The sequence below is a fragment of the Stomoxys calcitrans genome, chromosome 3 (assembly GCF_963082655.1).
Source record: "Stomoxys calcitrans chromosome 3, idStoCalc2.1, whole genome shotgun sequence".
NCBI lineage: Eukaryota > Metazoa > Arthropoda > Insecta > Diptera > Muscidae > Stomoxys > Stomoxys calcitrans.
This window is the reverse complement of record NC_081554.1, coordinates 123,961,472-124,033,560: the sequence shown is the minus strand read 5'-3', so window position 1 is coordinate 124,033,560 and position 72,089 is coordinate 123,961,472.

Below are 72,089 nucleotides of genomic sequence, written 5' to 3'. Positions count from 1 at the left end.
GTTTGAAAAAGAATCGGTGAGGAATTATTATAGAATGAATTAAAACTGTTTTTCTAATATTTCAAGAAGTTTTTAAATGAAACTTTAGGAAAAAGAATGAAAGATTAAATGCGCCTTACTAACCCTAATGGCAATATTATTTCTAATGATCAAGGTGATGACAGAAACTTTTAAATCTTTTTTGTTGAAGTTTGTCCAGAATTTGAAGAATCAAATAGTTTCGTATAAGTCGGATGATTTCAATGGCTTATTAACGGTTCAACAAATGCCATACGATTTTGAAATATGGTTTGTAACAAACGATGAAATGGAACGAGAAGTGATGACTTTATTCCGGCTACAGTGGTTAAATTGTATCATCAAAACATTGTTCCGCATCTTTTTCACATTTTTAATAGCATTGTTAACATGAAAACGTTTCCAGATATTCTCGAAATTCTCAAAGTCATTCCAATCCCTAAGGATGCACACCAATATATGTACTCCCTGTTATTATCGATATTTGTGAAAGGATATTTCATCGTTAATTATTTAAATTTTTAGAGAACAACGGACTTCTAGCTGGTATTCAATATGGCGTTAGAAAGGGATGTAGTGCGGAAGAAGAATTGGTTAACGTGCAAAACAAATTTAATTTAAACACTAAACTTCGAATTTATGAAAGTTTAATACAAAGTAATTTAAATTATCTTGCAATCATTTGTGCTTCTAAGGAAAGTTCAGATTTTAAATCTTTTATATTTTTATTTTAGTATATAAAAAAATTCCCTAAAATGTTGTCTATTCATGAAATTTATAAGCATCAAATACACACATATATGTACAAATGTGTCAAAGGCATAGGATATCACACAACAGAATTTATGCGAGATAGTCACTCTTTTAACAAAAAAAAAAAAAATCATCAATAGACTTATGTTGTACGGAACCAACAAAACAAAAAATTTATTAATCTGGAATTCGGTAATTTTACGCTTTACGTCAACATATTAAATTATGTGCCTATATTTCAATATTTTAAAGAGCTATAAAAACGTATCTTGCAATTTTTACCGCAATTGACACATTACTCTTGTTTCGCTTCTGATATATAATCTCAGTTTAAAGCTCAATATAAATACATATATTTTTAACAACGTTCCACTGTTTTCACTTAAACGTAGAAATACAATTATAAAGGGTGATTTTTTTGAGGTTAGGATTTTCATGCATTAGTATTTGACAGATCACGTGGGATTTCAGACATGGTGTCAAAGAGAAAGATGCTCAGTATGCTTTGACATTTCATCATGAATAGACTTACTAACGAGCAACGCTTGCAAATCATTGAATTTTATTACCAAAATCAGTGTTCGGTTCGAAATGTGTTCATTCACCGTTCAGCGATGAGGCTCATTTCTGGTTGAATGGCTACGTAAATAAGCAAAATTGCCGCATTTGGAGTGAAGAGCAACCAGAAGCCGTTCAAGAACTGCCCATGCATCCCGAAAAATGCACTGTTTGGTGTGGTTTGTACGCTGGTGGAATCATTGGACCGTATTTTTTCAAAGATGCTGTTGGACGCAACGTTACGGTGAATGAACACATTTCGAACCGAACACTGATTTTGGTAATAAAATTCAATGATTTTCAAGCGTTTCGCGTTAGTAAGTCTATTCATGATGAAATGTCAAAGCATACTGAGCATCTTTCTCTTTGACACCATGTCTGAAATCCCACGTGATCTGTCAAATACTAATGCATGAAAATCCTAACCTCAAAAAAATCACCCTTTATATGTTAATTAATTGGATTTGCCAACATGCCTCTCTTATGCATTACGGCGCTGAGGTAATTTGTAAAATAATAACTAAATTAAAAACAAGTAAAAAGGCGTTAAGTATGGCCGGGCAGAACTTTGGATACCTACCACCTCGGGCATATATGTAAACCACCTTTCACCAATATCCGGTGAAAATTGCATACCTTATGTCCCATAGCAGTTATATCGAAATATGTTCCGATTTGGAAAAAACACTAATAAGTACAAGTCCATGTTCAATTGTGTATAACAAAATATTAATCGTTTTAGTAGCTAAGTCTAAAAATAAACCGATCTGAACCATATACGACACGGATGTCGAGAAGCCTAACATAAGACACTGTGTCAAATTTCAGTGCAATTGGATTATAAATGCGCCTACTATGGGGCCAAGACTTTAAATCGAGATAACGGTCAACATGGCAGCTTTATTCAAATCTGAACCGATCAGGGCCAAATTGAAGAAAGATATCGAGGGGCCTAAGACAACTTACTGTCCCAAATTTCAGAAAAGTAAATGGTTAGTAAATGCGGCTTTTATGGGTCTATGACCCTTAATCGGAGGATCGGTCTATATGGCAGCTATATCCAAATCTGTACCGATCTGTGCCATATTGCAGAAGTATGTCAAGGGACTTAACATAACTCAACGTCCCAAATTTCGGCGACATCGGACAAAAAATGCGCCTTTTATGGGTCCAAAACCTTAAGTCAAGAGATCGGTCTATATGGCAGCTATACCCAAATCTGAACCGATCAAGGAACCGATTGAAGAAATATATCGAAGTACCTAAGACAATTGACTGCACCAAATTTCAGGAAAATCGGCCTCAGACCGTTAATCAGAGGATCGGTCTAAATGGCAGCTATATCCAAATCTGGACCAATCTGGGCAATATTGACGAAAGATGTCGAGGGGTATAACACAACTCACTGTCCCAAATAAATGTGGCTTTTATGGACCTAAGACCCTAAATCGGCGGATCGGTCTATATGGGGGCTATATGAAGATATAGTTCGATTTAGCCCATCTTCGAACTTAACCTGCTTATGGACAAAACAAGAATCTGTGCAAAGTTTCAGCTCAATATCTCTATTTTTAAAGACTGTAGCGTGATTTCAACAGACAGACGGACGGACTTGACTAGATCGTCTTAGATTTTTACGCTGATCAAGAATATATGTACTTTATAGGGTCGGAAATGGATATTTCGATGTGTTGCAAACGGAATGACAAAATGAATATACCCCCATCCTTCGGTGGTGGGTATAAAAAAAATTAAATGTGTGTTAAGTTCGGCCGTTAGTTAAGTATACCCTCCACTATGGATCACATTTGCCAAGTTCTTTGCCCAGTATTTCTTTATAGGCAAACAAAGGATATTGGAGCTATATCAGGTTATGAATTGGAGCTACATCAGGTTATGAACTGATTCGGGGCATACTTGGCTTATACGTTGAAGACCATAGTAGATGCCATTGTGTAAAATTTCAACCAAATCGGATAAGAAATACGCCCCTCTAAAGGCTCAGGAAATAAAATCGGGAGATCGGTTGATATGGGAGCTAAATCAGGTTATACACCCATTTGAAGCATATTTGGATCCTATGTTTAGGGTCATAGAAAAAGTCACTGTGCAAAGTTTCAGGCCAAGAGTTACGTTTTCTAGAGGGTCAAGACGTATAATCGTATAATCGGGAGATCGGTATATATAGGAGCTATATCACGTTTTAGACCGACTGTGAACGTAGGTTAAAAATCATACAAAAAGTCACTGTTCAAAATTTCAGCCAAATCGGATAAGTATTACGCCCTCTAAGGCTCAAGAATTAAAATCGGAAAATCGGATTGTGTGGGAGCTATATCAGGTTATAAACCGACTGAGACCATATTTGGCACGTATGTTTAGGGTCATAAAAAAGGCACTGTTTTAAATTTCTATCAATTCGGGCGGCAAATGCTTGAGGCTATGGCAGCCATATCAGGACCGATTTAAACCATACTTGGTAAAGAAGTTGGCAGCCAAGCAGCCAAATCGGATAAGAATTCCGCCCTCTAGAAGTCAAGACCCAAGATCGGTTTATATGGCAGCTATATCAAAACATAGACCGATTTGGCCCATTTACAATCCTAACCGACCTATGTTAATAAGAAGTATTTGTGTAAAATTGCGAGCGTCTAGCTTTACTCCTTCGAAAGTAAGCGTTCTTTCCACAGGCGGACGGACATGACTAGATCGACTTAAAATGGCATGACGATCAAGAAAATACAAACTTTATGGGGATATTCCGAAATGTTTCGAGCGGAATGACGAATTTCGTACACCCCCATCCTATGGTGGAGGGTATAAAAATCGGACCAAATTAAATAAAAATAGTGTTTTTTGCAAAATCGAAAATGGATCAACTTTAAACGGTCATATCTCCTAACTAAAAATCTGACAATTCCATGCGTAGCATTTTTGAAATTGTTGGAAGATTTTACTTAAAATAGGTTCCTTCAAAATTTCGTAGGCTCATATGAAAATGTTGATTTTTGCCACCCGTTTTCTCTGTCCGCTTCACTATAATCGACTTTCTCGAGATTAGGAAGACTAGGATGGGTAAGATCCTAATGCTGAAACATCAGGTAGTGTAGTGAAAGAGAACTCAATGCAGCCTAACGCACAGGGAGGCAACAATGAGACCATAAACTACTCCCAAGAACACCATTTACACAAGATTTGGACGACTAGTAAAGGTAAAGATCCTAAAATTGGCACATCAGGCAGTGCAAGGACGTTAGATTCAATACAAACAGGGACCCGATGATGGAACCAGCTTAAGGAACAGGGAGCAGACGATGAGACTAACACCCACTCTCAAGAATCCCATCGAATGGAGGACTAATGATTGAGGTCTTCCAGATAAACCTCCACCGAAACGAGACAGCTACTCACGATCTGATGATAACACCGCTACCTTTGTTAATAGGATAGGGAGGAGGTTTAAGATGTGAAAATATGTTCGGAAAATCTGGTCTATGAGGTTCAGGATTGGAGGGTCTCCGTGGAACACTCTTTCTCTGACCATCGCTACATTAGGTTTAGAATAGCACGGCCAGCGCCGAATCCGATAAGCTTTCGAAATAAGTTGAAAAACAACTGGCCAAAATTCGGAAGACTGATCAGAAGAAGACTTGGGCAAGATAATTTAGGTTGCTCAAACATAGAAGAAATAGACGACAATGTCTACAGGATTACGATTGCACTAGTGGAGTCTTTTGAAGATAGTTGTCCTTTCCGAGAAAGGAAATCAGCCCAAGAAAAACCTTGGATGACCGGGGGAATTTGCAACATTGGGAAAGAGGTCCGCAGAGTTTATAACAGAGCACGTTGTAAAAAAGCGGAAGTATATTGGGATGTGTATTACCAATAAGATTACCAGATCGGCCAAACGTGCCTCCTGGAAGCCTTTCTGCGGCCAGGACGATAGCGTTAATGACGCCGCCAAGATGAAAACGTTTCTATCAATAACCTATGTGCAAACTGAATCGTTAGTAGACGACATGAGAGTAGACGACATGAGAGATGAAAACACATTTTCCACTGGATACAACGGGATTCACGGAGTCACAGAAATCTTGGATTAATGAGATTGATCGAAGGTTTATCGTTATAGAATTTATGGTGAAGGAAGCCCTGAGGAGCATCAAACCATTGTAGTCTCCCGGATCTGATAGAATATTTCCGGCGTTACTAAAAAAGAAGGCCCAGCGTGCCTAGGACTTGCATATACTCCGAAAGCCTGGCAGAAGTCATTTATACCCAACCCCGGCAAGACAAGTTAGACGACACCAAAGGTCTACAGGCCTATAAGCCTTACGTCCTTTCTACTCAAAACCATAGAACATATTGTAGATACCATAATAAAGAGTAGGACATCCTGCGAACTGTTCACCAACACATTGATCCAATCCTTAGAGCAGCAGCAGGTGGACCAGGTCCTTAGAGACTGGATAAACCATATCCCAAGGAACAGGTGGACAAATTGTGGGTCCCATGACGTAAATATATGGGAGAAAATGGCACAAGGAACGCCACAGGGGGTATATTATCGCCACTCCTAGGGGTGACCAGCATAAATAACCTATTACGGATGCTGACTGAGGAGTGATTGTAATCCATCTGCCAAACATACGATGTTATAATACTTCTAAGGCTTAAGGATCCGAACCAGCTAAGCAGAAGAGTCTAAAGGTCTTGCAGATGGCCTACGGCTGGACTAGACCTAGATGTATTTATGTTTACCCAGAGAAGACTGAAATCTGTGTGTTCACAAGGAAGAAGAGATCAGACAGTTGTCTGACCATAATACGGTGCTGCAGGCGGTAATCCGGGGGGCGATCACGGAATGCGTGAGGTGATGCTTACGCGAGGAGGTCGAGTGTGAACATCTTTACGAACAGTAAAATGTCCATAAGGGCAATAACAACCAGGACGGTAAGGTCACGAACAGTCTTGCAATGTAAGATTAACGCCTTCTCTGAGGATGGCACAATACGCATCGTTTGGGTGCCGGGCCATAACGGAGTGCGGGCGACTGAAACGGCAGACGATTTGGCGGTGAAGGCCAGAGGACTACAACTAAACTTGGTTAACCTGAACCCTTTCGGGTCGACGTAGTCCGAGTTAAGGGCGTGGGCGACGAACGGTAGGACGGCGAAAATCCTATTTGGAGATGTGGATTGTGAAAAGGCGAAGCTATTAATGAAAGGAAATAAGAAGGATAAGTATAGCTTTCGGTATCATTATGGGGCACATAGGACTACGAGCTCACTTATGCAAAATCGGTGCGGCAAGTGATAGCATGTGTAGTGTATGTGGGAAAGATGATGAGACGTTTGAGCATTTCCTATTTCGGCTTAAAGACAGCGGCAATTAATTAGGGACACAATGCCAGACATGAACCAACTTAGGGGCGTGGTATGGAAAACATTTAAGGAATTTTGTAAGTAGCACGGAACTCCTGACTTCGATTTTCTTTTTCGAGGTTACTTTTAATTATTTAGAGCGCACAACAAGTCGATTACTGGCTTAATATCCGCACCCTCTTTTCAACCTAACCTACTGCCACTGCAATTGCGGTGCAATATATGTAAATATTTTATTATACCCTCCACCGTAGGATGGGGGTTTACTAATTTCGTCATTCAGTTTGTAATTACTCGAAATATTCGTCTGAGACCCCATGAAGTATATATATTCTTGATCGTCGTGACATTTTATTTCGATCTAGCCATGTCCGTCCGTCCGTCTGTCTGTCAAAAGCACGCCAACTTTCGAAGGTGTAAAGCTAGCCGCTTGAAATTTTGCACAAATACTTTTTATTAGTGTAGGTCGGTTGGGATTGTAAATGGGCCATATCGGTCCGTGTTTTGATATAGCTGCCATATAAACCGATCTTGGGTCTTGACTTCTTGAGCCCCTAGAGTGCGCAATTCTAATCCGATTGGGATGAAATTTTGCACGACATATTTTGTTATAATATCCAACAACTGCGCCAAGTATGGTTCAAATCGGTCCATAAGCTGATAAAACTGCCACATAAACCGATCTTGGGTCTTGACTTTTTGAGCCTCTAGAGGGCGCAATTCTTATCCGATTGGAATGAAATTTTGCACGACGTGTTTCGTTAAGATATCCAAAAACTGCGCCAAGTATGGTTCATAAACTGATATAGCTGCCATATAAACCGATTTGGGATCTTGACTTCTTGAGTCTCTAGAGGTCGCGATTATTATCCGATTTGCCTGAAATTTTGCACGACGGATCCTCTCATGACCATCAAAATACGTGTTTATTATGGTCTGAATCGGTCTATAGCCTGATGCAGCTCCAATATAAATTGATCTATCTATTTTACTCCATGTTTCGCACCTCACCAAAATGTCAAGGAATACTGAGCGAATGGTGCGAATCATCTCTTATTTTCAGTGTGTCAGCTTCCATTTTGTTGCTTGAAAGCAACAGCATTACTTGCTATTGTTGAATGAAAGCAAGTCAAGTGCAACGAAAATATGAATACGTTGTAAAAGCGAATGGTAGCAATCTGTTCTCTGATACCGACATTTTATCCCGTTAAAAAGACTCCAATGCAATCGTTAAAAAAATTAAAGCTTTGCTTGTACATTGCGGAAATATATTTTTCAAAGTGAAATATCAAGATTTATTCTTTTCCTATCAACAAATTTCCAAAAAGAATTCCAATAATAAACTCGACAATACAGGGCTTTAATGTTCCTATCCAAAACTCTACCAAATACCTCGGAGTAATATTACACTGAAAAAAAGATTGTCTTAATTTTAAAGATTCAACCCAAAGATTAGCAAACCTAATTTAGAGATGATCAAATTTCTAACTTTTTAAGGAAACATAGACTTTGCTGAAAAATATTTTCCTTCATATTAAGGATTTTTAGTTTTAAATGGTAGGTTTATAACTACTTAACTTAGCGTCTTGTTATTACTGACAGGAATCTATAATGAAGGTCAAAATATCGGTGAAAGTTAGGAAATTGACGTTGGCGCAAGACAACAGCGAACCGTAGTTAAAGACGCAAAATAGCTTTATAAATAGGAGTGTCTTTAAACGTTTGATTTTTTTAGGTAAAGATGCAAAGTTTGAAAGAAGATTTTTCAATAAATAATAATTGGACAGTCATCTATGAAATAAAATAAGAATCAATGAGAGATCAAAATGTGCAACGGATGGTCATAAGAAATTTAATTTAAAGATAACATTTTTATTTTTAAGTTTAGATTTTTTTGGCTCGTTTTCATTGCTAAAATCCCAAAATTCAGTGTAGACAAAAATTTGACGCGTAAGGATCATTTTCCAGTAAAGCACTCAGATGCGGCAGATCCCTTTTCACTTTCCTTAACCGGAAATCCACTTCAAACGCGCAAAACACGCTTTTTTATATATAATTTGCATTCTACCAACAGCGACGCGCGGCCGCCAAGAATTGCGTCCTCTAGAAGCTCAAGAAGTCAAGACCCAAGGTCGGTTTATATGGCAGCTATATCAGATTTAGACCACACCTGGCACAGTTGTCGGAAGTGACACTAAAACACTACGTTCAAAATTGCAGCCAAATCAGATAAGAATTGCGCCTCTAGCAGCTCAAGAAGTCAAGACCCAAGATCGGTTTATATGGAAGCTATATCAAAACATGGACCGATTTTGGCCCATTTACAATCCCAACCGACCTACACTAATAAGAAGTAATTGTGCAAAATTTCAAGCGCTTAGCTTTACTCCTTCGAAAGTTTGTATGCTTTGGACAGGCGGACGGACATGGCTAGATCGACTTAAAATGTCATCACGATCTTACACGGATATTTTGAAGTGTTACAAATGGAATGACGAAATTACTATACCCCATCCTATGGTGGAGGGTATACAAATTAAAACTATAAAGTGTTTTTGATGGTATTTGAATAAAAAAAATACCAATAATTTGTTATATAGGGTTGCCAGTGGTGAGTTGTTATAACCCCAGTCGCAGTGGCGGCTATGAGACTTAAGGCGATGGGAGAAATGATTGAGGAAGGGAGCAGCTCATACCATCGCGATATAATCGAGGCGACGATAGGAAACCTGGAAGGAGGGGAAGAGGTTTCCGATCGGATACCTGAGATGAACCTTGAAGTCGAGTGCGAGGCACTGGTGCCATCGGCACAGTCTTGGATTGACGGAACCCTAGTATTACCATCTGGAAGATCATGTTACATGGATGGATCAAAGCTAGAAGGCAGAATGGGCCTGGAGGTTTACATTGAGAACCCAGGGACTGAGATCTGTTTTAGACTGCCTGACCATAATACGATCCTGTAGGCGAAGATCCGGGCGATCACAGAATGCGTGAAGTGGTGTGATGCTAACGCGAGGACGTCGAGTGTGAACATTTTTACCCACAGTAAAATTGCCATAAGGAAATAACAATCAGGACAGTAAGGTCACGAACAGTCTTGCAGTATAAGAAGGAGATTAACGACTTCTCTGAGGATGGCAAAATCCGCATCGTTTGGCTACCGGGCCATAACGGAGTAAGGGGAAATGAAAGGGCAGACGATTTGGCGGTGAAGGCCAGAGCATTTTCGTCAAGAAACTTGGTTAACCCGAAGCCTATCGGGTCGACGCAGTCCGAGTTAATGGTGTGGGCGACGAATGCGCGAAACGGTGAAAATCCAATGGGGGGATTCAGATCGTGAAAAGACGAGGCTATTACTGAAAGGAAGCAAGAAGACGGTCAGTATAGCTATTGGTATCATAACGGGACACATAGGACTACGAGCTCACTTATGTAAAATCGGTGCGGCAATTGATAGCATGTGGGGAAGATGATGAGACGTTGGAGCATTTCCTTTGTCATAGTCCGGCTTTCGCGACTAAAAGACTACCGTACTTAGGCGGAGACACAATATCGGACATAAACCAACTTAGGGGAGTGGTATTATTATATTATATAATTAAGGATTTTGTAGGTAGCATGGAATTCTTTATTTATTTATTTCATTTCATGCAATGCGAAGCCATCAGGCCTATAAATAATCACACTATGCATAAGACGTACTTTTTCTAACATAAGTTAAAAAACTACTCAATTCCTAACTTAAAACTTTCTTTGTTTTTGTTTGTTTCTCTTTCGAGACGAGCTGGATGATCGGAGATGCAAATGGAAAGAAAGCCAAAGCTAGCAACACACACAAACCACTATGGGACGCGTTTCGTCTTTGGTTAGAAGACTTTTCAACCATATTAGGTGTGATGGCTTCAAGGGCCGTGCGTTGGTATGTTGTATTTGAATCGTATTAATAGCGAAAACGCATCTATGATACAATTACCACATTAATCAAGCTCGACAACCCTGCTTATTAGCTGTACTTTTTCCAATGCATATCTTTTTGTGTAATGACAGACATTTTATTTGTATCAAATTACACTTCTTTCGTACTACACATGATCTTGTTCATCAGTCGGATGAGTAACCTCTTTCTGTTTAGAGATTACTATAGTTTTTAGAGCGCACAACAAGCCGATTACTGGCTGTTGTATGTCCATAGTGGCATGGGGCGGATTAATATCTGCACCCTCTTTTCAACCTAACCTACTTTGGGTCTCGTGATATTCTTCCCTCTGTTCGTCTATCAGTTGGATGATATCTTTTGAAAAACTAATGTCTGGGGTTAATTTTCATTAATAATTGATGTAGGTCTGCTGAGATAGAAAATGGTGTTAAATGGTAAAATTAAATCTTTCCATTTCACGCCTGGAGGATACAATTCTTAACTAACTTATTTTAGTAAAATTGGCATGTATTGGGTTGCCCAAAAAGTAATTGCGGATTTTTCATATAGTCGGCGTTGACAAATTTTTTCACAGCTTGTGACTCTGTAATTGCATTCTTTCTTCCGTCAGTTATCAGCTGTTACTTTTACCTTGCTTTAGAAAAAAAGGGAGCGAAATTTTGTTTACATTTGTTTGTTTGGCGTCAATTTTAATATGGAGCCCACATGTATTGAAAGAAATTCATTTAACAAACCGAATCAACGCTTGTGATATGCACCTTAAACGCAATGAATTCGATCCGTTTTTAAAACGAATCATAACTGGAGATGAAAAATGGATTGTTTACAACAACGTTAGTCGAAAACTATCATGGTCCAAGCATGGTGAACCAGCTCAAACCACTTCAAAGGCTGATATCCACCAAAAGAAGGTTATGCTGTCTGTTTGGTGGGATTGGAAGGGTGTGGTATATTTTGAGCTGCTTCCAAGGAACCAAACGATTAATTCGGATGTTTACTGTCAACAATTGGACAAATTGAATACGGCCATCAAGGAGAAGCGACCAGAATTTGTCAATCGTAAAGGTGTCATATTCCACCAAGAGAACGCTAGACCGCACACATCTTTGGTCACTCGCCAAAAACTGAGTGAGCTTGGCTGGGAACTTTTGATGCATCCACCATATAGCCCTGACCTTGCACCATCAGACTACCATTTATTTGGATCTTTGCAGAACTCCTTAAATCGTAAAACTTTCGGCAATGATGAGGCTATAAAATCGCACTTGGTTCAATTTTTTGCAGATAAAGGCCAGAAGTTCTATGAGCGTGGATTACTAGATTTGCCAGGAAGATGGCAAAAGGTTATCGAACAAAATGGCAATTATGTATATATTTGATTAGAGTTCATTTTAAATTTTATTAAAAATGCATTTACTTTCTTTTAAAAAATCCGCAATTACTTTTTAGGCAACCCAATACAATTCGAAGGTCTTATTTTGATTAAACTCACTCTTGTAGACCAGAGTAAAAGTGCGACCACAGTGCACTGTATCTTTTTTTACATTCAATTGCTATTTTATCAATTAAATTCTGTTTTCATTCGCTCAGCAGGCATATGTTGGAGTATGTTTGCCTATGATGTGTTACTGCTCTCCTTTAGAATTTTGCATTGATGATGCTGACGTTGTTTCAGATCCAAAGTCCAAAGTTCGATACAAAATATCATGCAGATTATGTGTGAATGGATGCGTATTTTCTCTATTTAATCATGCTGCCGGCTGATGTTTCATTACGATATTGTTTGGTATTTTTCCTCGCTTCGCATTGAGATATTCACAAACAAGTTGTTGGGGAATTTTCGATTTCAATTGAAATGAGAGTGTGCTTTTTATTGGATGCTATTAACAGTGGCCCAGCATGTGGTTTTCGCGATTCTTAGAAAATATTTGAATCATACATTTTGGAAACATTATTGGTAAGATTAACACACATTCCAAGTAAATCATACGCCCATGAGAAAATTTTAAACAATATGCAGCTATTAAAAATTTAGCAACAACAAAACTTAAAAAGTTGCTCCCACATACATACATTTCTATTAGAATAGAAAACTTGTTTGTTATGCATTCATCGATTCTAAGATTGTTTACAGCCAGATTAACATCAACAGATTCTTCAGTACTTCGATCTTCTACAAACGGATTGACATATATTTTGATAAACAGTATAATAAAACAAGTAAAAGTGTACTAAGTTCGGCCGGGCCGAATCTTATATACCCTCCACCTTGGATCGCATTTGTCGAGTTCTTTTCCGGGTATGTCTTTCTAGGCAAACAAAGTAAAAAAGAAAAGAATTGCTATGCTATATCAAGATATGGTTCGGTTCGGACCACAATTAAATTACATATTGGAGGCCTGTGTAAAATGTCAGCCAATTCGAATAAGAATTGCGCCCTGTGGGGGCTCAAGATGTCCAATTGTTGACAGTAAACATCCGAATTAATCGTTTGGTTCCTTGGAAGCAGCTCAAAATATACCACACCCTTCCAATCCCACCAAACAGACAGCATAACCTTCTTTTGGTGGATATCAGCCTTTGAAGTGGTTTGAGCTGGTTCACCATGCTTGGACCATGATAGTTTTCGACTAACGTTGTTGTAAACAATCCATTTTTCATCTCCAGTTATGATTCGTTTTAAAAACGGATCGAATTCATTGCGTTTAAGGTGCATATCACAAGCGTTGATTCGGTTTGTTAAATGAATTTCTTTCAATACATGTGGGCTCCATATTAAAATTGACGCCAAACAAACAAATGTAAACAAAATTTCGCTCCCTTTTTTTCTAAAGCAAGGTAAAAGTAACAGCTGATACAGAGTCACAAGCTGTGAAAAAATTTGTCAACGCCGACTATATGAAAAATCCGCAATTACTTTTTGGGCAACCCAATACATGCCAATTTTACTAAAATAAGTTAGTTAAGAATTGTATCCTCCAGGCGTGAAATGGAAAGATTTAATTTTACCATTTAACACCATTTTCTATCTCAGCAGACCTACATCAATTATTAATGAAAATTAACCCCAGACATTAGTTTTTCAAAAGATATCATCCAACTGATAGACGAACAGAGGGAAGAATATCACGAGACCCAAAGTAGGTTAGGTTGAAAAGAGGGTGCAGATATTAATCCGCCCCATGCCACTATGGACATACAACAGCCAGTAATCGGCTTGTTGTGCGCTCTAAAAACTATAGTAATCTCTAAACAGAAAGAGGTTACTCATCCGACTGATGAACAAGATCATGTGTAGTACGAAAGAAGTGTAATTTGATACAAATAAAATGTCTGTCATTACACAAAAAGATATGCATTGGAAAAAGTACAGCTAATAAGCAGGGTTGTCGAGCTTGATTAATGTGGTAATTGTATCATAGATGCGTTTTCGCTATTAATACGATTCAAATACAACATACCAACGCACGGCCCTTGAAGCCATCACACCTAATATGGTTGAAAAGTCTTCTAACCAAAGACGAAACGCGTCCCATAGTGGTTTGTGTGTGTTGCTAGCTTTGGCTTTCTTTCCATTTGCATCTCCGATCATCCAGCTCGTCTCGAAAGAGAAACAAACAAAAACAAAGAAAGTTTTAAGTTAGGAATTGAGTAGTTTTTTAACTTATGTTAGAAAAAGTACGTCTTATGCATAGTGTGATTATTTATAGGCCTGATGGCTTCGCATTGCATGAAATGAAATAAATAAATAAAGAATTCCATGCTACCTACAAAATCCTTAATTGTTTTCAATACCACTCCCCTAAGTTGGTTTATGTCCGATATTGTGTCTCCGCCTAAGTACGGTAGTCTTTTAGTCGCGAAAGCCGGACTATGACAAAGGAAATGCTCCAACGTCTCATCATCTTCCCCACATGCTATCAATTGCCGCACCGATTTTACATAAGTGAGCTCGTAGTCCTATGTGTCCCGTTATGATACCAATAGCTATACTGACCGTCTTCTTGCTTCCTTTCAGTAATAGCCTCGTCTTTTCACGATCTGAATCCCCCCATTGGATTTTCACCGTTTCGCGCATTCGTCGCCCACACCATTAACTCGGACTGCGTCGACCCGATAGGCTTCGGGTTAACCAAGTTTCTTGACGAAAATGCTCTGGCCTTCACCGCCAAATCGTCTGCCCTTTCATTTCCCCTTACTCCGTTATGGCCCGGTAGCCAAACGATGCGGATTTTGCCATCCTCAGAGAAGTCGTTAATCTCCTTCTTATACTGCAAGACTGTTCGTGACCTTACTGTCCTGATTGTTATTTCCTTATGGCAATTTTACTGTGGGTAAAAATGTTCACACTCGACGTCCTCGCGTTAGCATCACACCACTTCACGCATTCTGTGATCGCCCGGATCTTCGCCTACAGGATCGTATTATGGTCAGGCAGTCTAAAACAGATCTCAGTCCCTGGGTTCTCAATGTAAACCTCCAGGCCCATTCTGCCTTCTAGCTTTGATCCATCCATGTAACATGATCTTCCAGATGGTAATACTAGGGTTCCGTCAATCCAAGACTGTGCCGATGGCACCAGTGCCTCGCACTCGACTTCAAGGTTCATCTCAGGTATCCGATCGGAAACCTCTTCCCCTCCTTCCAGGTTTCCTATCGTCGCCTCGATTATATCGCGATGGTATGAGCTGCTCCCATCCTCAATCATTTCTCCCATCGCCTTAAGTCTCATAGCCGCCACTGCGACTGGGGTTATAACAACTCACCACTGGCAACCCTATATAACAAATTATTGGTATTTTTTTTATTCAAATACCATCAAAAACACTTTATAGTTTTAATTTGTATACCCTCCACCATAGGATGGGGTATAGTAATTTCGTCATTCCATTTGTAACACTTCAAAATATCCGTGTAAGATCGTGATGACATTTTAAGTCGATCTAGCCATGTCCGTCCGCCTGTCCAAAGCATACAAACTTTCGAAGGAGTAAAGCTAAGCGCTTGAAATTTTGCACAATTACTTCTTATTAGTGTAGGTCGGTTGGGATTGTAAATGGGCCAAAATCGGTCCATGTTTTGATATAGCTTCCATATAAACCGATCTTGGGTCTTGACTTCTTGAGCTGCTAGAGGCGCAATTCTTATCTGATTTGGCTGCAATTTTGAACGTAGTGTTTTAGTGTCACTTCCGACAACTGTGCCAGGTGTGGTCTAAATCTGATATAGCTGCCATATAAACCGACCTTGGGTCTTGACTTCTTGAGCTTCTAGAGGACGCAATTCTTGGCGGCCGCGCGTCGCTGTTGGTAGAATGCAAATTATATATAAAAAAGCGTGTTTTGCGCGTTTGAAGTGGATTTCCGGTTAAGGAAAGTGAAAAGGGATCTGCCGCATCTGAGTGCTTTACTGGAAAATGATCCTTACGCGTCAAATTTTTGTCTACACTGAATTTTGGGATTTTAGCAATGAAAACGAGCCAAAAAAATCTAAACTTAAAAATAAAAATGTTATCTTTAAATTAAATTTCTTATGACCATCCGTTGCACATTTTGATCTCTCATTGATTCTTATTTTATTTCATAGATGACTGTCCAATTATTATTTATTGAAAAATCTTCTTTCAAACTTTGCATCTTTACCTAAAAAAATCAAACGTTTAAAGACACTGCTATTTATAAAGCTATTTTGCGTCTTTAACTACGGTTCGCTGTTGTCTTGCGCCAACGTCAATTTCCTAACTTTCACCGATATTTTGACCTTCATTATAGATTCCTGTCAGTAATAACAAGACGCTAAGTTAAGTAGTTATAAACCTACCATTTAAAACTAAAAATCCTTAATATGAAGGAAAATATTTTTCAGCAAAGTCTATGTTTCCTTAAAAAGTTAGAAATTTGATCATCTCTAAATTAGGTTTGCTAATCTTTGGGTTGAATCTTTAAAATTAAGACAATCTTTTTTTCAGTGTAATATTACTCCGAGGTATTTGGTAGAGTTTTGGATAGGAACATTAAAGCCCTGTATTGTCGAGTTTATTATTGGAATTCTTTTTGGAAATTTGTTGATAGGAAAAGAATAAATCTTGATATTTCACTTTGAAAAATATATTTCCGCAATGTACAAGCAAAGCTTTAATTTTTTTAACGATTGCATTGGAGTCTTTTTAACGGGATAAAATGTCGGTATCAGAGAACAGATTGCTACCATTCGCTTTTACAACGTATTCATATTTTCGTTGCACTTGACTTGCTTTCATTCAACAATAGCAAGTAATGCTGTTGCTTTCAAGCAACAAAATGGAAGCTGACACACTGAAAATAAGAGATGATTCGCACCATTCGCTCAGTATTCCTTGACATTTTGGTGAGGTGCGAAACATGGAGTTTGAATTTTAGAAAAAATTAAAACTCTTACACCAACAGCGCCGTCTAAAATCAAAAGTGGATCAATCGAGACTGTATGGAACCGAAAAGGAAGGTATCGAAGAGTAGATAACGAATATCATATTACAAATTGTGTTCAAGTATTTTGGGGGCCGGCCCAAGCCTAAAACCACCCCAAATAGGGATTTTTGACGATCATGCCAATATAGGAGTCAAATGAACTGTATTCGGGAGTAGATTACGAATAAGGCACTAAAATGAGGTCCGCTAAAACAAATCAAACAAAACAGTCCCCAAATCGTAATATTAGCTGATCATGAATATGGATTACGAATATAAAATTAAAATTTGTGTCAAAAGTGTCTGGTTGGCGCTCTAACCCCTAAAACCGCCCCAAATGGGTTAACTTAACAATCATGACAATGTATGGAGCAAGTGATGTATATTTTAAGTAGAATGCGAACCTTACATACAAACCAATCTGAAATTTTCACAGATTGTGTAGGTTGGTCTGAAAGGAGCAATGGGCCATATAATTTGTTGACATTGTAAGTGGGCGGACCCTCCCATAAAAGCCACCGCACCCCAAACGACACCTCCGAATAAGGACATTTTTTGAACACGGCAGTATGGACTTCAAAGAAAAGGTATTTGAAAGTAGGACACGAGTTTGGTATCCACTTTTGGGGCCAAATGTTTGGATGTCCGCCAAAACCCCAAACAGGACATACTTATCGAACATGGCAGACTCTTGGCGCCAGAATTGGATACTAAATCCGTGTTCTACTTCCTAATATCTTTTTTTGAGCCCCATATTGCCAAAATCTTTAAATATGTCCGGCTTGTGGGGTGTTATGGGGGTGGGCGGTCACCCAGACACTTGATCCTGAAAATAGATATCAGTTTCGCCCTTAACTTTCAAATACCTTTCATTTGAGTACCATATTGTAATGATCGGTCTGTGTGCCTGTTTGGGGAATGGCGGCTCCCAGATATTTTGATTCAAATGTCAATATCGTATTCCCAAACTGATAACCAATAACATTCATTTGAACGGCTACGTAGATACTTGGCCCCAATTTTTAATATCAATTTTATACTCTACTCACAAATAGCTTTTATTTGAGTCCCATGTTGTCCCGATCGGCCTAATTTTGTTGTTATGGACACATTTTCATCTAGATGTAGAGGTAGTGATCCTCGTCAAGCTCCTGTAGGTGAGAAAGCTCGTCCCGTTCCAAAGCACCAATCACCACGGGAACAGGGTTATTTAAAGGTACCAATTACTCGACTTGTTATATCGAGCATCATAGGCGTTCAGAATTTGTGCAAGAGCCGGTGCAGCTCGACCTCTCACTGAGACTCTCCGCTCGATCCTTTGGGCATTATCTTCCCCAATACCTTCCCCATGTTATTGTGGTAGGTATAACAGAAATTAACGAAATATTTAAAAATAATTGTTTTCATTCATAATTGTGTTTCATGCTGTTGTTTTGAAATGATGTGTGGTGACGACAATATGCATTATTTTCACGAATGGATTAATAGGCAATGAAAATGGCGTTCAAACCGTTCTCTGGTCCATATCGTCTGCGTAAAGTGCAACGGAATGTCGCTTAAGCAAAGTGTAATCTGAGGTGTAAGTAGACTACAATAGTGGGGAAACCCGAGGCTTGAGCAACTCGATAGGTATTTTCATAGGTACTCAGGTGTTCAAAAAGGTACTCAGGTTTATTCGTGTGGATAACCTTATCCAGTAGGATATCATTCAGCTTACTACAGGTATACAGTTGAACATCATCATTGAAACTTGCATGTAACAAGTACGTTTAGCAGGCCACTTATTGATTTAGGCAAATAATAAAAAATCCAGAATGGATCCTTGAGGTACTCCATTTGGAACAATAGGCGTATTCGACCAACTATCGTTAAAAAATATAAACTGAGATCTTTGAGCAAGGTATGAAGATATCAATTTACAAACGTTTTATGGTTGTCAGTGTCAAATGCATTGCTGTGATCCAACAGAAGAAGAAAATACATTGTCTTGTTATCCATGTGTTGTCGAATATTTTCAACTACGTCTATGAGAACAGAATCCAGATTGCCAGTTAAATAAGAGATTTTGAGTGTGCAAAAATTCTATATAGATATTTTAAATATGGTAGCAATTTTGGTATGATAATTTTAATAAATCTTGGATTTATTTCGTCAGTTCCTGTTGAATCATAGTATACAGGTCTTCAGATTATTCTTTAAAGTGAAAGGAAAATGGGTTTTTATAGGTGCTATACACATATGGTTATATATACATTTTCAATAGTTTTCAATGTACATAGTATACGAATACAAAATTCTCATTTAGTTTATTGGTGTTGGGATTAGGATAAGTTTTGGTGTTGTTTTTTCTCCCATACCAATTTTTTGAATTTCACTCTATTTCAGTCTGCTATTAACGGCATTTTGATATTTGTTTCGAAAGTACAATGCCTTAGCCTCATTTATGTGCTTTGCGACAGCTCGCCTTGCATGTTTGAAATGCTCGTGTATTTGTGTAGTTCCATAATGTTTCCATCGCTTTTATGCGATACTTCTTACATCAATTAGAGTTTTTATTTGCTGATTAAACCATGGAGGTGGCTCATTCTTCAATCTAATGGTATTATCAGAAATGCATTGATTATATAACATATTAAAATAAGAACTTGAAAATATGTTAATTGGTCATCTGCGGAATCGAATTGGTATATCAAATTTCATGGAACACTATCAGTATGGCAATCCAGAAGATTGAAGTTCAGTTTTTTTAAATCACGATAGGTAATGTTTTTTTGGACTTGTTGATTTATTTGGTGGTCATACGTAGGGAATATTAGGTCATGCTTTGAAAATCCTGGTGCCGCAATTTGGTCGAAGAGGAGAACCTTTGATTCATAGTTCACAAAGAAAATTCTAATAGACTCGACGAGGGATTTGTAAAATGTTTGGAATTTTCTGGAAATGGAACCAGAAAATTGATGTTCAACCAGCATATTCCTGTTAAAATCATCATCAACAATAATGTCTTGATAGCAAATCGATATACTTGTTAGGCGCGACATTAGCATGTCATATAGTGTGCTGCTGTTAGGCTTATATACACAGCCAATGAGCATAGGTGTGTTAGAAGCTACAGTTATATCAACAAAGAGGTATTCAATGCAGTCACATGCACACTGAGGTGGTAGCCCTAGCCGATGAAGGACTCCATCGGGTCAATTCGTCAGGTACAACCGGCTGCCATGGAATTGAAGCTGTTTTTACGTGTTAAGATAGAAAATCAAATAATTAGACTTAAGAGAACACCGTATGCAAAATTTCAGCCAAATCGTTTATATAACGTCCTTCGTGTGCTAAAAAAGCCCGCACCGAAAATGTTTAGTCCTAACTTTGATGATTGGGGCCAAATAATTATTAAATTAATGTAAAATTTTACAACTTTTCAAGGAAAATTTCCCTTGATAAAACATTTTTTAATTGATATTCAAGAATTTTCATCTTAAATAGTACATTATCTTAAATTTGCGTTTTGTTGTTAAAAAAAAAAACTTCAGCGGAGGTGAGATGACAATGACAACATTGTACCTTAATCAAGCACACAGAAAAACAGAGAAGGAAGGCGCCTAAATTTTAAATTTTAAAATTGGATTTCTCAAAAAAATAAAAATAATAGCAAACGAAAAATTTAAATTGTAAGTCATATATGATGTAAGACGAGAAAAAGACTTCAACCTGAGTAATCTTTTTAATCTGAATACCCAATTAATTTACAGTCGTAAAGTGCACGGAAAGTTGCTTCAGAAGAATTTGTTCAAAAGCTTCAACTCAAGCCAGTTTGTGCAAAGAAAGTATATAGCGATGCTAATAACGGAAGTATGTTTTTTTTTATTCAAAATGAGGCATATTTACCACTGTGCAACAATTAACATATACTTATAAATATTATGTGCAAAGATATGTATATTTGTATAGGTTGAGTTGTGTTTGCTGATTTTGTTATGCCTCTCAAAGTTTTGCACATTTTGAACATCATCATAAAAAATGTGTTTGATATCAAAGGTCGTTGTTTGAGTTCCCAGCTGATGCATATGTAGCAGAGGATGTTTGTAGATATTTAAGAATGTTTGTTTTGTGGAAAACTTTATACAATACAAACATACATATATTCAATTTATCTCAATCGCTATAATAGACGGGTCTGAAGTCATATGTTAACTAAAAATCAAATTTATTTTTAATCATTTTATCAAAGTAGTTTCAGGATATTGAAGATTGTAGAACTATTTGCTTATCCTGTTTTGGTTTCATTTGGCTCCATGTGTCTACTACTTTTTGGTAGGTTAAACATTTGCAGATTGCAACCAGGCTCACTTAATTGTGCCAGTATCTGTTAACCGTAAAAGCCAGGCTATGCCATAGGAAATGCTCCAACGTCTCATCGTCTTCCCCATATGCCTATTGCTACCACTTTTCGCATCTATTCTGGCTAAGTGAACTCGCAGTCCTACGTGCCACGCTATGATACCGAAAGCAATACTGACCTCCTTCTTACTTCCTTTCAGCAATAACATCGTCCCTTCATGATTCGAACTCTTTTTTTTTTGTCCTCCTACTGACCGTTTCGCTGTTCTAGGTTGCCCACGCCGTCTACATAATGCCCAACATCTGTGAGCCTACTCGGTACTGTCCGAATGTGACACTTCCAATTTAGTTTCCTGTCCAAAATCACTCTTAAGTATTCCACACCTCGACAGATGACGAAATTGTTTTGTTGAGGAAACGTGGCGCCTTAAATTGATCCACTTTCGTCTTCCTTGTGAACAGGCAGATTTCAGTGTTCTCTGGGATAACATTGAGATCCCTAGGTATAGCCTAGTCGTAAGCCATCTCTAAGACCCCTTCAGCCTTTCTGCAGAAGTGCGTCCGATCTCTACTCCTAAGAAGTGTGATAACATCTTCAAATCCCTCCTCAATCAGCCTCCGTAAACGTTTTTTATGGTGGTCATCCATAGGAGTGGCGATAAAATTATGGTGATAGATTCGGTTTTTGTAAACCGGGTTTTAAATTTTAGGGCTGAATATTTTAACCGGCTTTTTGAAAAATTGTATTTTTCGGGTTTGTGATAAATTGCATTTTTGCCAAAAATAACCGATTTCTAACTAATGGATAATTTCTAACCATATTTTGGGATAATAATCATTTTCATTTTAGTGAGACGTTGTCTTTTGAAAATATTTTCTTGGAATTTGGCCTTTAGAAGAAACGTCTAAATAAGATTTAATTAAAATTTTTTCTTTGGAAAATGTTTGCCGAAGCTTTGTTTAAAAATCATGTTATTTAAGAGTATTTAAAAAAATTATTCTACAGAAAAGTTCAACATTTTGCCTTGAAATTATGAATAATATTATAAGTAAATTTAATGAATTTTGCTTAAGAGAAAATTTCATTCAAAATTCCGACTATTCGGAAAATTGCATAGAAAGTTTTTATTCCTATTCATATATATATATAAAATTGTAAAAACACTCTAGTTTATAAAAATAAATAAAATTTTTTTATACCCACCACCATAGGATGGTGTTATATTGTACTAATCTAGTCATTCCGTTTGTAACAAAACGAAATATAGATCTAGGACCCCATAAAGTATACTTTATATTGATGCAGTTCATTGGGGATTGCAAATGGGCTAAATCGGTTACGAATTGGATATAGCTCCCATATAAACCGATCTCCCGATTTGACTTCCTGAGCCCATGGAAACGCCAGCTTTTGTCCGATTTGGCTGACATTTTGCACATAGTGTTCTATTTTGACTTCCAGCAACTGTGCCCAATACGGTTTAAATCTGTTTATAACCTGATATAGATCCCATATAAACCGATCTGCCGATTTGATTTTTTGAGCCCCTGGAAGACGGACCATATCGGTCAATAACTTCATATAGCTCATATATATTTGAAAAAACCTTTCAAAGAACTTGACAAACGCGATCCATGATGGAGGGTTAGTAAGATTCGGCCCGGCCGAACTTAGCACGTGTTTTTGTATCATGTTAAAAACGATTTTCAAGGATCGTCTGTCTCAATAACAGCATTCCTATAGTTAGGATAAGTTCATACATAAAGTTGCCATGACCGTACAAGTCATATAAAAATGACTGTACAAGTCATACAAAAATATCATTTCCAAAATTTCAGGCAAATCGATTAATAATTGCGCCTTCAAGAGGCTCAGAAAGTCAAATTAGAAAATCGGTTTATATGGCAGTTATGTCAGGTTATGAACCGGCTTAGACCAAACTTGGCACAGTTGTTAAGAGCCATACCAAAACGAAAACGAATGCAAAAATTCAGCTAAATTGGATACGAATTGCGTCGTCTAGAAATTAATACGTCAAATCAGGTGATCGATTTATATGTATGATTAGCTGGGCAGGGCCCTCTCCGCTGCGCCTTCTTTCACTCTCTTATTTTATTTGAGCCCCATACTGGCACAGTCAGGAACGTCCTGTTTGCGGGTACTGGTTCGGCCTTTCAGATTTTTCGTCCCAATGTGGATATCATATTGGTGCCTTTCATTTGGTTTATGTTTCCATTTAGCGGGCTTTGGAGGTGGCACGGCCCTCTACGTATTCCACCCTAAATAAGGATACTAAATTTTTTTTTTTTGAGTTATTATAAACAAACTAAATTTTAAATTGCCCCACATATCTCCGAGATGTGGAGTTTTTGAAAATAGGGTAAGGGAGAGCCCACCTATTATAGTTCGGATGTTAGATCTACTTAATTTTCTTTGTTTTGGGGTTGGATTGGAGTAGCCAAACCCTTTGCTCTGAAAGTGGAAAATTTGAGCTACATATTGCTATAGTCGGTATATATGTGTGGTTCAAGGTGAGTTAATGAGATGAGTCGTCCCTGAAACACTTGGCCATTAAACAGATATGAGATGTGAGACTCTTTTTGCCATAATCCACATATATATCCAGTTTGAGGGGTATGTAGGGTGGGACTGCCACCCACGCACTAAATATCGTGTTCTAGTGTTAAATTAATTTTATTTGAGCCGCAATTGCAATTGGTGTAGGGGGAGTTTATGGGGTGACACTAACTCCAAACACTTGGGCTCGAAATTAGATATCAAATTCGTTTTCTTCCGTCAAATACCTATTATTTGAGCCCCGTTAACTATGGCATAGTTGGCAAATTTGACCGGTTTGAAGGTTTTTTTAGGGGCGGACCCTGAAATTATATCAGCATCGTGCTAGAGCACTATTTTGTTTGAGCCCCATTATGTCAAGCATTTTGAAGATGGCGATCAAGATATTCAGGGCAACGGGTCTTTTTCAGATTTACACTAATTAAGTTTTTTTTTTGTTTTGGTTATCTACATTCAAAATCATATTTCAAAGCTACCACTTGGGATACCACATTTTTAAAGATCCGTAGGTCCTCCTGTGTCTATCCCAATTTGAGGGTAAAAAGTGTACTCTACTACCAAAGACCTTTTATTGCTATCATATTTTATGCTGATCGGCCTTCATGTATTATTAAAAATTTCTTTTTTTTTGGGTAGAATGGGGGGAGGGGGATTGCACTCTGACACATACTTTCATTTGAGTACAATATATTCTTGGTCGTCCTACATGACAGTTTTGTGTTTTTTTTTTTGTTGGGTGGAGACGCTAAGACCCCAAAAAAAATTTATATCAGCCCTTTAGTGTCGCGATACACATGACAGGACGGCTGGACGTGACCCTGATTCTTGAATCCTTATATCAACAATAGATTCGAACTCTACTGACATAGACCATTCTTTTAATTCACATATTATCCCGCTCGAACTACACGTCCTATTGAATGATATTTAGTGGGTGGACCGGTCCCAGACTCTATACCAAATATGTATACCAGATTCGTAGTCAACTCCGTGTGACGTTCGACATTCATGCCAAACACCTTTCATTTCATATCCATATTGTATTGTGGGGGTTGGGAGGCGCCTCAGATACCAAAGGAATACATTTTTATATCAGATTTTTACTCTACTTTTAAATACCTTTCATTTGATATTCATATTGTCCCAATTGGTAAATATGACCTGCGGGGGAGTTTTGGGGGTGGGGAGGCCTCGCAGACACCAAGGAATAAGTTTTTATGTCAGATTTGTACTATACTTTTAAATACCTTTCATTTGGTATCCATATTGCCCAAAGCGGTGAAAGAGTCCTGTTGGGGTTTTTTTGGGTTGGGGGACACTCCCGAACACTTTGTGCGAAATTTGTATATCAAATACAAAATATACACTTAAATACCTTACATTTTATACTCATATCGTCCCAATCGGTAAACATGTCCGTCCGGGTGGGTTTTGGGATGGGGCGTCCCCCAGGTTATTTGACCCCAAAGTTTTATACCAATTTCGTGTTTTTGGGGTACCATAAGGTGGTAAACCAAATTTCGCTTAAATTAGTGCACCCATCTCCGAGATCTGGCGTTTTTGAAAATTGGGTTATGGTGAGGGTCCACCCCCTTCGGATATCAAAAATGTAATACCCTATTTTCACAGGGGGCTCAAATTCCACCATCAGTGCAAATTTTATAAAAATCGGTTGAGCCGTTTTTGAGTCTATACGGAACAGACAAACAAACTAACAAACAAACAAACAATGCGCAACAATTTCATTTTTATATAATAGAAAATAAACAAGTAAGAGCGTGCTAAGTTCGGCCAGGCCGAATCTTATATACCCTTCACCATTGATCGCATTTGTCGAGTTCTATGCGCGGTATCTCTTTTTAGACAAACATAGAATATTGAATAAGAACTGTTATGCTATTGGAGCTATATCAAGTTATAGTCCGATTCGGACCATAAATGAATGCTGATCATTGTAGAGGGGCTCAAGAAGTAAAATCGGGAGATAGGTTTATATGGGAGCTGTATCAAGGTATTGATCGATTAAGACTTTATCAGACACGTATGTTGAAGGTCATGAGAGAAGCTGTTGTACAAAATTTCAGCCAAATCGAATGAGAATTGCGCCCTCTAGAGGTTTAAGAAGTCAAGATCCACGATCAGTTTATATGGCAGCTATATCAGGTTCTATACCGATTTACGCCATACTTAGCACAGTTAAGAGAAGTCCTAAAACACCTCATTCAAAATTTCAGCCACATCGGACAAGAATTGCGCCCTCTAGAGGCTCAAGAAGTAAATACCCAAGATCGGTTTATATGGCAGCTATATCAAAATATGGACCGATTTAGCCCATTTACAATACCAACCGACCTACACTAATAAAAAGTATTTGTGCAAAATTTCAAGCGGCTAGCTTTACTCTTTCGGAAGTTACGTGCTTTCGACAGACAGACGGACGAACATGGCTAGATCGACTCAAATGACATGACGATCAAGAATATATATACTTTATGGGGTCTCAGACGCATATTTCGAGGTGTTACAAACAGAATGACGAATTTAGTATACCCCCATCCTTTGGGGGAGGGTATAATAATAATAGATAGATATTCTTGACTCAGACACATCTTTCTCAACATTTCCCAGACTAATGCATGCCAGTGACAACCTCTTCCAGTGGTTCATATCCGTTGAAGTGATTCCTCATTGGACACTGTCCGTACATTATCTTACTTTTAAAGCCAGTAGTATAAGATGTTGATGTTTAAAATCTTCCGTAGCTTAAAAGTCTTCTATGTGTCTTTCACGGAGCTACAAAGGTTCGTCCAGAGTTTTTCGTTCTTAACTCAATCGTTTCTCTATCTTTAAGTTCGTTTTATATCCGTGCTTAAAGTACGCACCGGTCTAAGATCAGAACAATATAAGAGTATGTCAGTGATGTTGTAATGGGAACGTTTATCATATAATTTATCCCATGGAATTGTTTGTACCATATTTGCCGACAATCATTCACAGACCTCGTGCTCACTTGTTGGCGCTTTGCTTTTATTAAAGATGGTGGCCACAGCCCGCTGGCAACAGATTTCATTTGCAGATTATTTCAATTACATTTTAATGGTTTTTGTTTAATAAACCAAAAACTTAAATTGTGCGCCAATTGGGCATACTATACGCCTCGATGATTCAGAGTTATCAGAACGATGGTCTGAAGTCCATACCGTTCGATCATCAATGAGAAGCCCCATATGGTTTTCTTAGGCTACTGAGTGTTTCTTTTTTACAATTTGGAGAGCTGTGACTGTTTCATATAAAAATAAAAAAATATTTTTATAATGTTTGTGCTAGCATGTACAATCATTTTTGTTGACTCCAAAGTTCACACGAGCAAAGAAAAATAATTGCTATAGACCCAATGGAAAGTTTGAGTTAATTTCAGAGAGTTAAATTGCGATTCCACTTCACAATTCGTTCGCAATTCCGCACACTAAAAATTATAGTGGCCGTAGTGAAAAGATTATACGAAGAGATTAATTGCGGCCGAATGACTATGTAATTCGCGGAAGAACTTTTTTGACCTACGTTAACTATATAGTGGAAGATATTTTTACCAGTACTATTTATAGCCTTCACTGAAGTATAAGGAGAAGATAAGAAAAATAGAAAATATCAGACTGCCAAACAAGTCATCATTTTAGTCTTGGTTGAAATCAGGAACTCGTTCAAACGAATAAAGCTTCCGTTTGAAATTTTACACATGTACTTCTTACTGATATAGGTCTTTGAAGATAGTAAATGGGCTACATCAGCCCTGTTTTAATTTAATACTATGCAACGACGTTCTAGATAAATTGCCACCGCCCCCGCTGGCAAACTGGACTCATTTACAGATCACAGTAATATGGGGCTCAAATAAAAGGTATTTTGGAGTAGAGCACGTATCTGGTATCTACTTTTAAAGCCAAGTATGTGGTTGGCCACCCCACTCTCCAAACACTCCCTAAGCAAGACATATTTGACATCCGTAAATTACAAATTACCGTCCATGGAAATATTGGGCTCAAATATTAATCATTAATAATCATTAATCAATATAATAATTATTATTATAATTATTAGAGATGGAGAGAATGCGCATTAGAGCGTGCACGGTTCAGCTAGTGTAGACATAAAATTAATGAATTGGTGAACATTTTAAGCAGAATGCAGAGTATTGTTCGACCAAGATTCATCTCTGACAATTTTCGTGTTCCATTTTAGTGAACTCCAGTGTAAAGTTGTATTGCGTGGTGAATTCTTCTTGAAGCTTTCTGCACAAAATCCGTAATCTTATTCCATTCCATGCCCAAAGTTGGTTCAATTCTGTTACCCTATGCACTTCAATGCCGAGATTGTGTTAGACCTTACGAGCCTGGTTGTTATAACCCAGATGGCTATCTAACTGTTCGCAAAGATTTTCACACATTCCTTGATAGCTCGGATCTCTGCCGACAGGCCCGTATTATAGTCAGGCAGTCGGATACAGTATTACTATTGTGGTTTAGGGTATTATAACTTAGGGAATTTGTTAAAAGAGACACACCTATTGATAAGAATATGGATTGATTAAGATCCAATTTCTGACTATATTAGCCATGTCCGTCTGCCCGTATATGTTGGGTTAGGTTGAACGGGTTGCACACCATTGGTGAGTTCACTCGGAGTCCAGTTTGGCGGTTTAGTTGTCCGGCAACTATCGGCTATGTCCCATCACGCCACCGATCCCTCTCTGGCCATCCCATCTACTATGTTCAGTAGTTCGACAAATGACATGTAGGCAAGAACGGTGACTCGTACACTCGACGCAGACGTACCCCTCCTGGTGCATTCATCCCTTCATTTCTTCGTGTCCGGGAACCAATATCATCGTCACATCATGGAGCCGGATCTTATCCAGGGACTCCAATAAATCCGTCACAAACCTCGACTTCACCGTCTTTAAATCCATGGCTTTTAGCGCCGCCAAACTGTCCCCATAAATCCTGACTTTTGAGGACTGTAGATCTCTTAGAAGAATTTCTCTTGCGGCTACTATAATGTCACAGACCTCGGCCTGCAGGACCTTACACTCGTCCTGTAGTCTCAGAGAAATACCGATGTTGGGTGCATCGGAGTAGACCCCAAGTTAATCCTTGGCTCCATCTTGGAGCCATCAGTGAAGATCGTATACATTCAATAAATCATCGTGGGGGTTACCCTACCCAGGAGTAAAAATCGCACAATGCCTTACGGCTCCTTTCCTATGCATTCCACTTCGAAAGGCGGATTATGGCAAGGTACTGCGCTTCCTTCGACTGCTCCATGCAATGACGGAAGTCTGAATTTCGGTATCTTAAAATTGGTCTTTAAATAAGAGCGCTACAAAATTTTTTTTTAATGAAACAAAAACGGTTTTGGATATCAAGGAAATTTTTTATTCCTGCAAAAGTACGTTCGATGCCATTATGTATGGAACTCGATTTCTTTTGCATGGCCATCACGGGCACGCTTGCAGAAGTCCAGACTCTTAAATCAATTTTCGACTGTTTTCAAACATAAATTGGCCGAAACTGCTGCAATTTCACGATATTCACAGTTTTGATATTCAATCGTCGCTGGTTGTTGACATAGACTTGACGTAGTTCCACAGGAAATAGTCTAACAGCGTCAAATCGCACGACCGAGGCGGCCAATCGACAGAATCGTTTCGTGAGATAACACGTTCTCTAAACATGGTTTTCAATAAATTGATTGTTGCATTCGCCGTGTGTTGTGGCGCCGTCCTGTTGGAACCACATGTCCTCCAAGTTCATATCATCCAATTGGGGCCAAATATATCAATAACGTATATTTTGCTTATTGACGAAGCCATTCAGGCAAAATTGAACCTCATCATAGCGCTCTTAACGATGAGGCCACTGACTCTGAATTTTGGTGGTAAATTTTAATAATTTCCACCTATCGGCCTACTTTTGTAGTTAAAAACTCTTTATCTGCGAGTGAAGAGCACCAGCTCCGTTTATCCTTGGGATGGTCCTCAATCCATTTCTGGTAGCCCATCGCGACAATCTCCTCCGTGACACTTCCATGTGGACAAAAACCTGCCTCGGACCAGCAACACGACGTCGTCCGCCTAACCGATTATCTTCTTGCATTTTCCATTTTATGAGTCCACTGGGAGATAGTATTACGTATCCCCTTGCGGTTCAGTGGGACGACTATCGATCCTATCACTACTTTATTGAAGGCCCGCTCAATATTCAAGAAGGCCGCCATAGTGTACTTTTTCTGCCGGAGGGACGTCTCGACCCCCCGTACCACTTCCTCAAGGGCCATTGAGTAAAAACGATGACAACTAATAGCCTTGGTACAATGTCAGGCTCGCCCGGAAAATCCATGGCAGGTTGACCCCAAGGGACTCCAGCAGCAGTACCGGGATAATACCATCAGGTCCGGCCGATTTAAATAGCCGGATAGTACGTACTGCCCACACTATCTTCTCCTCGTCAACGATGTCCCTGATGAAGACATCCGCCAAGGCCGCATATATAGGTATGATATCTTGATCGCCGACCTCTTTCTGGCGTCGATCTGGTCCGTACATGTTAATTTGGGTACAATGTACGGATTGCAATTTTCATCGGATAAATTTCAAATTTGGCAAAGGCATTTATTTGGCCTATGGACGTAGTCTGCTGAAGCCGTAGAAAGTTGGTTTAGATTTGGAGATAGCTCCTATATATATGTTAGTCCGATTTTGAGTAATGTTGCGGAAAAAAGGTATTTTTTTGTATTAATAATCTTCAGGAAACTTGGGACATTGATATGACTTACGATGGTCGATAAATTTTGGACGAGCAAGAAAAGTAGTGTTCGTCACAAATTCTTGCATGAATTTATTATAAAAGATCTTGCAATTTTGTCGGCAACAAAGATTTATAAATTTACTTGACATACCAGCTTTCAGTCTAACGGAATATGAGTTAAAGCTTTTGGGGGCTCAAGAAGTCGGAGCATCAGTTTATATGCTTAAATCTAAATAAAGCTATCCACATAGCCTATTTACAAACCCCAACGACCTGCATCCATATGAAGAACCTGTACTTCAAGCATATAGCTGCATTCATTTGAACGCTACTGTGACAGACTGATGGACGGGCAGACATAACTTGACCGAATGTCACGACTATCAAAAGCCGTATATCTATATTTCACGGCAAAAATAAACTGAATGACTTGATAAGCTTACCACCTATTTGTATGCGTTAGAAATGTACCATCGTATGGACTTTTGAACACTCGTGTTCCATAACATAAGACACACGAATTAAAACGAGCATTGCGACCAATCACATGGAACTAGATTGTTGGTCTTATCTCTGGAAGAATGTGATTGTTGTTGGCAGTGATTTAATGCTAATTCTGTGGCCGCCAATTGCGTTTTGATTGATGATTCGATTTAGAGTGAGCACAAAAAGATGGAAATTGTATTTGGTTTTTTGTTTTCTTTCAAATACTCTTAAAACTAAAATTTTACAATTTTACTCATAAATGTATTTAGATCCTAAAATTGACACATTCTCTTCTTAAATATAATTTCTGAAATTAAAGAGAAATGCGACACGAGCTCTTTCATCTGCTCTTTTTTGTCGATCGTATTGATTATTCATAAGAGGGAAGATGTTTTTCGCACATTTTTCGCCTCTATACGCATTTTTATACGGATCATAGGCGAGTGCCTATGGTAAAATCTAATTAAGCGCTTCATAACTTATATATTTATTACTAGAGAAAGATTCAAATTGAAACGGGCGCTCGAAATGTTTTTAGCTCATGCAATATATGCATAAAGAGACAAAATTATATCGTTAAATAAAAACAAGTAAAAAGGCGTTAAGTTCGGCCGGGCCGAACTTTGGATACCCACCACCTCGTGTATATATGTAAACCACCTTTCATCAAAATCCGGTGAAGATTGCATACCTTATGTCCCATAGCAGTTATATCGAAATATGTTCCGATTTGGACCAAATACTAATAAGTACAAGTCATTGTTCAATTACGTATTACAAAATATTGGTCTTTTTAGCAACTATATCTAAAAATAAACCGATCTGAACCATATACGACACGGATGTCGAAAAGCCTAATATAAGTTACTGTGTCAAATTTCAGTGAAATCGGATTATAAATGCGCCTTTTATGGGGCTAAGACTTTAAATCGAGATATCGGTCTACATGGCAGCTATTTTCAAATCTGGACCCATTTGGGCCAAACTAAAGGCCGACTTTTATGGAATTAGATTTAATCGACATTTCCGGGTGGCGGTCGCTTTTCTTGGCGGTTGGGACGGCTGCTGGACATAGTGCTGCCGAAAGCGACTAATGGATTTATCCTTACTCCTGTGGAGTAAGTGCTGCCAAATGTGGCGCCAAGTAAAGGGTGATTGCCGCATTTGGAGTGAAGAGCAACCAGAAGCCGTTCAAGAACTGCCCATGCATCCCGAAAAATGCACTGTTTGGTGTGGTTTGTATGCTGGTGGAATCATTGGACCGTATTTTTTCAAAGATGCTGTTGGACGCAACGTTACGGTGAATGAACACATTTCGAACCGAACATTGATTTTGGTAATAAAATTCAATGATTTGCAAGCGTTGCTCGTTAGTAAGTCTATTCATGATGAAATGTCAAAGCATACTGAGCATCTTTCTCTTTGACACCATGTCTGAAATCCCACGTGATCTGTCAAATACTAATGCATGAAAATCCTAACCTCAAAAAAATCACCCTTTATCTTTGAATAATTGCCCACGAACATTCCATTAAGGAACAGGCAGAAGACTTCTTGCACATCATTGAGTGCCGCCCGATTCTACTTTAAACTCAATGATTAGAGACCTCCTTTAAGTATCCAACTCGGAACGGAGTGCCAATAAAATTGAAAAACTTAAGAAAATCTTCTATGGTAGGTACATGACATATTTAAACCGGGAGAACCTAACAAAATTTGTACTTGTTTTTTATGAAAAAGTGAAAAATAATTTCCATACATTTTAAATTGTTCGTAAGTAATAAGAAATGGTACCATTTTTTTTAAAACACAAAATTCACAATTTTTTATCCTAACTCCCTTTTATTTGTTTGGGGGAATTTTTCTTAAGTTTTATCGCCTTTTATATCGATTCAGAATAGCTACTTCCTTCCGTGGGAGAGATTTCCCTTTTTCGAAGTTGGTTTAGAATAAGGGAAAAGGGATTAGGGAAAAAAACTCCCAGTAAATTGTTATTCAGAATAGGGGAAAAGGGAGTAGGGAATAAACTCCCAGGGAATTGTTATTCAGAATAGGGCTGATTGAATAAAAAATAAAATATACTCTTAAGTTCTGTCTCACGGTGTGAAAAGCTGAGTGAAAAGCTATGAGAAAGAATGACAGTCATTCACTCTCAAGTGAGTATGAAGTTCACTATCTATCTATCTATATATATAACAAGTAAGAGCGTGCTAAGTTCGATCGGGCCGAATCTTATATACCCTCCACCATGGATCGCATATCTTTTTAGGCAAACAAAGAATATTGAATAAGAACTAATATGCTATTGGGGCTATATCAAGTTATAGTCCGATTCGGACCATAAATGAATGCTGACCATTGTAGAAGTCATTGTGTAATATTTGAGTTCATTCGGATAAGAATTGCGCCTTGTAGCGCTCAAGAAGCAAAATCGGGAGATAGGTTTATATGGCAACTGTATCAAGCTATTGATTGATTCAGACCATATTAGACACGTATGCTGAACGCCATTAGAGAAACCGTTGTACAAAATGTTTGCCAAATCGGATGAGAATTATGTTCTCTCTAGAGGCTCAAGAAGTCAAGAGCCCAGATCAGTTTATATGTCAGCTATACTGGTTATGTACCGATTTGCGCCATACTTAGCACACTAATTGGAAGTCATAACAAAACACCTCATGCAAAATTGCGATCGATTGGCTCAAGAAGTCAAGATCCAAGATCAGTTTATATGACAGCTAAACCAGATTATGAACCGATTTGAATCATACATACTTAGTACAGTTGTTGGAAGTGATACCAAAACACTACGTGCAAACCGTTGTACAAAATGTCTGCCAAATTGGATGAGAATTGCGCCCTCTAAAAGTCAAGGTCCAAGATCGATTTATTTGGCAGCTATATCAAAACATGGACCGACTTGGCCCATTTACAATCCCAACCGACCTACACTAATAAAAAGTATTTGTGCAAAATTTCAAACAGCTAGCTTTACATCTTCGAAAGTTAGCGTCCTTTCGACAGACAGACGGACGGACGGAAATGGCTAGATCGACTTAAATTGACATGACCATCAAGAATATATATGCTTTATGGGGTCTCAGACGAATATTTCGCGGTGTTACAAACAGAATGACGAAATTAGTATACCCCCAACCTATGGAGGAGGGTATAAAAATGAGTTTGCGAACCCAAAACCCCTTCAAATGGGCATATTGGATGGTAATGATAATATGGGACTCGAATGAAATGTATTCGAGAGTAGATTACCAATATGGTCAGGAAGGAGGAATAGTCTATATAATTTGTTAATTTTGGAAGGGGGCGGACCCTCCACCGTAACCCCAAAAACACCACCCAAAATCAAGGTTGACCGATCGCGACAATATGGGTAATCAAATTAAAGGTTATTAGATTAGAATACGAATATGGTATTAAAAGTTGGATCCAAGAAACCCGGGGGCCACTCCAATCCCAAAAGTTTCCCAAACAAACATATTGGACGTACATATCAATATGGGACTCAAATGAAAGGTATTCGGAAGAAAATTACGAATATGACATGAAAAATTATGTCTAAGTGTTTGCGGGTCGCCCCACTCCCAAAAGGTAATTTACTCGATCATATCAATATAAGACTCAAATGAAAGGTATTTGGGAGATGATTACGAATATGAGATTAAACTTTGTGTCAAAGAATCTAGGTGGCGTTTTACCTTCCAAAATCGCTTCCAATAGATTATTTCACCAAATAAAACAATGGAGGATCAACGAAATTGACTTTCACTTTTGGGACTAAGTCCCTGGGGGTCCGCCACACCCCAAGAAGGACTTTTACTCGCCATTGCAATGTGGTTTTTAGATAAGCGGTATTTGAGTGTAGAAAAATACACAGTAAAATTGTAATACATTTTCATCTGAAATTAGGCATAAATTTCCAAAATAAGAGTACTCCTCTCCAACATAGCATTATCGGGTGCAGCGGTGCGGGCCAGGCTCAGCTTGTCTTATATATAATTAACCAGTGAACCAAACGTTCAGAATTCGGTCAGAAGTCTGCCAAAAGCCAAAAAATACATCTGAATTCGGATCCGAAGTCTTCCCAAATTCTTCACGAAAATTTTATGGAGTGGTTGACATGGATACGGAGCGAAATATCGGAGGGAAATCTGATATTTATGCCGATGTTTCTGACAGAAGCTTACAGAATTCTGAACCAAAATTATGAGAAATTCGGAAGGGAATTTAGAGTTGTCGTTAAGACTTCTGACCAAATTCTAATGTTGAGTTTTAATGAATACGGATGTGTTTTTACCTTATCGATTTATGACCGAATTCTGGAATAATTTTTTTTAGAATTCGGATGTACTTTCCGAGAAGAAGTTTCTACATGGATTAGTATCTCACAAATGTCGCCAGAAATATGAGGGAATAACCACGACTGAACCCTCTCAGCGTCATAGGCGAACATGCTAACCTCTGAGCTACGATGGCCTCCAACAAAAATATGGAAAAAAACAAAAAAGACGGAAACCTTCGAATTCGGGAATAAATTTCTACTGATAGAAAAAATCGGCCGCAAAGGAAGGCACAAAAAAAGAAGACAAAAGAAATCCAACACAGAGTCTAGAAAGTGCTGGAAGGGATGTAACTGGGACGGGGGTTGTGTATAAAATAAAAGTTTACTTCGATGTCATAGGCGGTATGCATTGATTGCGAGGGACTGGATAAACTATATGCTAAGGAACAGGTTGATAAATTGTGGGTCCCAAGACTTATATGTAAGAGAGAAATTGGCAAAAAAACACAGGGGCATTTTATCGCCACTCTAATGGGTTATCATGATAAATAACCTATTACGGATACTGACTATGGAGGGCGTTGAAACCGTCTGCTACACAGACGATGTTAAAATATTTCTTAGGGTTAGGATCCGAATCAGCTATGCAGAAGGGCCGAAAGGGTCTTCCAGGTGACATACTACCGGGCTGTGGGAGACACCTCGAAACTTGGTGTCAGAGATTTTAGAATGAGCGCAGAAGATCGAGGCGCTTGGAACGCTACTGTACGTTCGGCTAGTGGAAGAAATATTCTGTCATAGCCAATTAAAGTAAGTTAAATAAGTATACTACCGGGCTAGACGTAGGGGTCTCAATATTAACACAGAGAAAACTGAAATCCGACTGTTCACGGGGAAGACGAAGATGGGCCAATTTAACGCACCACGATTCATATCTGACATATCTGATTCATGTCATATACTTAGGAGTGAAACTGGACAGGAAACTTATTTGGAAGTGTCGCATTCAGGAGCGTACCGAGAAGGTTCACAGATGATGGTCACTACGGAGACGTGACGTTGGCTCGAAATGGGGCCCGAATCCAAGGATAGTCCAATGGCTTTTCAGAGTGTGATTACGCCAATACGTAATTACGCCTCAGTAGTTTGGTGGACTGCGATGGAGAAAGAGTGTAACGTAAGGACAATACAACATGTTCAGAGAAAATGCGGCAATGAGACTAAAAGCGATGGAAGAATGGATGGAGAATAGGAGCAAGTCAAACCATTGCGGTATAATCTCGGCGACGATAGTTAACTTGGGAGGAATAGAAGAGGTTTTCGATCATATCATACCTGAGACCAGGGCTGCGGAGTCCGAGTAGAGCAATTTTCGAGTTAATTTTCTTGACTCCGATTCCGGATAAAGTAGTAAAAAATGTTTCAACAAAAACAGAAAAAAATGTGTTAAGTTCGGCAATGCCGAACTTTGGACACCGACCACCATGGATAAATTAACCATCCTGTTTTATACTAACAACCCAACCATGTTCATAATAACATGTAAGTGGGGGCTGGCCACATTTTATTCAGGTTCCCAGAACTCTTGTAAAAGTCATAATGCGAAACCGGACAACAAATCCACCTTTTATGGGATTAAGGCCCTAAAATCGAAATCGGGTAATAAATGCAGCTTTTATGGGGCGAAGACCCTTAATTGGCAGATCGGTCTATATGACAGCTATATCTGAGTATGGACCGATCTAAACCATACTTGAGTCGGATATCGGGAGGCTTTAATTAACTCACAATTTGAAATTTCAGCAAAATCATATAATAATTGCGGCTTTTATGGGCCAAATGCAGCTTTTATGGGCTTCAGACCCTTTATCGGCAGATCGCTCGATGTGGCAGCTATATCTGAATATAGACCAAGGTGAATCATATTTGAGTCGGATAGCGGGAGGCTTCAATGAGTCGGATAGCGGGAGACTTCAACTCGGCCCTCGGGCTGAGCCCACCTCAAAATGATTTTGTTGAAAGAAAAAAATTAAATTTAATTTATTATAAACAAAAAATTTTAGTAACAATTTTTTAAGTTACAAATGAAATTCTTAGTAAAAGCTAAAAATTTTAATAAAATTTTTCTTAAGAAAAAATTTCAGCGTAACATTATCTAATGACAAAACTTCAGCGAGGGCCCGACCCTTTTGCAATTATTTTTTAAAGACAAAATTTCTTTAAATATTTTTTAAGGATTACATTTTCATTAAATTTTTTTAAAAGACATAATTTTTTAAAAAGATTTTCAATAAAATTGTTTCTATTGACTCAATTTTAAGGATTTTTATAAAGGACTAAGTTTCAGCGAAAATCACTCTTGAAGACAACCTAACCTGGAGATTATTTTTTAAATCCAAAATTTAAATAAAATTTCGCATTTTGCTACACTACATTTTGCATAAATATTTTTAAAGTCTTTTTATTATGCTTATCTGTCTCAAACAACATTTTCCTAAAATTTTTTCTACAGACAAATTTCAATAAATATTTTTAAAGTCATAATTTTAACCCATTACACCTGACCCTCGAATCCGTTGTCCGTTTTTGATGAAATTAAATATATTCATAATTCAAAAAAATTATATTGGCATAGCAATTTATTTAAATATTTTGAATTTTAAAACTTTTTGTTTAAAAATCTTTTTATTTCCAAAAAAATAATAATTAATATTTTATGACCATTTAGCGAAGAAAGCTGGATTTGATGATTTTGTCATAAAAACGCATCCTGTCCACAAAAGTAGGATTATTGCCATAAATTTAATTTTTTAATATAGAAACCTTCAAATGCAACAAGATATTGGAAAGGATTCCAGAAATCTCATTCCTGAGAATTTGAGAAATTTTTTCGTTTGATTTTTGGGATATAAAAAAGCCAATTTTCTCCCAAAACTTGACGGCAAAAATTGTTGTAACTGGTTTCAGTAGTTCACTTTACGCCAATTCAAATATCATTACGACACCTCATTCCTTACTCGAGCTAGAATTTTTATTTTTCGTTCGTCGTTAATGGGTTAATGAAAATTTTTTAAATACTGATTCGGAATTAATTTTTTTTTATTAAAAGCTTCTTTAAGCCAAAATCTTCATGAAATTTTCTTGCAATAACATTTTTTTATACAAATTGTTCTGAAAGACAAATATTTAACAATAATTTTTGAGACATAATTATATATAATTTTTCTCTTAATTCTAGTTTTATCATTTTATTTGTAATAAAATATTATTTAAAATTGTCTTTCAATGAAATATGTTGCTTTGTTAGTCTAAAACACTTTTCCAACGAGTAATTGGTAATATTAATTATAAATTCTTTGAATTACATCAACAATGAAATGAACAATTTTAAGGACTCGGAAATACAATTTTAAAACCACGATGTAATCATCCAAATTAATTTATATTTTTAAAAAAATATTTCGAATAAAACCATTTCGTTTTTTTTTCAGACTTCCATTTTTTTAGTTCTGTTGGCCGTAGATTTAGTTTAGTTTAGTTCTGTTGGCCGTAGATTTAGTTTAGTTTAGTTTGACCGGAGATTTGAGCACTGTGAAATATTATTTAAAAAAATTTAAAATTTAGTTTTTGAAATTTTCGATTTTTGCCTATTTGTTCTGTTCTGTTTCGATTTCATCAAAATCGGATGAAAAATGCTCCTTTTATGGGCTCAATACTCTATATCGGGAGATTGATCTATATGGCAGCTATATCCAAATATGGTCCGATCTAGACGATATTCAACAAAAATGTTAAGAGGGGTACTGGAACTTGCTTTGCCAAATTTCATTGCAATAGGATAAAAAAATACCCCTTTTATAGGCTCATTACACAAAATCGGGAGATCGGTATAAATGGCGGCTATATCCAAATATGGTCCGATCTTTACCACATGTGACAGGAATAGGTAGGGGTCTAACAGAACACACTGTGCCAAATTTCATCGAATTTGTTTAATAAATACATCTTTTATGGCCTCAATACCCTATATCGGGAGATCGGGTGGTGGGTATTTATTGGGTATTTATCCAATAAATACCCAAGCGTTGGGTATTTACCCGGTGGAAATCTATCTCTAGGTATTAAGTTCGTGTTTCACATTGAAATACCCATGTTTTTCACAATTGCTTTTTGGAAAAACTACAAAAATTTCACTGGTAACTTAACACTTTTATTATAATTTTATCCTAAGTAATGGAAATGCCGTAATGGATGAAATTTGAAAGTATTTTTTGTTCAAAATCTATTATCTACAAAAAGTGATAAAAAATATTAATTTTCACTATGAAACATGAACTTAATACCCACCTTAAATGAGGAAATGTGTTAAATTAAAATAAGTCAGCAGACTTTTATCTATGAGAGCAATTTTTATATTACAATACATTTACGTTTGCCGCTAGGCCATTTGACATCATTTGGTGGGCAAAGAAAAAAAAGTTTACAATGCAATAATGTAGAAATCTCTTCGTGTTTGTGATTTTTAGTGCCACAACCATTTCTTATTTCATCTCCAATAAATTGGGAAAAATTTAGGACATATAAAGATATAATGGAAATTATAAGCATATACGACAATAGTAGGATGTTATTTTTACCGGACATCTTTTCCACCAAAAGCATATTTTTGATCGATTTTAATAATGTTCGAAGAAGAAATAAGCGACAATAATAATAATAATAATAATAGCGAAATAAGCTGAATGTAGATGAAATTTGAAATATTTTGCAATTATAGTTGCTTAATGTTATCGGTTTATTTGCGTACAATTTTATGAAAATGCAAGTCATTTAAAACCAATAGACCGACACAAACAATAACCTGTTGGAATCATAAAACTAGTTTAAGAGCAAAAATTAGCGAAAATTAAAAAATTTCATCAAAATACTGAAGCTGATTCGCCGAAACCGTTACTATGAAACTAAGATATTCATAAAAAACACACTTTGAAGGCTTTGAAAGATTAGGATCGCCCTATAGGTCTGACTTTATGACCAAATGTCACTGCCGATGGGTCAGTGCCTGCAACGAATATCGACCACAATTTTCAAAAAGTTTTTTTGGAGGTATCTTTCCCAATTTCACAGTAAGAGAAGAATTTTCGCAAATTTCGATTTTGAAAAAACGTGGGGTGGGTCCCCCCAAAATAAAATCCTAGCTACGTCCCTGATGGCAGCTATATGTAAGTATGGTCCGATATGGGTCATATTCAGTTTGAATATCGGGCGCCTAGTACAACTTCCTGTTTCAATTTTCAGCGAAATCGGACAAAAAAATGCGGCTTTTATGGGCTTAAGACCATAAATCGTTAGCTATATCCAAATATAGTCCGCTTATGACAGCTATATCCAAATATAGTCCGATTTGGCCCATTCAAGAACTTATCCTGCGTATAGAAGAACTACAAGTCTGTGTAAAATTTCAACATAATACAATATATCAATTTTTAAAGACAGTAGCAAGATTATAACTGGCGGACAGACACGCGGTCATTAAATCGTCTAAGAATTTTATGACGATCCGAAATATATATAATTAGTAGGGTCGGCATTTGAGGTTTCAGCAAAATAATTGCGCTCTTTGGAGTTTCCAGATGTCAAATTGGGCGATCGCTTTATATGGGAGCTATATCTGGTTAGTTGCGCCCTCTAGAGGCTCAAGAAGTCAAGTTCGAGATCAGTTTGCATGGTATCTGTAACAATAGAAGCAAGTATTTGCGCATTACTCTCTAGAAAGTTAGCCTGATTTCGACATACAGACAGCCGGACATGACAAGATCGACCTTAATATCATGACGATCAAGAATATACATACTCTACGGGACCTTGGACCGATATTTCGATGCGTTGCAAACGGAATGACGATGTTAGCACACCCTCATTACACTCAAAAAAAAAATTAACCCCAAATGAATAAAAATTGAACTATTGGGTTGCCCAAAAAGTAATTGCGGATTTTTCATATAGTCGGCATTGACAAATTTTTTCACAGCTTGTGACTCTGTAATAGCATTCTTTCTTCTGTCAGTTATCAGCTGTTACTTTTAGCATGCTTTAGAAAAAAAGTGTAAAAAAGTATATTTGATTAAAGTTCATTCTAAGTTTTATTAAAAATGCATTTACTTTCTTTTAAAAAATCCGCAATTACTTTTTGGGCAACCCATAAAAGGTAGTAAAATTGATTATGATTTGGCGCTTAAGATTTTTTGTCCCTTTGGTATATACATAGTTGAAATTTTGAATAATATATATTTGAAATATATATATTATATAATATAGTTGAAATTTTGAAGAAGTTGGGATATACATAAAAATAAGGAACATTTTTTGCGATTTGATACCAATTTCATTCAAATTTGTCGGTTAATAACCCATAATTTTACATATAAGCCAAAGAAAAAACAATTAGTTGAAGTAATTATAAAATAACTTAAATAGAACCATATCCACAATATTTTATAGTCTATTGAAAAGAAATGAAAGTGTCTAGTATATATAGTTTTATTTTCAATCTAGTACTTACCATGAAAGGTGTACGTTCATATGTAATTGGTAGTATACATCCTTTGCGAAATCATTTGCGTTATTCCATCGCTGCATAATTTGTATTTCGCATTTCAAATTTAAAAGTGTCTGCAAACAAATAATTTTCAGTTTTTTTCTAATTTCTAATGCTTACCACACTTTCAGGCCATGTCACGCAGCATGTTTGGGCTATTCTGAGCAGTAGCGATGAGTACTAATTTCCACTAAAACATTGCAGCAAATAAAACTTCTTCCTTTCATTTCCCCTCACTCCGTTATGGCCCGGCACCTAAACGATGCGGATTTTCCCATCCTCATAGAAGGCGTGGTTGTTATTGCCCTTATGGCAATTTTACTGTTCGGTTTTCAATGTAAACCCCCAGGCCCACTCTGTCCTCTAGCTTTGATCCATCCGTGTAACATAATCTTCCTGATGGCAATACTAGGGTTCCATCAATACAAGACTGTGCCGATGGCAGCAGTGCCTCGCACTCGACTTCAAGTTTCATCTCAGGTATTCGATCGGAAACCTCTTCCCTTCCTTCCAGGTTTTCTATCGTCGCCTCGATTATACCGCGATGGCATGAGCTGCTCCCATCCTCAATCCCTTCTCCCATCGTCTTAGGGCTCATAACCGCAGTGGCTGCCTCACACTTAATTTGTATGTCAATGGGTCGGATATCTAGAATAGTCTCCAGTGCCCTAGTGGGGGTGGTCCCCATCGCTCCGCCTATGCCAAGACAACATGTTCTCTGAACATATTCTCTGAACCTGTTGTATGGTCCTTATGTTGCACTTTTTCTCCATAGCAGTCCACCAAACTACTGAGGCGTAAGTAAATATTGGTCTAATCTCGCTCCTGTAGAGCCAATGGACTATCCTAGGATTCAGGCCCCATTTCGAGCCTACTACCCGTCTACAAGTTTTATTGAGAAAACGTGGTGCGTTAAATTGGCCCACCTTCGCCTTCCTCGTGAGCAGGCATATTTCAGTCTTCTCTGGGTTAACATTGAGACCTCTTGGTCTAGCCCAGTCATATGCCACATGGAAGACCCTTTCGGCCCTTCTGCATAGCTTGTTCGGATCCTTACTCCTTAGAAGTATTATAACATCGTCTGCGTAGCATACGGCTTCAAATCCCTCCTCAGTCAGCATCCTATAGTCACCCATAGGAGTGGCGTTAAAATGCCCCCCTGTGGCGTGCCCTGTGCCACTTTCTCCCTTATATTTATGCCATGGGACACACAATTTATCCACCTGTTTAACCAGTCTCTAAGGACCGGGTCCACCTGGTACTGGTCAAAGGATTGGATCAGTGTGTCGGTCCGCACATTGTTAAAAGCCCCCTCGATGTCAATACATACCGCCAGTGAGTACGTTTTGGCATCGAAGGATTCTTCTATTTTATGCACAACCTCGTGCAGAGCAGTCTCCACCGATATTCCCTTGACATAGGCGTGCTGTTTGTATTTGAGCAGTTCGCTGGATGTCATATTCTTTATCATGGTGTCCACAATACGTTCCGTGGTTTTGAGTAGAAAGGACGTAAGGCATATGGGTCTGTAGGCCTTTGGTGTCGCATAACTTGCCTTGCCGGGCTTGGGTATAAACACCTCCCTTGCTTCCTGCCAGGCTTTCGGAGTATATGAAAGTCCTAGGCACGCTGTGAAAATTTTGGTCAGACGAGGCGCCAGATAGTTTGCCTCTTTCTGCTGTAACACCAGAAACATTCCATCAGGTCCGTGTGATGGTTTGAAGCTCCTCAAGGATTCCTGCACCATAAATTCCGTTATTATGAACCTTCGATCGACGTCATTATTCCAAGATTCCGGTGTTTCCGTGAGTCCCTTCGTATCCTGTGGAAAATGGGTTTTCATCAAAAGCCATCAAAGGTAGCGGTGTTACCAATATTAAGTGATATTAGGTCGTTAGTATTCAAGAACTCTGCCAGGGCTTGGCCCCGTTTATTAGTGTTGGTACTACCCCACGAAATGTGGAGGGAGTTCGCATCGCACCCTATTAGTAACTCGTTTCCTGCCTGTTTTGCTTTCCTCATCAGCCGTTGCAGCTCCAACATGGGTGGCGGTGTCGGAGAGTCGAAAGGCAGATAAAGTGATGCCAGGTATGCTCCACCGTCTCCCTGTCTCATCACAGTTGCATCAGACGTTGACAACTCTGGGGAAAATATATAATTAAAATTTTTATGACAAATAACGCAGGTCCTCGGCCGAGTACCAGTGTTAGCATAGAATAATTGGTAGTTGATATGGTTCAGTCCAGAAACTTTGTTCCTGGTCGTCCATGGCTCCTGAATTAAGGCAATATGAATCTTGCCCTTGCTGATTTTCTCCAGCAGAGCGTGTGTAGCAGTCTCGCTCCGGTGGAGGTTTATCTGGATTACCTCAATCATTGGTCCTTCAGTAATTGGGCATCTTGGGAGTAGGTGATGATCTCATCGTCTGCTCCCTGTTCTTAAGACTGCATTGACTTTCCTGTCACTGCACTGCCTGATGTCATCGTTTTAGGTTCTTTGCCTAGTCTAGTCTTCCGACTTTTTATAATGTCGATAATGGTTCCATCGTCGGGTACCTGTTCGTTAAGCTTTATTGGGTTTCCATTCCCTGTACTGCCTGATGTTTCAATACTAGGATCTTTGCCTATCTTAGCCTTCCAAATCTTAAGTAAATGGGCTTCTTGGGAGTAGGTGATGGTACCATCATCGGTTACCTTTTCATGGAGACTTGCCAACCACAAAGAGAGTTCCTACCTCCTTCTCCTCCCTGTGGAAGACCTCCCACTTCTCCGTGACCAATCCTTCGTTTTGCTTGCCCAAGAATGCCATCATGCGTTCCGTCGCAAATTTACTGCCCCATCCCTTACTGAAGACAGTAACCTTTGTGAGCTGGGGGATATCCATCTTTCTCACCAGGTCGAGCTTTGCGCCCTCCCGGGGGGTATGAATACCTCTGACGAGATGTTTGACGGTATCAATACATTCCGCCGACGCAAAACGCAGCGTAAAGATGTCCCCTCTAAACTCGCAGCTCATCATTTGTATGGATTCCACGGAGTTCTATACATATTCAAAAATCCGATCGTTAACCAGATTCTCCACTTGGGACCGATGATCTGGTGGAATCCTACCGGATGCATAGCCTATATTGATGACTGCATACGTCAGCTCATATCTGTTTTGCGGCTCCTTACCATTCTCAGCGACCATCTTCCCCTTCCGTGATGGGTGTGGCCTCCTTTTGGAAGTCACAGTCCTCCATGAAGACTCAGGGGCTGTGCGCGCTTCCTTCGTTCCTGTTCCAACTTTGTCTACCTCTGCAGGACACTGTCTGGAGTCACCATTGCGGAATGGCTGGCTTGGTTTTCCCAGAGTACTTGAAAGCGGGGAGCTTTATTTCTTCTTCCCTATTTTAGCAGTGTTATGCTCTTCGGTAGATCTGATTCTTTTTCCAGCTTCTGTAGAAGTGCTTGTAATGTCAATTCTGGGGAAATGAAAGGGCAGACGATTTAGCGGTGAAGGCCAGAGGACTGCCGTCAATAAACTTGGTTAACCCGAAGCCTTTCGGGTCGATGCAGTCCGAGTTAAGGGAGTGGACGACGAATTCGCATGCAACTTTATGGAACAGCGAAACGGTCGGTAGGACGGCGAAAATTCTATGGGGGGATCCAGATCGTGAGAAGACGAGGCTATTACTAAAAGGAAGCAAGAAGGAGGTCAGTACAGATATTGGTATCATAACGGGACACATAGGACTACGAGCTCACTTATGTAAAATCGGTGCGACAAGTGATAGCAAATGTAGGGCATGCGGGGAAGATGATGAGACGTTGGAGCATTTCCTTCGTCATTGCCCGGCTTTCGCGTCTAACAGATACCGGTACTTAGGTGGAGACACAATATCAGGCATGAATCAACTTAGGGGAGTGGTATTAAAAACAATTAAGAACAACAATTAAGTGGCATGGGCGGATCAATGTCTGTACCCTCTTTTCAAATTTCTTCCTGCAATTGTGTTCTGAGACGGGAAAGAAAAACATTATTTGAACAGAAAGAAGAGATGTATATCGTAGCCAAATTTACCTTTGTCATTGTAGTTCATATTTTTGAACTTTTTCATTTATTTATTTTTTTCTTGTTACCGCTGTTTGTGCGACACGGGATTAGTTTGCACGGTTTCAGCTGTTATCTGTGTGTCTTGCTGATGTCTTTATGGGCACTTGCATCTGCATTGCTCTGAATGGTTTATGACGTTGCGCATGACTATTGCATATTTGTTTTTATTATGAACACAGGCAGTTTCCAATAACAGCATAAAAGGATCACATTTTTCAAACATAAAAGGGTCACAGGTAAACATGTAGAATGTCCCATAGCCAGAGGAAAACGTCGAAAAAGTCGGATTTGGCTTTTTAAATATGAATTTGTATCAGTAATAAGCATTTAAAGGTTTCTAAGGGCATTTTATTTAGAGTTTCTAACATGGATCTATTGTCCTATACAAAGTGAAGTCACAAACCAATCGATCTCGTATTATGATATTTGACGTTTTTGATCGATTGATGATTGCATGAATGACAAACAACGTGTTTAAAAATCACCTTCAATGAAGATGGGGTTGGAATTACTGAGAATTTAAAGGATTTAAAGTCTGTCAATCCACGTTTAACAAAATTTTAAGTTAAAACTTGTATTTCAATTTTTTCAATAATAACCAAATTTTGGAAATTCATAAACTATTTTTAACGTATATTTATTCAATTTGAAAAATATGGGTTTGTAGCAAACATCGAATTCAACATAACGACAGTATATATTGGGTAATTAAAAACGTTGTTTGCTAAAAACTTGCTTTGTTTTAATCGAAATGTAACCAAATAAGATTAAAATTAAAATTAACCAAAATTATTCTTTGGAATAAGTGTTTTAAAATTTTTTATGCGAACCATTTTTCTGAGTGTATTAAATAGTCATCATTAGTCCTTTTTTAATCAAATCAAATTGCCATATTAAACGATTTTCTGTGGTTACGAACTAATTTGCGGCGGTGGCGATAGTTCTTACAATTAAACCATGTAAAACTTTTGAACAAAAAAGTGTTGCCCAGCAGCGCGTCTTTTGGTTTGTTTATCGATGAGCTAAAAATGATTGCAATCTTAACGTTAAGATTTAGAACGCCTCCTGTCATGCTGAACGTCATAACTTTGGGTATGACGGCTTACATTTATTTGTGTCCCCATACGTTAATTAAATCACACAGTGTCCTAATTGTTATGGATGATCGACTGTTTTGGGGTGAGGTGGTACGCTAGATATATAAGCAGAATGAAAATATCAGATTCGCAGTCCACAACTTTACACTTTGCTATCACTTGATCCCCCATTGTAAGGCACCACCTCGATTCTTCGATACAAAGTTGAATTGCATATTAGCAATCTTCTCCCAAATACCTGTCATTTGAGTCTCATCTAGCTATGATCGAGAAATATTCCCATTTGGAGGCTTTTTGGAGATGGGCCGACCCCCCATTTCTTGGACCTAATTTTTTATGTCATATTCCTAGTCTACTCCCGAATATTGTCCCATCGGTGCATTTAGGGTGATGCGGAAGGGTCCGCCCCCCCTGATTTCAACAAATTATATAGCTTATTCCTCCTTCCAGTCCATATACGTAATCTACTCCCGAATACCTTTAGTTTAGTTTTCGAGTCCCATATCGTCATTATCGTCCAATAAACCTAATTTGGGGTGTTTTGGGGTCGAGGCTGCCCCCAGTTGCTTGGACCCATTTTTTGATATAAAATTCGTACTCTACTCCAGAATATCTTTTATTTGAGTACCATTTTGTTCTGATCGGTAAATTTTTATTTTTGGGTGATACTTTTGGGGTAAGGGGGAGAGTCCGCCTCTTGCGATATCAAAAAATTATATAGCCTATTGCTCCTTCCGGATCACTCCCCACAATCTGTGAAGATTTCAAAGAAATCGGTAAAGCCGTTTTACAGTCTATACGGAACAAACAAATTTACAAACCCAAAAAACAAATAAACACAAATTCATATTTATATATGTCGACTAGCTGTGTCCGGCCCGCTCTGCTGGACCCGATAATGCTATGTTGGAGAGGAGTACTCCTATTTTGGAAATTTCTGCCTAATTTTAGTTGAAAATGTTTTCGAATTTTCCTGTGGATTTTTCTACATTCAAATAACTCATATTTAAACCTCACATTGCAATGGTGAGTAAAAGTCCTTCTTTGGGAGTGGTGGACCCCAAAAAACTTGGTTCCAAAAGTGAAAGTCAATTTCGTGCTCTACTCCCGAAGACCTTTCATTTAAGATCCATATTGCCATGGTCAGTAAATATGTCAGATTTGAGGGGTTTTTTGTAGGTGGGGTGACTCACGAAACACTTAGTCCGACAATTGGATAATAGATTCGTTTTCTACTCTCAAATATCTTTATTTGATTCCAATATTGTAGTGATTGGTATATAAATCCGTTTGGCGGGTTTTGGGGTTGGGCGGCCCTCCTAGGCACCCCACCTCAGACTTTGATACCAAATTTTTGGTTTAGGTTACTGTAAGTGTGCAAACAAAACTTCGCCTAAATCGCCCTACCGCCCTACATAAAAATGTATATAGATAGCTGAGCCCGGCCCACATCGCTGCGCCATCATTTTCATCACACGAAAATTATGTTTCGTATTCTCATTTTAAAATTTTGACAACATTTTAACTAATAAGATTTTTCTCCAAAATTCTTTATTCTATGGAAATTTTTATACCCTCCACCATAGGATGGGGGGTATACTAATTTCGTCATTCTGTTTGTAACTACTCGAAATATTCGCCTGAGACCCCATAAAGTATATATAGTCTTGATCGTCATAAAATTTTATGTCGATCTAGCCATGCCCGTCCGTCTGTAGGTCCGTCCGTCTGTCCGTCGAAAGCACGCTAACTTCCGAATGAATATAGCTAGCCGCTTGAAATTTTGCACAAATACTTTTTATTGGTGTAGGTCGGTTGGTATTGTAAATAGGCCAAATCGGTTCATGTTTTTATATAGCTGCCTTATAAACCGATCTTGGGTCTTGACTTCTTGAGCCCCTAGAGTGCGCAATTCTAATCCGATTGGGATGAAATTTTGCACGACATATTTTGTTATAATATCCAACAACTGCGCCAAGTATGGTTCAAATCGGTCCATAAGCTGATAAAACTGCCACATAAACCGATCTTGGGTCTTGACTTCTTGAGTCTTCTATGCACGACGTGTTTTGTCGGGATAACCAACAACTATGCCAAGTATGGTTCAAATCGGTCCATAACCTGATATAGCTGCCATATAAACCGATCTGGGATCTTGACTTCTTGAGACTCTAGAGGTCGCAATTATTATCCGATTTGCCTGAAATTTTGTACGACGGATTCTCTCATGACCATCAACATACGTGTTTATTATGGTCTGAATCGGTGTATAGCCCGATACAGCTCCCATATAAATCCAACTCTCTATTTTACTTCTTGAGCCTCCAAAGGGCGCAATTCTTATTCGAATTGGCTGACATTTTACACAGGTCTCCAACATATAATTTAATTGGAGGCCTGTGTATCTTGACAGAGCAAATCTTTTCTTATATACCCTTTTTTGCCTAAGAAGTGATGCCGGGAAAAGAACTCGAGAAATGTTATCCGTGGTGGAGAGTATATAAGATTCGGCCTGGCCGAATTTAGCACGCTTTTACTTGTTTGTATTTTTTGTATTTAAATCTATTTTTTCTATGGCAAAGATCGACACGAAACTACCTTAAACACCGTCTTGGGTGGGAAAGTTAAAAAATAATACCGCAACGAAATTCCTATATTTTATTTTTTTTTCTATTCAAAGACCGATAGAATGTCATAACAAAGATGAATGCTGTATGATTAATTTTGACCACTATGCCCTCTCTATGTTCATGTTGGCTTTTCTAAATTGGATCAACTAAATTCAATTTGAAACAGCCAGTAGATGGAATGCAAATTGCAAATTTTGCCCATGAACATTCCACTAAGGAACAGGGGCAAATTTCTCACATATCAATGAGTGCAGTCCGATTCAAGTTTAAGCTCAATGATAAGGGGCCTCCCTTTTATAGCCGAGTCCGAACGGCGTGCCGCAGTGCGACACCTCTTTGGAGAGCAGTTTTACATGGCATAGTACCTCACAAATGTTGCCAGCATTAGGAGGGGAAAACCACCACTGAAAATTTTTTCTGATGGTCTCGCCAGGATTCGAACCCAGGCGTTCAGCGTCATAGGCGGACATGCTAACCTCTGCGCTACGGTGGCCTCCAGTAGATGGCGCTAATTTTAATACTCGCTTGGAGTGGACCAACGTGTGTAGGATGTATATAAACTACCTATTAAATAGTCATCATGTAGTATTTTTTAAATCAAATTAATTTGCCATATTAAAATGTTTTCTGTGGTAAAGAACTAATTTGCCAGTCGATATGTTTGGTGTGGTGGTTCTTACTATTAAACCGCGTAAAACTTTTGAACAAAATAGTGTTGCCCAGTAGCACGTCGATTGGTCTTGTCTATTGATGAGCTAAAAAAGGTTGTAACCTTAATGCTAAGGTTTTCAACTCCTGCTATCACGCTGAACGTCGTAGTTTTAGAGGTATGACGGCCTACATTCATTTGTGTCCCCAAACATTAATTAAATTACACAGTGTCCTGTTAGGTCATTATGACTGATCGACTGTTTTGGGGTGAGGTGGTCCGCTATATATATGAGCAGAATAAAGATATCAGATTCGCAGTTCACAACCTTATGCCTTTTATTTATTCCCATATTGTCATCATCCCATCTTCTACTCAAAAAATCTATCACTTGATTACCCATTTTTTGGGGTCAAATAACCTATTGGACTTAAAGCATCACCTACATTTTTGGACACAAAGTTTATTGTCATATTCGTAATCTGCTCTCAAATGTCTTTCAAATGCCGAATTTCTTCAAGCTATGATCGAGTAATATTCCCATTTGGTGGTCTTATCGGGGATGGGGCCACCATCAATAACTTTGACCTAATTTTGTATGTCATATTCATAGTCTACTCCCGATTCCCTTTCATTTGGGTCCTATATTGATATGTACGTCCAATATGTCTTTTTGGAGCATTATTCCGCGCACTGTAAGATCCTTGAAATCATAAAAAATTTAAATAAAATGTTATCAAACTATAAATTGATGGTGTCGAAATTATGTTTCCATCTGATGAAATGTCAAAGTTTTTGGTTCTATAATATGCGTCAAATAAGGTTCAAATCGGTTCATAACCTAATATAGCTGCCATATCTGGGATCTTGACTTCTTGAGCCTCTAGAGGTGTTTAGCGTACTCAAAAACTTGTGCAAGTTTGCAAGTCGTTCGCGTACTTTATTTGCCAGCAATAGAGAGCGGGAGAGTGTGCGAGAGCGAGCACAATTTTGAGTGTTTGGTAATTGAGAGGTGGCAGTTTTTTTTCCAGCAGAAATTTGCAGCTTCGAAATGCTGTTTTATGAAATTCAGCTGTTTAATTCAAATAAATAGCAAAAGAGAGTAAAGGCTGTTTTTACTCACCTGCAAATTTGTACTGGAAAAGTACGCGAACAGACCTAATGTATGGAGTACTATTTTGTTTTATAAATATAGGCCACCCATAAATTATTGCTACAAAGGGGAACAAACTCGATATTATTATTACGAGGGCTACTATATAAATTTGTAGTCTAATAATAATTAAAATGCAAATTTTAATCATCAAAAATGTTTTTATAGTTTTCCAAATTATCACCCAGCATGATTTATACTCTTTTGCATGCGCTAAAACCACTTGTCGAAGCACTTTTCCACTCCGATTGAGACACCTCTAGATCATGGGTATTGAACGTCATACAAAGATTAAAGTTCATCACTGCACTTTTTTCGTGATAATCCACGCCGAAAGTTGTGAAAAACGGTCACACGAAAATGTTCACGAGTTTATTCCATTTTTATGTGAAAGTAATTTTTTTGAGTCACTGTAAACCACACAAATATAACGGTCGTATATCAAAACGTTCTGAGTGAGATTATGCTAGAAAATGTCAAGCTTCCCAATGGAAATGTCTGATTGCACCTGGGAACACTTGGTGTTGCCTAGGACAGAAACTTATATAGCAGCCCTCGTATTATTATATAAAACAGACGCGTATACTAGGCCGTTTAAATGACAGTTATCACGAAGTCAATTAAGGCGATTTCAAATTATACAGAACAGAACTCAGATGCATGTTATCAAGTTGCACGACTACTGTTGCTCTTGTGGGTGGACCATTGGACCCTGTTTGGTGATAATGTTAATTAGCAAAATAAGAAATAATTTCAATTTCATTTCATTTGCTTTTACTTATCATCTCTGTGACAGCCAAGCGGGACATTTCTTTTGGCATCGCGTTCCATGCAAGTTGAACGGACTTGAGCTGAGTCCACTGCAGATGGTCATTGTTCCTCGATTGCGTTGTCCAGAAAAGGTTTGTAACAATCGAAAAATACAAGCTGGGACTGGGTAATAAGGTCAATCAATCGGTTGAATAATTCTCAGTAAATATCATTAAATTTGTTTGTAAGAAGCAACGCCCTCTGGAATAGTATCAACGTACCTCGTTCAGATTTTCAAAGGAAAGTTTGTTGATCGTAAACATAAAGAAATTCCATTTTACTGATTTCAAATGACTTCTTAATCACGACAAGAACCTCCAATAAGCATATATTCAATATTTTTTTAAATATGGGTTACATTGATAAATGTTTGAACTTGTTGGAATGGTGTCAACGATTTTGGTCATTATCTTTTGAAATTACGCTGTGTGTTCAATTTCACTTGAAATACGTCAAAAGAAAACATCAATGATTTTCACATAGTCCTAATTTGGTTGTATGATGAGAATATTCATGAATTACGAAATCGCAGACAAGTTTGAGACAAAATCGACAAACATAGTTTGTCAAAAAAATATGTGAAGAAAATTTAGATAGAAATGCTCTATAAACAGTTGCAATGCATTCAATTTTGAATTTCTACCTTCCAAGCTAACTTTGTTGGGAAATAAATCGAACTTTATTGAATTTTATATCTGCATCTTTGCTTGAATGGGGAAGATGACTAAGAATTATTTGTATTCATAACCCCACACAATTATCTTTGCAGAACAAAATGTAGTACGCTAGGGTTCTCTGGCGCTAAAAAAGCATACAATATTTAATTTTTAGCGTCAAAGAGCCACAGCTTCCTTCATTGCATTTGCTCTTAAATACAGTCTACTCTGTAACTAGCAAAACGGATGATTAATTAATTCCACACTCGCTTTGCTGCTTTTTCTCCGCTTATATGCGAGTCTTTGAAAAGCAGATCTTTAGAAATAAACTATTCTGCTTGAAAATTTAATTATATATTTTTTTTTAATAAAAAAAAAAATAGTGAAAAGGCTAACGTGCGTTAAATAATAATAAATAGAATGGTGATTCTAATTATTCCACCAAGCCACATATTTTCAACGATTATATTACTACGACGTACGAGGTACGTCATTTGTATTTAGAAAGGGAAAATAAAAAAAATAGAAAGCAAAAATTTGTTTTCAAATACTACACAATCACAAAAATATCAAATGGAAACGGAATAAATTCGATCGGGTATTGGATGATGTATTATTTTCCACGTTTATATGTGGATTAGTTTGAACGCAAGCAATATGGCAAATGAATGAGTCTTTTAATGGCTCAAGAAGTAAATTGAGGATTTTGGCTGTCAACCTAAGTGTCGGGATCTCCCACCCTCCAAAAACACCACCCAACAGTACACATTTACCGCTTTGGACATAATAGGTATCAAATGAAAGGTATTTAAGGGTATAGTACGAACTTGGCATTAAAATGTCACCCTTAAGTGTCTGGGGATCCCCCACCCCCAAAAACACCACCCAACAGGACACTTTTACCGCTTTGGGCCTATATATATAAAAAATTATTCCTTGGTGTCTGAGGCGCTCCCCAACTCCCAAAAACCCCTCAACAGAACATATAAACCGATTGGGACAACATGGGTATCAAATGAAAGGTGTTTGGAAGTTGAGTACACATATGTTATAATAATTTGGCCCAATGTATGGGCCTCTCCAACCCCCAAAACGGACATGAATGGCCAACGTCACAAAATGGGTATAAAATAAAAGGTCTTTGAGAGTTGACAACGAATGTGATATACATATTTGGGACAGAGTCTGGGACTGGCCCACCCACATAATATGCTTCAATAAGACTTGTCATTCGATCAGGATAATATGGAAATTAAACGAAAGGTCTTTGACTTTAGTGCTCGAATCCAATGTTGATATTAGGACTAAAGTATCTGGGTCACATCCTGCCGTTCAGCTGGATATGTAGATCTCGACATTAAAGGAATCAAATAAATTGTCCTTTGGGTCTTAGCGTCGGGGGGACCGACCCTCTACCCCCAATAAAAACAACACCAAACTGTCATGTAGGACGACCGACAATATGTTGTATTCAAATGAAAGGATGTGTCAGAGGGCAATCGCTCTCACCCCTCTCTTTGGTAGAAGAGTACAATTTTTACCCTCAAATTGGGATAGACACTGGTGGACCTACGGATCTTTAAAAATGTTGTATGCCAAGTGGTAGCTTTGAAATATGATTTTGAATGTAGATAACCAATACAAAGAAATTATTTAGTGTATATCTGGACGAGACCCGTAGCCCTGAATATCTTGACCGCCACCTTCAAAATGCTTGACATTATGGGGCTCAAACAAAATCGTGCTGTAGCACGATGCTGATTATTTCAGGGTCCGCCCCCTAAACGTTGTTTGAAAAGATTACAAATATAGTCAGAAAGGAGGTATAGGCTATATAATTGGTTGATAATGGAAGGGGGCGGACACTCCCCCGTTACCCCAAAAACGCCACCGAAAATCAAAAGTGGACCGATAGGGACAACATGGGCTTCGATTGAAAGACATTGGAGAGTAGAATATGAATATGGTATAAAAACTTGGGTTTAAGAATCCAAAGGGTCGCCCAACCCCAAAAACTGCTCCAAACACACATATTGGATGTACATATCAATATTGGATTCAAATGAAAGGTAGACTAAAATAGACAAGACCAATCGACGTACTGCTAGACAACACTTTTTTGTTCAAAAGTTTTACATGGTTTAATAGCCAAATATATAGACCGGCAAACTAGTTTTTTACCATTGAAAATCGTTCAATGTGGCACTTTGATTTGATTTAAAAAAGACTAAATGATGACTACATAGTCAGTTATAAACATATAGTCATTTATAAACAACCACCACATGATGATTTACTCCGAGCGAGTACTTAAATTAGTGCCATCTACTGGCTGTTTTACATTGAATTTAGTTGATCCAATTAAATTTAGTTGGTCCAAGTTAAAACAGTAGATGGTGCTAATTTGGAGAAGCCAATATGAACAGAGAGAGGGCATAGTGGTCAAAATTAGTCATACAGCATTTATCTTTGTTATGACAATCTATCGGCCTTTGAATAGAGAAAAATTAAATATAGGAGTTTCGTTGCGGTTGTTTGTGGTATTATTTTGCAACTTTCCCACCCAAGTCGGTGTTTAAGGTAGTTTAAGTGACAATTTTCGCCATGGGAGAATAATCTTATTAGTTAAAATGTTGTCAAAATTTTAGAGTGAGAAGAAGAAACATATTTTTCGCGTTATGAAAAGGACGGCGCAGCGATGCGGGCCCGGCTCAGCTTTCTATATACATAGCTGAGCCGAAATTTTTTTTGCACACTTACAGTAACCTTAAAAATAAAAATTTGGTATTAAAATCTGGGGTGGGGTGCCTAGGAGGGCCGTCCACTCCCAAAACGGATTTATATTTGGTATTTGGTAAGGTATTTGAGAGTACAAATCGAATCTGCTATCCAATTGTGGGACTTAGTGTTTCGGGGGTCACCACTCCCACAAAAAAAAAACTCAAATCTGACATATTTATATGTCTATGACTTTCACTTTTGGGACCAAGTCTCTGGGGGTCCACCACACCCCAAGAAGGACTTTTAGTGACTATTGCAATGTGGTTTTTAAATAAGAAGTATTTGAGTGTAGAAAAATCCACAGGAAAATTCGAATACATTTTCAACTGAAATTAGGCGGAAACTTCCAAATTGAGAGTAATCCTCTCCAACATAGCATTATCGGCCGCAGCAATGCGGGCCGGGCTCAGCTAGTCTATTATATAAAAATGAAATTGCGTTTTGTTATTTTGTTTTTATGTTTATTTGTTTGTTTGTTAGTTAGTTTGTTTGTCTGTTCCGTATAGACTCAAAAACGGCTGAACTGATTTTAATGAAATTTTCACAGATGGTAGAGTTTGGGCCCCAAATTTTTAATATCCGAAGGGAGGGATCGGAGATACATGCACCGATTTAAGCGAAATTTTGTATATATGCGGGGCCTCCTTAACCCCAATAACCCCTTAATCGGGCATGAATGTCCAACGTCTTAAAATGAGTTTCAAATGAAAGATCTTCGGGAGTTGACTACGAATCTAGTATACATATTTGGGATAGAGTCTGGGATCGGCCCACCCACTTGATATAAGGAATTAAATATAATTTATTAAGGCCGATCAGTATAGAATAGGACAGCAACAAAAGGTCTCTGGTAGTAGAGTACCCATTTTACCCTCAAATTGGGATAGAGACAGAAGGACCTACGGATCTTTAAAAATGCGGTATGCCATGTGGTAGCTTTGAGATATGATTTTGAATGTAGATAACCAAAACAACAACAAAATAATAATTCGTGAGGATCGATACGAACCATGACCTTCAAACCGGTCATGTTTGCCTACTATGGCAATAAGGGGCACAAATGATTGATATTTGATAGTAGGAAACGAATTTGATATATAATTTTGAGGCCAAGTGTTTGGGGCGGTCTCCCCTTAAACCAATAGCAATTGGGACTCAACACGATGCTGATATTTTTTTCAGGGCTAAGTGCGTGGGTGGCCGCCCCACCCTACATACCCCTCAAACTGGACATATTTGTGGATCTGGAATCGGTTTTATGGCCAAGTGTTTCAGGGACCTCTGACCTCATAAACATTCCCTAAACCATATATATTTACCTACTATAGCAATATGTATCTTAAATGTGGTGTTTGAATAATATCCACTTTCGGGCCAAAGGGTTTGGCAACTCTAATCCACCCCCAAAACCAATAGAATGAAGTAGATCTAACATCCAAACTTTAATGGGCGCACCCTTCCTTTACCCTATTTTCAAAAATGTCAGATCTCAGAGATGAGTGGAGCGATTTAAGCGAAATTTGGTTTGTTAAAAATAACACAAAAACAGAAATTTGGTATTCTTATTTAGGGTGGGATATCTAGGGGGGCCGCGCCACCTCCAAAACCCTCCAAATGGAAATATAAACCTAGGTTGCCCAAAATGTAATTGCGGATTTTTTAAAAGAAAGTAAATGGATTTTTAATAAAACTTAGAATGAACTTTAATCAAATATACTTTTTTTTTACACTTTTTTTCTAAAGCAAGCTAAAAGTAACAGCTAATAACTGACAGAAGAAAGAATGCAATTACAGAGTCACAAGCTGTGAAAAAAATTGTCAACGCCGACTATATGAAAAATCCGCAATTACTTTTTGGGCAACCCAATATAATGACAGTATGTGACTCAAATGAAAGGTATTTGAGACTAGATCACGAATCGAATTGTGAGTAGAGCACGAAAATGATTCCACATTAGGGCGAAATATCTGAAAGGCCGTACCAGTAAAATTCTAAGGCGATTTAAAGATGTCATTGTGTCTGTCCGTCTGTTGTAAACATGAAATTGGTATTAAATTTTTGGTCAAATATCCTGGGGGACGCCCCATCTCAGAACCCACCTGACCGGACATATTTGCCAATTGGGACAATATGGGTATCATATGAAAGGTATATAGGAGTAGAGTATAAACTACGCATTAAAATGTCACCCTATTTGTCGGGGGCCCTCACCCACAAAAACACCACCACTTGACACTTTTACCGCTTTGGCCAATATGGACATCAAATGGAAGGTATTTTAAAGCGGACTACAAAAAAATTTATTCCTAGGTGTCTGAAAACCCCCCAGCCGGATATATTTACCGATTGGGGCAATATAGGTGTCAAATGAAAGGTGTTTGGAAGTTGAGTACACATCTGTTAAAATAATATGGTCCAAGGTGTCTACGGGGTCTTCCCAACCTCAAAAACCCCCATAACTGGCTTGAACGTCACAAAATAAGTATTAAATGAAAGGTCTTTGGGAGTTGACTACGAATCTGGTATACATATTTGGGATGGAGTCTGGGACCGGCCCACCCACTAAATATCCTTCAATCGGACTTGAAGTTCTATCGGGATGATATGAGAATTAAAAGAAAGGTCTATGATAGTAAAGTTCGTTCGATATGATTTTGAAAGAAGTTAAACAATACAAAAAAAAATAGTGTGGATCTGAAGGAGCCGTAGCCCAGAAGTCTTGATCGCAAGCTTAAAAATGCTTAGTATCCATTTCTGACCCTACAAAGTATATATTTTTCGGATCGTCGTAAAATTCTAAGGCGATTTAAAGATGTCCCTGTGCCCGTCTGTTTTAAACACTCTACAGCCTTCAAAAATTGAGATATTGAGCAAAAATTTGGCACAGATACGTCTTTTTGCTGCACGCATGTTAAATTCTTGAACGGGTCAATTCAGACCATATTTGATAAAGCTTTATATATATAATAACGGAATTTATGGTGAAGGAATCCTTGAGGAGCTTCAAACGATTTAAGTCACCCGTACTTGATGGAATATTTCAGGCGTTACTGTAGAAAGAGGCAGACTATCTGGCGCCTCGTCTGGCCAAAATTTTCACAGCGTGCCTAGGACTTGCATATACTTCGAAAGCCTGGCAGGAGGCAAGGGTGGTGTTTATACCCAAGCCCGGCAAGGCAAGTTTGGCGACACCAACGGCCTACAGACCCATAAGCATTACGTCAACCAAAACCACGGAACGTATTGTGGACACGGAACGTATTGTGGACACCATGATGAAGAGTAGGACATCCAGCGAACTGCTCAAATACAAACAGCACGCCTATGTCAAGGGAAGGTCGGTGGAGACTATCATGCACGAAGTTGTACAAAAAAATAGAAGAATACTTCGATGCCAAAACGTAAACACTGGCGGTATGCATTGACATCGAGGGTGATTTTAACAATGTGCGGACCAACACTCTGAACCAATCCTTAGATCAGTACCGGGTGGAGCCGGTCCTTAGAGACTGGATAAACCATATGCTACGGAACAGATGGATAAATTGTGTATCACATGGCATAAATATAAGGGAGAAAGTGGCAGAGGGCACGCCACAGGGGGGCATTTTATCGCCACACCTATGGGTGACCACTATAAATGACCTACTACGGATGCTGACTGAGGAGGGACTTGAACCCGTCTGCTATATAGACGATGTTATAATACTTCTAAGGGGTAAGGATCCGAACGAGCAATGCAGAAGGGCCGAAATGGTCTTGCATATGGCATATGACTGGGCTAGACCCAGAGGTCTCAATGTTAATCCAGAGAAGACTGAAATATGCCTGTTCACGAGGAAGACGAAGTTGGGCCAATTTAACGCATCACGTTTCCTCAATAAGACGATTTCGATATCTGACAAGGTCAAATACTTAGGTGTGATCTTGGACAGGAAACTGAATTGGAAGTGTCACATTCAGGAGCGTACTGAGAAGGCTCACAGATGTTGGACACTATGTAGATGTGCCGTAGGCTCGAAATAGAGCCTGAATCCTAAGATAGTCCACTGGCTTACGCCTTAGTAGTTTGGTGTACCGCTATGGAGAAAAAGTGCAACATAAGGACCATACAACAGGTTCAGAGAACATGTTCAGAGAACATGTTGTCTTGGCATAGGCGGAGCGATGAGGACCACGCCCACTAGGGCACTGGAGACTATTCTAGACATCCGAACCATTGACATACACATTAAGTGTGAGGCAGCCACTACGGCTATAAGACTTAATGCGATGGGAGAATGGATTGAAGATGGGAGCAGCTCATACCATCGCGGTATAATCGAGGCGACGATAGGAAACCTGGAAGGAAGAGAAGAGGTTTTTGATCAGATACCTGAGATGAACCTCGAAGTCGAGTGCGAAGCACTGCTGCCATCGGTATAGTGTTGGATTGACGGAACTCTAGTATTGCCATCTGGAAGATCATGTTACACGGATGGATCAAAGCTAGAGGACAGAGTGGGCCTGCGGGACTGAGATCTGTTTTAGACTGCCTGACCATAATACCTTCCTGCGGGCGGAGATCCGGACGATCACGGAATGCATGAGGTGGTGTGGTGCTAACGCGAGGACGTCGAGTGTGAACATCTTTACCGACAGTAAAATTGCCATAAGGGATCCAGATCGTGAGAAGACGAGGCTATTATTGAAAGGAAGCAAGAAGGAGGTCAGTATAGATATTGGTATCATATTGGGACAAATAGCACTACAAGCTTACTTATATAAAATCGATGCGACAAGATATATCATGTGTAGGGCATGCGGGGAAGGTGATGAGACGTTGAAGCATTTCCTTTGTCATTGCCCCGCTTTCGCGTCTAACAGATACCGGTACTTAGGTGGAGACACAATATCAGACATGAATCAACTTAGGGGAGTGGTATTGAAAACAATTAAGGATTTCGTAAGTAGCATGGAATTCCTAACTTAAAATTTTCTTTTTAGAGATCACAACAAGATGATGACTGGCTTAGGTGTATGTCCATAGTGGCATGGGTCGGATTGATATCTGCACCCTCAACCTAACCTGATATAGCTTCCAAGTAGACCGATCAGTCGATTTGCGGTATGAAACCCATAAACGCTTTATTTATTATCCAATTGACTTAACAAGTTTTTACTTGTTATACCCACCACCGTAGGATGAGGGTAAACTAATCTAGTCATTCCATTTGTAACACCTCGAAATATTGATCTGCGACCCCACAAAGTATATATATTCTGGATCCTCTCGACATTCTGAGTCCGTCCGTCTGTCGAAATCACGATAGCGGTGAAGCTCCCCGCTTGACATTTTGCATAGATTGTGTATATTCATGTAGGTCGTTGTGGATTGCAAATGGGCCATATCAGTTCAAATTTGGATTTAGCTCCTATATAAACCAATCTCCCGATTTGATTTCTTGAGCCCATGGAAGCCACAATTTTCATCCGATTTGGTTGAAATTTTGACTTCCAACAACTGCACCAAGTATGCCCTAATTCGGTCTATAACTAGATATAGCTCTCGTATTTTAGAAGAATCGACTTGTTTATTTTGCACTCTTGCAATTCACACCATAAATTTATATTTTTTAATAATTATAAAATTTTTCACATTGTTATACCCTCCACCATAGAATGGGCGTATACTAGTTTCGTCATTCTGTTTCTAACCCCTCGAAATATTCCTCTGAGTCCCCATAAAGTATATATATTCTTCATTGTCATGTCATTTCAAGCCGATCTAGCCATGTCCGTCCGTCTGTCTGTCGAAAGCACGCTAACTTTCGAAGGAGTAAAGCTAGACGCTTGAAATTTCGAACGAATACTTGTTATTAGTGAAGGTGGGTTGGGATTGTAAATGGACCATATCGGTCCATGTTTTGATATAGCTGCCGTATAAACCGATCTTGGATCTTGACTTCTTAAGTCACTAGAGGGCGCAATTCTTACACGATTTGGCTGAAATTTTGCATGAGGTGTGTTGTTACGATTCCCAACAACTGTGTTAAGATTGGTTCAAATCTGAAATAGCTGACATATAAACCGATCTTGGGTCTTGACTTCTCCTGCCTCTATAGGGCGCAATTGCTATCCGATGTGGCTGAAATTTTGCAAGAGGTGTTTTGTTACGATTTCCAACAACTGTGCCAAACATGGTTTTAATTGGTCAATAACCTGATATAGCTGTCATATTAACCGATCTGGGATCTAGACTTCTTGAGCCTCTAGAGGACTCAATTATTATCCGTTTCAAATATGGTCTGAATCGGTATATGGCCTGATACAGCTCCCATATAAATCGATCTTCCTATTTTGTTTCTTGAGCCCCTAAAGGACCCAATTCTTATTCGAATTGCATGAAATTATACCAAATGACTTTACTATGGTCTCCAACATTCAATTTGATATATTGAACTTGATATAGCTCCAATAATTTTCTTTAATCCTTTGTTGGGCTTAAAGGAGATACCGGAAAGAGAACTCGACAAATGCGATCTATGGTGGAGGGTATATAAGATTCGGACCTTTTACTTGTTTTTCTTTATCCAGGTGTTTTCTTGAATTGATGAAAATTTGATTGTGTGGGAGAGAAGTTATAAATTTTATTTGCGGTTATGCGTACATATATTTGTAAATATGCACTTCGGTCCGGACTACATATGTGTGAAAGAGAACACAATATAATCTTCCTTTTTGTAGAAGCAGATGCATGCCGTTTATTCTATTGGATATCAGTTTTAATTCGTGCAATTAAAAACTTGTTAAACATACGTCTTTTTTATACCCACCACCGTTTGCTACACATCGAAATATCCGAAATATTTGTCCATAAGCAGGTTAAGTTCGAAGATGGGCTATATTGGACTATATCTTGATATAGCCCCCATATAGACCGATCGGTCGATTAAGGGTCTTAAGCCCACATTTATTATCCAATTTGGCCTAGATCGGTCCAGATTTGGATATAGCTGCCACATAGAGCCATAAAAGGCGCTATTATAATCCGATTTCACTGAAATTTGACACCATGACTTATGTTAGGCTTTTCGACATCCGTGTCGTATATGGTTCAGATCGGTAGCTATTGTACTTAATAACATTTGGTCCAAATCGGAACATATTTCAATATAGCTGCTATGGCACATAAGGCATGCAATTTCACTGCATTTTGATGAAGGGTGGATTACATATATAACCCTGGTGGTGGGTATCCAAAGTTCGGCCCGGCCGAACTTAACGCCTTCTTACTTGTTTACCAATCACATGCCATGAATCAATGCAAAATAGAATTTCAGTGTAGAAAACTATCAAAGAAATTAATCGTTTTTTATAACCTACACCACCACTGTGGTACTGGGTATTATAGATTTGTACATTTGTTTGCAACGCTATGAATGAGAAGAGCTAGACCCATCGATAAGTATACGGATCGGCTTAGAATCACTTCCTGATTCGATTTAGCTATGCCCGTCTGTCTGTCTGTCCATGTGTTCTTGTAATCAAGGTACAGGTCGCATTAGTTGTCCGATTCTCACAAAATTTTGCATAAATGTCATTTTTTGATCCAAGGACAAACGGTATTGATTTTGAAAATAAATCGGCCCAGATTTAGATATCGTTCCCATATATATCTTTCATCCGATGTGCCTTTTTAAAGCTGTAGAAGCCACAATTTAGATCCGATCCTTAAAAAATTTGGCACAAAATGCTTGCAAAATTTGATTGAAATCGGTCCAGATTTAGATATAGCTCCCATATAAATATTTCATCCGATATGCCCTTTTAAAGCTGTAGGAGCCACAATTTTGGTGTAAATGCAAATTTTGCCCATGAACATTCCACTAAGGAACAGGGGCAAACTCCTCACATATCAATGAGTGCAGTCCGATTCAAGGTTAAGCTCTATGATAAGGGGCCTCCCTTTTATAGCCGAGTCCGAACGGCGTGCTGCAGTGCGACACCTCTTTGGAGAGAAGTTTTACATGGCATAGTACCTCACAAATGTTGCCAGCATTAGGAGGGGAAAACCACCGCTGAAATTTTTTTTCTGATGGTCTCGCCAGGATTCGAACCCAGGCGATCAGCGTCATAGGCGGACATGCTCACCTCTGCGCTACGGTGGACAATTTTGGTGCTATCACTATCAAATTTGGCATGAAATGTTTCGTGTAACGTCCCAATATGTGTACAAAATTTCATCTAAATCGGTTCAGATTTATAACTTTCGTCCGATTTGATCTATTAAGGCTGTAGAAGGCACCGATTGGGATGAAATTTTGCACGACGTGTTTTGTTATGATATCCAACAACTGTGCCAAGTATGGTTTAAATCGGTTCATAACCTGATATAGCTGCCATATAAACCGATCTTGGGTCTTGACTTATTGAGCCTCTAGAGTGCGCAATTCTTATCTGATTGGAATGAAATTGTGCACGACGTGTTTTGTTATTATATCCAACAATTGTGCCAAGTATGGTTCAAATCGGTTCATAACCTTTTATAGCTGCCATATAAACCCATCTGGGGTCTTGACTTCTTGAGCCTCTAGAGGGCGCAATTCTTATCCGATTTGAATGAATTTTGGCACGACGTGTTTTGTTATGATATCCAACATCTGTACCAAGTATGGTTCAAATCGGTTCATAACCTGATATAGCTGTCATATAAACCGATCTTGGATCTTGACTTCTTGAGCCTCTAGAGGGCGCAATTCTTATCCAATTTGAATGAATTTTGGCACGTAGTATTTTGTTATGATATCCAACAACTGTGCCAAATATGGTTCAAATCGGTTCATAACCTGTTATAGCCTGAAATTTCGCAAGACGTTTTTTATTGTTACTTTCAACAACTATGTCAAATAAAGTACAAGTCGGTTCATAACCTGATATAGCTGCCATATAAACCGATCTGGGATCTTGACTTCTTGATCCTCTAGAGGTCGCAATTATTATCCGATTTGCCTGAAATTTTGTACGGCGGATTCTCTCATGACCATTAACATACGTGTTTATTATGGTCTGAATCGGTCTATAGGCCGATACAGCTCCCATATAAATCGATCTCTTTATTTGACTTCTTGAGCCCACAAAGGGCGCAATTCTTATTCGAATTGGCTGACATTTTACACAGGTCTCCGACATATAATTTAATTGTGGTCCAAACCGGACCATATCTTGATATCGCTTTAATAGCAGAGCAAATCTTTTCTTATATCCTTTTTTTTGCCTAAGAAGAGATGCCGGGAAAAGAAATCGACAAATGCGATCCATGGTGGAGGGTATATAAGATTCGGCCCGGACGAACTTAGCACGCTTTTAATTGTTTAAAGTTGTAGTAGTCACAATTTTGGTCCCATCCTTACAAAATTTGGCATGGATCGTTTTATTTAACGTCCTCATATGTGTGCAAAGTTCCATTAAAATCGGTCCAGATTAAGATATAGCTCCCATAAATATTTTTCATCCGATGTAGACTTTTAAGGCTGCAGAAGACACAATTTTGGTCCGATCTTTACAAAATGGGAGTTTTATCAAAATCGATTTAGATAAAACTCCCATATATATGTTTTATGCGTTTCGACTTTTAAGGCAGTAGAAACCACAATTTTCGTACCATCGTAAGAAAATCGCATAAGGTTCTATTCGTTATTTCAATAGGTATGCCAAATTAAAGTCTGACTAAATTTCGATATAAGTGCGTTCTATTAAAAGTATTACGAATACTCGGTGGTGTAGAGTATTATATAATCGGCTCCGCCTGTCTTTTGCCTTTCCTTACTGGTTTAAAATGTATTTGATAGTCAATGCTATGCTTGACTGATCAAATTTAAGTCAATATTTTTTCTGTGTAGCGACGGAAGGTGAAAAACATTAAGAGTAATTTTTGCAAGAGTCCAAACCAGCTATCACCCATTTCCCGTACTCTTAAGTATTGGGTTGCCCAAAAAGTAATTGCGGATTTTTCATATAGTCGGCGTTGACAAATTTTTTCACAGCTTGTGACTCTGTAATTGCATTCTTTATTCTGTCATTTATCAGCTGTTACTTTTAGCTTGCTTTAGAAAAAAAGTGTAAAAAAAGTATATTTGATTAAAGTTCATTCTAAGTTTTATTAAAAATGCATTTACTTTCTTTTAAAAAATCCGCTATTTCTTTTTGGGCAACCCAATAGTTTAAATCCATTAATTTTCAGTGCAACAAGTACTTCTCCAGACATCCATACTACCATTAGGAAGACCTATATTGATCTAAATATTTAAATAAATAGATTTTCCATAATATATTTTCAATTAGATTTTGTCCCCTTCTATTGTCTTCGAATGTGTTGCTATGCTGAAAAATAACTTCCATCGTCGATTTTTGATGGTACATGCTTTTAGAGAATTAATCAGTTGTAATGCCATTTACGTCTGTAATTATGCGAACCCATGCCAAGATGTCATGACATCAGATAAGGAATTTTGAATCTAGTCAATAAAGTGAATTTGTAAAAGTTTTTTTTCGATTAGTTTAAACATAAATCACATAACAAGTTCGCTATGCAATCCTATCAGTGTAACATTCAAGATTTTTCTTGAAGGCCGAAAGGTCAAGTGGTTGAACGCACATGATCAATCTATATTGAAAAGCATTATGACGCACGTGCAACATTGTTCACGATATTCAAAAAATGATATATCGTATATAAGGTAGCCTACGAAATGAGAATCAGATTGTATGCGTGGTTACTCTCTAAAAATGTTTATAATTCACTCCATGTCTGAAGATTAAATAACTTGACAGAACCAATGTCACCAGTTTCTTAAAGTAAATACATATAACATTAAAAAAATTATATAACTTTCTCGAGGGTCAAATCAGAAGAAACCCTTATTTTTAGATTGAGAACAGAAATATGATGCGTACACTCATGCGCGCTGCATTTGTTGCTGTCTCAACAACGACTGAAGCTAAGAGAATGTCTAAATTGAGCATCAATGCCAGCATAAAGAACATTTTAGTTTTTGCACCTCTGTTCTAGATGATCAAGCGCAGTAAACTTTGTGAAACATTAATAAGATATATGGCGTTAGATTGATAAAGTCCGGACTGATTAATCCTATGCATATGTACATAAAAGTTAGGTTAATAGCGGGCCATGGCTTAAGACTTTTTCTCGTCCAGTTTTTTTTTGAAAAAAAAACCTTGTAATACCCTTTTCTGCTTACAAGAATTAGTTATAAAATTTCCTCACTGGACATCACCCATTATTTCTAAGTGATAGATTTCTAGCATGGAAAGACGAAAGAATGGAAAGACGTGAGTGTGAGCGATTTGAGATGTACAGAAGTCAGAATGAAGTCCGGAAATTCTACCAAAGTAGTAAACATCAAACCGATGGCTTTGGTGCAGGCAAATCCTCCTGCAGAGACAAAGAAGGAAATCTGGTAACTGACACAGATAACATGCTGAGGATATGGAAAGAACATTTTACCCAACTACTAGTGTCCGATGTTGGCGGCGAAGAGGATACCCCAGAACCAATCCCTGATGATGGTATAGAATGTTTACCCCCTAGTCAGAATGAGGTCCAAGTAGCAGTGACCCGACTAGAGAACAATAAGGCAGCAGGAGTCGACGGGTTAACCGCTGAACTACTTAAGACCGGAAGCGACACGCTGATAAGGCGTATGCATCAGCTTATCTGCGCAATCTGGCTAGAAGAACGTGTCCTGTACACAAGAAAGGAGACAAGACGGAATGTGCCAACTACAGAGGAATAAGTCTCCTCCCCATCGCATACAAGATACTCTCGACCGTACTGTGTGAAAGATTGAAATCAAAAGTCAGTGAGATAATTGGGCCCTATCAATGCGGCTTTAGACCTGGTAAATCCACCCTAGGCCAGATATTCACACTGCGCCAAATCCTGGACCCGAGAAGGACAAATCAACACCTACCATCTCTTCGTTGACTATAAAGCCGCCTTCGATACTCCTTTATGATCAAACGTATTTCAAGCCAAGTCTGAGTTTGGTATCCCTGCTAAATTAATAATACTCTGCAGGATGACACTTGCTGATACGCGTTCCTCAGTAAGAATAGGAAAGAATCTCTCCGAACCATTTACTACCAAACGAGGTTTCAGACAAGGAGACAACCTATCGTGTGATCTCTTTAACATCCTGCTGGAGAAGATTATACGAGATGCAGATGTGATTAGATATGGCACACTAATCACAAGAGCACACATGCTACTCGCCTATGCCGACGACATCGATATCATAGGTCGGTCACCGGAAGTAGTAACTGCAGCCTTTGAAAGAATCGAAAGAGAGTCAGTGAAAATGGGTCTGGCTGTAAATGGAGATAAGACTAAATGGACAGTTTCAGCTCCCAAAAAGCCTTGCACAACTGAGCAGATAAAGAAAATGGAGAAAGTTGGGAACCACAACTTTGAGACAGTCAGTAACTTTATCTATCTCGGCACCGCCGTAACCGAAACGAATGACACCAGTTTTGAGAGAGTGGCAAACAGATGCTACTTTGGACTAAGTAAGCAGTTTAGAAACAAGGCCACCTCTCGACAGACGAAGATTACACTATACAAGACACTGATACTACCCGTGCTGTTGTATGGTTCTGAAGCATGGGTACTTGTGAAAGCAGATGAGGCAGTGCTTGGAATATTTGAGAGAAAGATTCTTCGTAAAATATATGGACCAGTTTGCGTTAACGGAGAATATAGGCGGCGTATGAACCACGCTGTATGACGACGATAACATAGTTACACGCATCAAAATACAACGGCTGCGTTGGCTAGGTCATGTTGTCAGAATGGATGAAGAAGCTCCAGCAAAGAGGTCTTTTGAAGGCAAACACGGTGGTACACGCAAACCGGGAAGACCAAAAGCCCGATGGAAAGATCAAGTTGTGGGAGACACCTCGAGATTTTAGAATGAGCGCAGAAGATCTAAGCGCTTGGAACGCTATTCTACTATCGACTTGTGGAACAAATATTATGTCGTAGCCAATTAAAGTAAAGTAAGATTTCTAGCATAGCTCAACTAGTTCTGCGGATCACCATGGGAATCATTCAAAAGCGTTTATAATATATCAGTCATGGGGCCGAATTACCGCATACGTGAACGAGTAAAATGATTCGAAATCGCTCTATTGTGAATTATGAATTTCTTTACTGAAAGAGATTTTTTGAAATTTTTTAAGGCGAATATTTACATCGATCTTAATTTACAACAAATTAGATATTAAAATGTACTTAAAAATGGAGTTAGATCCATTGAATAGGAGATGCAATTTCATTTGATACGAAAGCGCTCTTAATCAAGTTTGCGGTAGTTCGGCACTGTTTTATTATAGTGCAGTTCAGCGAAAACTTTATGGACATGACATCTATCCAGTACAACGAAGTTCTGGATAAATTAGCAGTGAAGGCTTATGCATAACATCTATGTTCAGAATTGCCATGATATATTTCTCACAATTTAGTGTGGCCACTTGCAGAAATCCTCTATTGTGAATGGCAGAATAAAATTGATACCAATTACTAATAAAATTAAGTGCACTAATGATAAAAAATTTTATTTGGCCGCCAAAGAATGGGGGTGATAACCAATCTAGGCAATATGGCAATCAAATGAAAGGTATTAGGGAATAAATTACGAATATGTTAAAACAAAAAAACACATCCACGCGGCAACCCCTGCGTAGCGCCAATGACAAAAATAGGGAGCAAGTCTCCCCAAAGGGACATTTTTGGTCGCTAGGGGATCGTGGTCCGCTTTTGCCCCGAAAACGGACTTTAGAATCTCGTTACTGAGCTCGGAACTAGGAGGTGTGCCCTATAAAGTGATTTTTTCCCCAAATCTCTCCATTTCGTTTGTAACACCTTAAAATATTTATAATAAATCTTCTTAATCGCTGTTCGTTCAACAGGTAGACGAAATCACAATACCATCGGAACGAATGAGGCAATCCGCATGGAATTTTGTAAAGATGCGGGTCGTTTGCTGTCCAATATTGGTCATATTGGGTAGATTGATTTTAATGTGTAAAAAAGAATTAAACTATGCTTAAAATTGTTTAGTACTAGGTACGTTTCTAAGGTGTTTAATGGGCCAACTTTTTTCTGACTGTTCGCAAACTGAACCTATTCAAAAAACGTGGGAAAGTTTTATTTCTATATTTTTAAATATCGATTGCAGGATATGCAGGATAAATATGGAAAAACTAACAAGTGAAATTATCTCTAAAATAATTAAACAATTTTTGTTCTGTGATATAAAATTCAATGAAATTTTTTGCAAACATAAAATTTTAATGAAATTTTTTTCAAATACATACAATACAAAATTTCAACGTAGTGAGATAGAGTATAGAATTTTTCAATCAAAAACTTTTTAAAGACGAAATTAAAAAAAAAAATTCTATACGCAAAATTTCACGGAAATTTTTAAAGGCAATATTTCAAAGAAAGTTATTACATTTTTTTAATTAATGGTTAATATGGTAATTGTACAATAGATACGTTTTCGCTACTAATACGATTCAAATACAACATACCAACGCACGGCCCTTGAAGCCACCACACCTAATATGGTTGAAAAGTCTTCTAACCAAAGACGAAACGCTTCCCATAGTGGTTGGCGTGTGTTGCTATCTTTGGCTTTACTTTCCATTTGCATCTCCGATCATTGAGCTCGTCTCGAAAGAGAAACAAATGATATTTTCTCTAAAGACTAAATTCCAATAAAAATTGTTTGAAAGATAAAATTTCAATCAAAATTTCTCTTAAGAACAAAATGTCGATCAAATTTTCTCTAAAGACAAAATTTCAATGAATTCCAGAGCTTAAATTTCAATGGAAAAATTTAAAGACAAAATTTTAATTAATTTTATGAATTTCTTTTTTTTAATTTTTTGCATTTTTATACATTCCTTTTTTTATACCCTCCACCATAGGATGGGGGTATGCTAATTTGTAAGTATATATATTCTTGATCGTTGTGACATTTTATGTCGATCTAGCCATGTCCGTCCGTCTGTCGCAAACACACTTACTTTCGAAGGAGTAAAGCTAGCCGCACAAATTGCACAAATATTTCTTATTAGTGAATGTCAATTGGGATTGTAAATGGGCCATATCGGTCCATGTTTTGATATAGCTGCCATATAAATCGATCTTGGGTCTTGACTTCTTGAGCCTCTAGAGGGTGCAATTCCCGTTTGATTTGACTTAAATTTTGCACGTGGTGTTTTGGTATCACTTCCAACAATTGCGCTAAGTATGGTTCAAATCGGTTATTGTTTTGATATAGCTGCCATATAAACCAATCTTGGGTCTTGACTTCTTGAGCCTCTAGAGGGCGCGATTCTGATCCGATTAGACTGAAATTTTCCACGTAGTGTTTTGGTATCACTTCCAACAACTGTGTTAAGAATGATTCAAATCGGTCAATAACCTGATATAGCTGCCATATAAACCGCTCTGGGATCTTGACTTCTTGAGCCTCTAGACGGCGCAATTCTTATCCGAATGGATTGAAATTTTGCACAAGTGGTTTGTTATGATGTCCAATAACTGTATCAAGTATGGTTCAAATCGGTCAAAAACCTGATATAGCAGCCATATAAACCTATCTTGACTTCTTGAGCCACTTGAGGGCGCAATTCTTACCCGATTTGAATGAAATTTTGCACGATATCTAAATTTTGTTATGATATCTAACAACTGTGCCAAGTATGGTTCAAATCGGTCTATAACCTGATATAGTTGTTATATAAACCGATCTTGGGACTTGACTTCTAGAGCTTCTAGAGGGCGCAAATCATATCCGATTTGGCTGAAATTTTGCATGACGTATTTTAATATGACTTTAAACAACATTGCCAAATAAGGTTCAAATCGGTTCATTACCTGACAAATCGGTTCATAACCGAACTTAGCCCGCTTTTAATATCTTTTTTTTTTGTTGAAACATTT